Source organism: Kogia breviceps, chromosome 1 (genome assembly GCF_026419965.1).
Source record: "Kogia breviceps isolate mKogBre1 chromosome 1, mKogBre1 haplotype 1, whole genome shotgun sequence".
Classification (NCBI taxonomy): Eukaryota; Metazoa; Chordata; class Mammalia; order Artiodactyla; family Physeteridae; genus Kogia; species Kogia breviceps.
This window is the reverse complement of record NC_081310.1, coordinates 8,958,201-9,030,289: the sequence shown is the minus strand read 5'-3', so window position 1 is coordinate 9,030,289 and position 72,089 is coordinate 8,958,201. Positions and strand designations below refer to the sequence as shown.

The 72,089-nt window shown below is 44.1% G+C and overlaps 1 protein-coding gene across 1 annotated transcript; it reads left to right on the top strand.

Moving 5' to 3' along the window:
- Positions 1-41,111: 41,111 nt before the first annotated feature.
- RGS1 (regulator of G protein signaling 1) lies at positions 41,112-45,850 on the top strand. Its single transcript, XM_059041644.2, has 5 exons — positions 41,112-41,353; positions 41,722-41,802; positions 42,223-42,284; positions 43,855-44,018; positions 44,781-45,850. Exons 1-5 carry the CDS (start codon positions 41,217-41,219, stop codon positions 44,964-44,966), a joined length of 630 nt encoding a protein of 209 aa, XP_058897627.1. The 5' UTR covers positions 41,112-41,216; the 3' UTR covers positions 44,967-45,850.
- Positions 45,851-72,089: the final 26,239 nt, after the last annotated feature.

Here is a 72,089-nt window from a genome sequence, read left to right as displayed (position 1 = left end):
GTGAGGGAACATATCTGAAGGCCCTTCCAGGCCCTTGTAAGAACTTTGACTTTTACTTTGAGCGAAATGACGCATCATTGGAGGGTTTTAACCAATCAAGGTTACAGCATCTGCGTTGAAATTAGTCAGAGGGGCCCAAAGAAGAAACAGGAGATTAGACAAGAGACGGCTGCAATACTCCAGGTGAGAGATGACAGTGGCTTGGTCCAAAGATAATATGTGCAGAGGTAATAAGAAGTACCGGACTCTGGATACATCTTGAAGATGAAACTCACAGATAAGTGATGGGTTTTATGTAGGAAGAGAGAAAAATTTCAAGAATGAAGATGACCCGCAAGGTTTTTGGCCTGAGGAACAGAAAAGTGGGAGTTGCCCTGAGTTTAGACAGGGAAGTCGAGCGAGATGCGGAGGTGGTGGAGAGGGGACAACGAGGAGTTCAGTTCTCACCCGGGCATCTGAGAGGCCTCTTAGACACTCAGGTAGTGGAGACGGGGAGGTGGCAGTTGGATTCATGAGTGTGATGTTCCCGAGAGTGGTCAGCCTGGAGGGTATAGACGTGAAAGTAATCAGAAAAGCTGTAATTCTGCAGTGCAGCTAAAAGTGAAGGTCTCAACGGTTCTAGATTCTCCGAAAGTTCTAGACTAATCAAATTCTTCTTTGGATGCCACGCTCATCTTGGCTAATGATACTCACACTGTAATATTTACTTTTTACTCCATTTCCCTTTGATTAAAGTCTTTCTTTCTTTCTTTTTTTTTTTTTTCTCATTTAACAGCTAAAACAGAACACCAAGGAGTATGAAATGTGACTAAGAAGTTGGAGGAACACTGTTTCTAAATATCATAATTAGTGTTGTGTACCAGCAGTAGACTTTGATTCTGGAACAGACTATTTTTTAATCTCCAGAATGACCCTTCTGTTACATAAATGTAAAGAAATATTCATCTATTACATCTGCGATGTCATCATTAATCTAAATGTAGATGATAAATTTTCTGGAATAAATATAATAAATATTTGGGAAAGTTGACCAGTAGGTTGAGCAGAGGTTGCATATTATTTACACTTGTCGATGGAGGAAAGAACTGTCCAGGGATATAAAGGAGCAGCAGCAGACTGCATCTGGACTTTTGCTTGTACCTGGCGAGAGAGTTAGGTTTTTTGTTAGCTTTAGGAATTGCTTGTAGGGAATACGGAACAGAAGAGGCTGCGTTACAGAGACACTATGAATCTCTGCTTTCAAGCAATGCTGTGGCATGGGGGTAGGGGTGGTTCAGAGGAGGCAAGGAATTGGAGAGAACCTGTTCCGAACCAAATCCACAGCTCCAGCGTGTCTCCCCAGGAAGACGGGGCGCAGCAGTTTTAAGAGAATCTGGACGTGTCTCCCTTAGCAGGACCCCTATCACCTCCAGAGAGGAGCCCTCAAGAGAGGGTCCTGGGAAAGGGGGTGTAAAGACAGGAAACCAGGCAGGTGGGGCAGTGCAAGACAGAGGAGGAGAGGAGGACACGTGGCAATTTATGTGAGGCACCCCTTTCAGGAGTGCAGAAATAATTTGGAAATGTCTTACAGAAGAGGAGGGATATTCAGTAATTACAGCAAAAGACAGTCAGGGTCACTGTAATTGAGCTCACTGTTTACTGACACCATTTTTACCCCCGGCCTGGTAAAAGATGGGTGTACAGATATATATTCTAGTTCCAAACAGGGCATTGGGTGCTGACTTCTCTGAAATGAGTTTTCCTCCAATGAGGTCGGCTAGCCAGCAAAGTCATGCAGGCCTGCTTCATTTCTCTGAGTGAGGTGTATCTGTATTCTTTCCAGTCTTCTCCCTGATTTCCTTTTCCCTTCCCTCTGTCTCAGTGGGAGAGATGAGTAGGAAGTGGAATCCTAAATTAGGAGGTTGGGATTAAGATATACACACCACTATGTATAAAATAGATAATCAACAAGGACCTACTGTGTAGCCCAGGGAACTCTACCCAATATTCTGTAATAACCTATATGGGAAAAGAATCTGAAAAGGCATAAGTATCCGTATATGTATAACTGAACCCCTTTGCTGTACACCTGAAACTAACACACACCATAAATCAACTATACTCCAACATAAAGTAAAAATTAAATTAAATTTAAAAACCTGAATACAGTTTCCCTTTGCTTATTATAATTAGAAATGCAGTGATCCTTACTGTGCAATATCCCTCACTCGACTTTCATACTTCAACTAGATGAGGAAAACCTAGAGATGTTACTGTTCAGTAACTCGGTATAATATGGGTTATAATAATGTTTGCAGTGCTTATAACTTCAGTGTGAAATAGAGCTTTTCTCCCCCTGCAGTTTGCATTCAGTGTGTTCTCAGGTTTGAAGATGGCCTCTACTGGAGGGTATATGAACAGGTAGGAAAAGGTGAATTGACGCTAACACACTAACAGAAGAGGAAATATGTCTCCTTTTTCTATCTTTAAACGTACAAGTATATCCTGCAGTTTCAAACTGGATACAACATGACGAATTACGTTATCTGACAACAAAACTCTAAAAATATATGTAAAAAAAGCATTTAGCTTTGTAATCCGAAAAGAGCAAAAATATTTTAGGATTAGATCATGTATGTTAGGTAATTTTGTCATTCTGGTAAGTCATATAAAATGGGGTTTTCTCACCCTGGGCACGACAGACACCGGGGCTGGGTGCTTTTTCACCGAGGGAGGCCATCCTATGCGGTGGAGCACGTGGACCACCATCCCTGGCCTCTAACCAACCACGACAAGACTTTCGCACCTGCCCCCCACCCCCCGCCCCAGTCATGATGATCAAAAGTATCTCTTGGGCTTCCCTGGTGGCGCAGTGGTTGAGAATCCGCCTACGATACAGGTTCGTGCCCCGGTCCGGGAGGATCCCACGTGCCGGGGAGCGGCTGGGCCCGTGAGCCATGGCCACTGAGCCTGCGCTTCCGGAGCCTGCGCTTCCGGAGCCTGTGCTCCGCAACGAGAGAGGCCACAACAGTGAGAGGCCCGCATACCGGAAAAAAAAAAAAAAAAAAAGTATCTCTTAAAGTGGCTAAATGTCCCCTGGGTGGCAAAATCACCCCTGGCTGAGAACCACTGACACAGAATCCATTACTTTACAACTAGAATAGAGACTTAAATTAATTTTCATAATATATTTTGTAATTCTTTCATTTTGAGCAGGCATTTTGAAGTCATCAACCAAGGGAAGATGGCAAAGCTTTGCCAAAAGGATAAGGTAAAACATCATCTCTTCCTAAATCATCAAATGCCACTGTCACTTGCTGAAGCACACAGACGATCGGCTATCTCTGTGTCATAGCCCTGCTGGCTCACAGATGACACAGTTGACTAGTCTACTTCCTTCTTCAAAAATGCAACAGCCTGGAAACAGCAAGTATCAGGTGTTTTTTGTCCACTTAGTAGGATCTATGTCTCAGTAAGCTGGGCAATAGGCAGGGAGACCACAGAACTCAGCTGGAGAAGCTTGTTGGTTTTTAATCTGCTTACTGACAACGGCTTGACTTTAAGCACACTTTACCACGGATATCTTTTACAACAGTTACTTTTCATGTCTGACGTTTAAGAAGCTCTACGATAACTGCTTCGATTTCCATTGCATGGGGGAGAGGCAATGGTTAGGAACTCTGAAATGACTGCATTATAAATAAATCCAGGCCATGTTTTTTTCCTATTTATCTATTATTCTTGTTTGCTCTTTGATGAAAAGCTGAAGTTGTACAGCGTTCACATGTACACCGTTTCTTATGAGGAATATAATGAGAATCTCTGCAGCAAAGCCTATATTCAAGACTGGATGAACGAGCCACTTATTTCAAGCAATATTTGGTGCCAGATAATACCAGCCATGTCACCGAACTTGATTAGTTCTTACAGTTTATTATGTTTACTCTTGATTGAGGTTGACCTTTGATCCTGTCTTGCTGACTTCCTTCCATTGTGTATCAAAGGCCTTAAGAAGAAGAAAGGAAAACTGAGCAGTTTGATGTTTGAAAAAAATTCTGAGATGTTTCATTCAACAGATATTTTTAAACTTCTTCTTATTTTACTTTTTTCTAGACCTACCACACTTTTAAAGGAGTTTCCAGACAAGAATATCCAGGTGGTGCCATGTCTAAAAACACTGCGGAAAAGAGGAAAAATCTTTTTTAAAATTTGTTCCCATGCTGTTTTAATGAGGAACATACACGAAAAGAGGGAACACATTCTTCCTCTCCTCCTCGGCAGGGCAGACGAGAAAACAGAAAAGCAGAGTGAAGTGGAAACTTTCTACTGGTAGGGAAACTTATCCAGATAACGACACGGACACATTTCCCTGCATTTTGCAAAATAAAACTTCATTCTTTTGAAAGTTTTCAATTTTTTCATTTGAAGTTCTCGGTGCAGGTGAAAAGATTTTTGAGAAATCGTTTTCCCTCTTTAATTTAAAAAATAATATTCAAGCGCAACTGACTGAAGAAGAGGAGAAAAAAAGGAAAGAAAACAAGAGAAGCCACAAAGGCCCAGCTGTGCTTAGTTCCTGTTCATTCAGGGCAGCTCATGACGTAGGCTTGCTGTATTTTGAATTCACATATTAGAAATCATTCAGAGAGGAAACTGGCTTTGGCATAATCTACAGAAGCAAATAGCATTCACAGAACTGTTATTCAAAAAGAAGCACAGAGCTGTACTTCTTGTTTAAATGAAACTTACCTTAGCTAGCTATAACAGGGAGGGAAAATAGGTGTATTTTGTGGTGGGTAGCTTCTGACATAATAAATTAAACAAAATTTCACAAACAGTTATTGGAATCCGAGAAAGAATCAAACCTTGAAGCCCGAGTAGTTGAGGGTTTGGGGGTCTTACTGTTCAAAACAGGGGAGTTGGAAAAGGAAGGCTTGCTGTGCTTTGGGGACTTCCCGGAGCCCAGAGTTGAGTTATGTTGTTTATCTCCAAGCACACCTCTGGGCTGAGCCTGAAAGCACTCTGTAACATCAATATCATAGGCTACCAAGTTCTTTCCTCAGGCCTGCCCCACACTAGGCCCTGTCCCACCTGCTGTGCGTTTCCTCGTGAGGGTCTGCAAGACTCTCCCTGGACTGAAGTTGCTTTGAAGTGAGACCTCGTATCTCCACCTAGGATCTAATTTAGTGCAATAAAGAATAATTCCCTTATTAAAGACACCCATGCCATTGTTTTACGCTAGAAGCTTACATTTCAGAACTCTGAAGATGGTTTCTAGCTGCCATAATTTCATGGCATTAGACCGCTGTATGTCTCATACAACTTCTGTGTTCATAATATTTAGACAGTTCCATAGCAACACATAAAATACGGCCTCCAGAGGTCTGCATTCCTCCAGCCTTGTGTGAAGGATTAGAGAAGCTCCTGAGAAAAGCAGCCATACTACAGAGCACTGCATCTGAATTGCTCCCTTTATGGTAGGAATTGCAGAAACCTGGAGCAGAAACAGATCCTAGGATTTTATATTCAATTCTAGAAATGTCTCCCTGTTCTTGTAGTTTTCTGGTTTTATTTATAAGGCATCAAGAAATCTTCTTATTCAATTCTGGAAAGAGCTAATAAAATTTGACTACTTTATAGTTAATCTTCTTTCTCTTTCCACACTAGAAAAATAGATTATCGTCTTTTTATTATCTAAAATGTTTTGTATAATAGTATTAGTGGAGATGACAGAGATGCAAATATCTTTCTAAGACCTGGTTCTCTTTCCAGATGCGTCTTGAAATTTGCAAGTCAATGTCTCATTTTGGCTTGCTCTTGACCCAGATAACAAAAATTTACTTTATTATGCCATCCATTTGCATTAAAATAGGTTTTCTACAGTGTCCAGCACAGAGGTTTCCTTTTGTTTTATTTTATGTTTAGCAGCTTGAAACAACAAACGTTTCTTTTCTCAGAGTTTCTCCAGAAGTAGCTTAGCTGGTGGTTCTGTCTCAGGGTCTCTCATGAGCTGGGGCTACATCCATCATTTTTTATATTCTTGGCTTTGTGACATAATGTTCAACAGATCCTCTCTCTCCTCTCTTCTTCTTTTTGAGTTTAAATTCTCTGTGCCCTTTGTCATTAAGGCACCATCAACATCCCTCTGGCTGGAGTATTTTGTCTTCACCTGCTCTCCTCGGGAAGCAGGACCGTTGGCTGAAATAATTCCCATGTTTCACTGATCAGGAGAGAGGCCTGAATCAGGCCCAGGTGCCAGGCTGGGGCACAGGGACCCCTCAAAGCCCCCGGGCTGCTGTCAGTGTCAGCTGGGCAGAGCCAGTTCTGATGGAACACAGAACCAGAACATTCAAGTCTGGTATTTTCTAGGAGCCAGGCACACACGTGCACCAAAATCACTTAGGCCTCTTGTTAAGATGCCGATTCTAACTCCTTAGCTCTGGGAGGAGCCCCGGCTGCTGCAGCAAAAGCACAGCGACTTGAAGTAAAAGCCGACGCCCCCCCCCCCCCCCCCCCCCCCCCGTCACTGCGGGTACTCCCCTCACCACCTCATCCCGCTCTCCATCAACCTGATGGGGTGAGTCACTATTTCCTATCTGCATGTTGTTGAAAATGTCTTCCTAAATGTTCCTCTCTATTTGCAGAGGCACCGTTCTATCCAGATTATGTCTTCTCACAGGCGGTGAGCATAACGACCTGTTACTTCACTTACTTTCAATTGTTTCCTGTAGTATTTTCTAGAATGCACAGTATTTTATACAGGCATCACGTCTGACTCTCAAAACCACCCGTGCGGTAGGCCAGGCAAACATTATCCCAGCTTTGCAAATCTGGAAACAGGCTCAGGAAGAGTAAATTACTTTCTCGGGGTCATGAAGCTACCAGGGTGCAGAGGTGAAGCTCTAGGTCTAAATCCCAGCCCCCAAAACTTAATTCTGTCTTCTTAAGGCCAAGTAACAATAGCACCACAATAAAATCCACTAAAACTTTCAACACCTCTTAAAAGACATGTAGCTATTAAGAACTGGAATTAAGAACTGGAAATGGCCTGACGGATTACGAAATACATTGTAGCTCCAGGAACTCAGGGACTATGTAATGTGTCCAACATTACAGAACTAATTATAGACTCGGCCAGTACTTGAATCTCCTGACTTCCAGGTCGGCATCTTCTGCTACTTTTCCATCTCACTCCCTTAAAAGCCCCCTGGCTATACCCTGAGAGAACCCTACCATACGACCCAGCAATCCCACTACTGGGCATATACCCTGAGAAAACCATCATTCACAAAGAGTCATGTACCACAATGTTCATTGCAGCACTATTTACGGTAGCCAGGACACGGAGGCAACCTAAATGCCCATCGACAGATGAATGGATAAAGAAGATGTGGCACATATATATACAATGGAATATTACTCAGCCATAAAAAGAAATGAAACTGAGCTATTTGTAGTGAGGTGGATGGACCTGGAGTCTGTCATACAGAGTGAAGTAAGTCAGAAGGAGAAAAACAAATACCGTATGCTAACACATATATATGGAATCTAAGAAAAAAAAATGTCATGAAAAGACTAGGGGTAGGACGGGAATAAAACACAGACCTACTAGAGCATGGACTTGAGGATACGGGGAGGGGGAAGGGTAAGCTGGGACAAAGTGAGAGAGTGGCGTGGACATATATCCACTACCAAATGTAAAACCGATAGCTAGTGGGAAGCAGCCGCAGAGCACAGGGAGATCAGCTCTGTGCTTTGTGACCACCTAGAGGGGTGGGATAGGGAGGGTGGGAGGGAGGGAGACGCAAGAGGGAGGAGATATGGGAACATATGTATATGTATAACTGATTCACTTTGTTGTAAAGCAGAAACTAACACACCATTGTAAAACAGTCATACTCCAATCAAGATGTTAAAAAAATATAAAAATAAATAAAAAATAAAAAGCCCCCTGGCCTTGTGAGCTCTCCATGACACGTGCCAGTGACCTGTCGAGTTTCTGCCGGGCTCAGAGATGCACCTCTTGCCCAGGATGGGCTCTGTCTTGCTCTCCGCAACAGCTGGGCTGCACTCATATCTCTTCTGGACAGCGTCCCCGTTGCTCACCAGGCCTGCGGCAAGGTGCCTGCGTTAGCAACCAGCGTTCTTGTCCTCCTTAATCAATAGAAACCCATCCGAGGCCAGACAAGAGATTCAGGCAAGGCCTTACTGGGGCCCCTGCTGCAGCAGAGGGGAGCGAGAACAAACAACAGGTCCCCTTGCTTGCCTGCTTCCTGGGCTGGAGGGGTGGCTTAGGCGGTCGCCCACCCCTTAGGTGGTGGTGTGTGCGGGGGGCACGCTCAGTGCCCTGCTTTTGCTCCCAACACCCTGTTTTTGCTCCAGGCTCTTCAAAAACGGCACTTGGCGTTTTTTTTTTTTTTTGGTGTCTTTTGTCCAGAATTTGCCCCCACTGTGCGTACACACAGTTATTTTTCGTCCCATACAGTTTCTCTGTAGTTTGTGGCTCGAGGAGAGGTGTGTCCAGGTCCCAGCCTGTCTCACCTGCCGTCTTTCCAAATCCAAGCCTTAATCAGATTCTATCCCCTCCACAAGCCCTCACCGCCATCCCAGGACCTCAGGAAACCTCTCTTCTCTAGGTCCTCCGAGCACCTGCAGGTCCTACCACACGACCTCATTCCAGGCCTCTCCTTGAGGACCTGTCCTGTGTCCTGTCCGTCCTCTGTACATCCTCTGTACCCATCCTCTGTACCCGGATGGGTACCATCCGGGTCCCATGTCACCCTTTCCCCAACACCTTAGGATTCTTCTCACTGAGGACTGTTGATACATGAAAAGCTATTTCTTCTCCCTGGAACACCCTTCCAACCCGACATATTAAACCATCTAGAAAATTCCTGCTTAGCCTTTCCTTGTCAGTTAAAACACTGCTTCTTCCACGAGGTCCCTGCCGATGTCTCCAGGTAACGCTGCTGAGCCTTCTTCGGGGCGCCAAGCACGTTCTGTACGATGCTCCCTCAGATCAGCTGTGTGATTTTACTGCTAGTGTCTGAATGTCTGTTTCCTCACTGAGGGCTCCTCATCACAGATGTAACTATCTGCTTTTCCTCTGCACTGAGTACAGGGCCCAGCACACAACTGGAGCTTAATGTATGTTAAATGAATAAAAAAAAAATTAAATGTGCATGCCCATAAAAATGAGCTTTGCTCATTTTTGTGCTCTATTAAGCTTAAGAAATAAATGCAGAGTTAGAAGCTTAGAGGGGAAATGCTCATCAGGGAAGCAGGTCTTGGGTGTCACAGGCCTGGGCCTAATTCCTCCGGCAACTAAAAAGCCAGGGTGGAGAAGGACCCAGAGGCACCTTCTTCTTCTTCTTTTTTTTTAACTTTTAATTTTACATTGGAATATAGTTGATTAACAACATTATGCTAGTTTCAGGGGTACAGCAAAGTGACTCAGTTGTACGTATACATGTTATCTACTCTTTTCCAAATTCGTTTCCCAGTTAGGTACAGAATAAAACCAAGCAGAGTTCTCTGCTCTGCAGTAGGTCCTTGTTGGGTTGGTTAACTACTTTAAATATAGCAGTGTGGATATGCTGAGATACCACGGTCCTTTCAGGAGTCTCTCGAGTTACAGCCACTACCCTCACATCACGACTGGACTCAACTTGCCCTTCCTTAGCTCGCCGGACTTTCCGAAACCTACATTTTTCACTTTCTTGTTCTAAGAAGACCCTCTGCCTACCCCCCACGGTGGACAACCTTGGAGCCGTCTTTCCATAGACTGCATTAGGCTTGTTTCTCTGTGACAGCGGCTCTGCTTCCATGTTGAGTTAACTTCTTTTGTTTCCCAAACCCTGCACGCATAATGCTATTCAAGCATCTAACCTGGGGACTGTGACCCTGCACCCACCTCCCTGCCAGACCGTGAACTACACAAAAGCATGCGATTCACCCATTTCATGTATAGTTTTCAAAGCTCAGCAATGTTTAGCCCTTGTCAGGGAACAAGTATATACTAATACACTTAAAAGATGGGAAAGGGGAGAAAAGCCTGAGGAAAGTAGAAAGACACAAAGACACCTTTGTAGCCAGCTTTCTGGATGCAAATTAGTTTCTGTTGATTAAAAAATTTGGAAGTACAGCAAAGTCAAACCGATCTTCTTACTTCTGCTTGCGAGCAAGGTTGTGGAAACCAGAGGTGTTCCCGCAACAAACTCCCAGACCCTTAGTCTACAGCTTCTTGGGTGTCAAGAGTCAGTGCCCAGCCTGTAGCTATGGGAGTCCACTTTTCAGCGTCCCTAGTGTTGGAAGACAGTCACAAATGGCAGCAGCGACAGCTTAATTCCCAACACACAAACACCTGCATCACAGCCCCATGGAATTGTTCCAGAATCTACAGCTCTAGGAAAGACCTCGGGGGTGGGGTCTTTCTGGGGTCAGTACTGGGGGCCCCGCCTAGACTCCTCACCTGTCACTTCTACTATTTGTGTAAGCACATAATTTCCTGTATTAAAACCCTTATCGTTGGGCTTCCCTGGTGGCGCAGTGGTTGAGAATCTGCCTGCCAATGCAGGGGACATGGGTTCGAGCCCCGGTCCGGGAAGATCCCACATGCCGCAGAGCAACTAAGCCCCTGAGCCACAACTACTGAGCCCACGCGCCACAACTACTGAAGCCTGCGAGCCACAACTACTGAAGCCCGCGTGCCTAGAGCCCGTGCTCCACAACAAGAGAAGCCACCGCAATGAGAAGCCCACGCACCGCAACGAAGAGCAGCCCCCGCTCGCCGCAACTAGAGAAAAAGCCCACGCGCAGCAGCAACGAAGAGCCAACGCAGCCTGAATAAATAAATTTATTTTTTAAAAAAACCCTTATTGCGTAAAATACCTAGAGTGATGGTTTCTGTTTCTGTTCATCCTGTCAGACACAGCAAGAGGGAATAAGAGGATGGGGGAGAGGGAAAAGGGAGAGAGGGGGGTGTTCCTGTCTGGAAAAGCTCAGGGCAGTCAGAAGAGTTTACTCTTTGTTCTAGGCAACACCTGATGATAGGCCTCTGACCTCCCTTTCTTACAACATTTACTAAAAAAGATTTACAACTGTGAATCTTTCTCCTGTCCCTTTCAGATGTATTTGTACCTCCTACAACTCAGGAGTGTCTTTTGAGGACCCAAAAGCCATTCCTTTGAAATGTATGGTTTCATTCCTGGAAGGATCAGCTTCTGTGTAGGATAGAGTCCTAACTTGCGTACCCACCAGCCGGCAGACACAGCAATGGAATCTTCTGCACCGACCAAGCCCTTATGATTTTCGCTTCCCCAACTCTACTGGAGCCCCCTCTCCCTTCCCGACTCCCGCATTCTGCCTTTAAAACGCCCCCGCCCCTCTGTGCAAATCTGAATGGAGTTCAGTGTTTTTCCCACTGTCAGTAGTTACTGAAGAAAATCTGTTTTCACCACTTTAACTCACGTCCGGTTTTGTTTATCTCTTTGACAGGAGACAACCTTACCCTTTCTTTCTCTTCTCCTCTTCTTGTTAGATCCACTTGCTATCCAATGAAATCATAAGAATATAATTTATTGTTTCTATAAAATGTTATATTGGTTTCCTATAAATTATAAAGATTAGGAAATGCCGTAACGATTTGCTATGGGTGGCTATAAAAGCACATTTTCTATATGTCTTTTAACAGGGGAGATGTTTTCCAGAATTCCAGATGAATATTTTTTCCTGTGATTTTTACCTAAAGTCTGACAGGCTCGGTAAATACCTCAAGTACCACTCAGGATTACAAACCAATCAATAAATATTAGAAATTTCTAGTCCACTTAGAGTTTCAGGTTAAATATTAATGATCAGTATCCCTTGCAGTTTTACTTGCACGACTTTGATTTAGTGTAGGAACTATACGAAATAAACTCACACTAACAGAGTTATTTCTGCCAACTGGCGGCAAAAAGAAATTCCTGTTGGTGGTTTAAAAGGGAAATTTTCTGGAGTAGAGACAGAGGTCCACCCTTTCTTTGGCCCTTGATTAAACAGAAATACTTCAGAGGAGCCTGAATTCTTTGAAATTTCTAATGCACATTTATAAGACACAACTTGCTGCTCTCCTCATTTCACGTAACTGTTAGGTTTTGCATTTGCAGGAAATGAGTAATTAGTCAAACATGCAGAGTCCCATTATTTTCTGTTCTCTTGAGAGGATGAAGACAGTTGTTTAAGAGGGAGTTGTAGATACTTAGCATTTTAAGTTACACTCGTTTAATGTTTCTGACGACACTGCTGACAGGGGCAGTTCTGGGTTCTGGGTTAGGCTTTAAGAAAGTTTGAGAAATCCCCCCGTTGACTAAGAATCAATTCACTGTAGTCCCAGAGAGCGAGCCTCTCTCTGGACATCCCCTTTGAACTTTTTTCCTTCAAAGGGGTTCATGCAAGGAACTGTGATTCATTGAATATTCTTTCCCAAAAAGAAAGCACCTCCCTGGACAACTTGAAAGTTTCCAGTAATAATAACCTTATTACAGTTTTTTCTCATTATTCCTAGTCATTTCTAACGAGGAACCCATGAAAAATGTGAATGACCTATGAGCTGTGGCCTGAGAATCAGCAGGCCTCAATTAATCCCCACCTCATGAACTCCCAGTGAAGTCTGGAAAATTTCTCCATTTCTAAAAGAAAATTACTTTTGCCCACTTCTAACCTCATAAGAGTACCACAAAGGTTTAAGAAGAAAAAAAGAACCTGTACCAAACTATGTGAAGCCTTTAAGAGAGATTAGTATTTGTGGCTACAATGTTGGGATTACAGTGGTAATTCTTTAGAATAATAATAATATCAAAAAAACTTTATAATTTTCATAATAGAGGAAGTAAGGTAACCTTTTGGAACTATAAATATTATTTCCAATTATGGAAACTCTTTCTTGACATAAATACTCTTGCATTTCTATGTGATACCAAGTTAGTGTTTTGTTTTGTTTTTTTTTTTAAAGAGCTGGATAGTAGTTAAAGCAGTAAAAACAGATTTCAATCAGGAGTACTGCAAGAGGAGAAATGAGATCTCAGTACAGATCTGGGCTCCACTCTGAATACAGCATGGAGTACTTGGGAATTCACAGCCAAGGAGCAGCGTGGGGGTCAGTGGATGGGAAATTACTAGCAGGAAGCGTCAGCAGTAAGGGGGTACGCCGGCCACAGCGACCTAGCAGGATCGCGCTGAAGGCAGGCCAGGTAATCACACATCGCCTGGGGACGGCAGAGGGTGAGGAAACCAATCAGATGCTGAGAGGGACGAGATCTGGAGGATGGGGGTCTCTTGCTAAACTGACTGAGCAGGAGTCTTGCTAAAACTGGATTTTCTTAAGCAAGTGCCCAGGTGGGGCTAAAAGAAGGTTCAGAAGCTGACTAAAAGTCTGGTCAAGCCAAGTATCTTTGTCATTAGAATCTCTGTTACTGAGGAAATTTTCTGTACCAAGAAATTTAGCTAAAATGACAGATGGCATGTCCCCACTTTTTAAGAACAGTTCACTGAGGATACTAACTGTTTCACCCCCATTACTTCCTCGTTATAAATAAATAGCAATTGGAGAAAACATGCATTTACAAAAAACACGTGACAGTCATAAACAGGAAGGCACAGAAGATGGGGTGAGCTGAAGTGGATGCCCTTCTGGATGCAATTCTAACTGAAAACCGTATTTTAGGTTTCCATCCAAACCCCAACCTGAGATAGAAGCTAAGGCAAAACCATGAACGTACAGGGGCAGATGGCGGACTGAGGAAGGAGCTGTATCCCAGGACTGCCTGAAGCGCTGAGTCCCTGGGTCACTGAAGAAGTCCATTAGAGGAACTTTGAACCGTCCTCCAGTAATACTTCCAGGTGGCTCCTGATAGACCTAGCAGTTTATGACTGCCAGGCTCCATTTAACTACGATCACTGACGTCACTAATTATCATCTGAAATGCTGAGAGATCCATAATCTCTGTGCAGACTTTGCATAAGACAATTTGCTCACTTATGAAGTAGATGCTGATGCTTCTTTAGTACATTTGCGTGTTCTGCTTTTCATGCGATCAGTGATAGCACTACAGCCCCCACCGTAGATGGAAAATGTTTCCAAATGTTTTGTACAAGTGCACGTCCACCATCAATTTTCTTAACAGAAATAATGCACTTTCTAATGAAACATGAACTTTTAGCTTCTGTTACAAAATAAAAAGTAAATAAATGAATGAATAGATGTATTTTTATACTATATGATAAGCAAAAAATAAAACACTCTTGCAAAAGCATTCAGACAATTATCTACACACTCTTCGGCAGGAGTGCTCAGCTTCTATTTCCTGGCCATGCTTTACAGACATGAACTTTCCACTGTCCGTGTTTCTCGATGATCCCACCTATGGGAGTTTTTACAGCTCCGTTTATCTCACAGTCATGCTAGAGGCTAGAGCAGAGCACAGATGTCTGGTGCAAAAAGACACCAGCTGGGAAAAAAGCTTCAGATGCTTCTCCTATCGCTATCCAAAACCAGAGGAAATTAGCTGTCTCTAGCTGCTGTGGTGGTCTCACTTCTGAAAAGATGCAGAAAAATGAGAGGTGGGTTATAGCACTCACTGCTTTTCAGATTTAACCATGCATTGAAATCATTCACAAACTATTAGATAAGATCATGACCAAGCTAGAAATATAAATTGAAAGATCACAGAGTCCATTTTACTGCATTTTAATACAGCAATTCATAAGAGTATTTCATTAAAGTATGAAAAATCTGGGACAAATTTGGATATAAACATAAATATGAAGCATAAGCCAGAGCTATTTAAGTAAGTAGGTAATGAACGTGGAAAAAATATCAGAGAATTAATATGGGCATAAAATCACAAGTGAAGTAAAATAAAAGTGGGCAATTAGTACTCTAATTTTACTGTTTTTCTTTCTCTTTGTAATATACTTTATTTTTTTAGAGCAGTTTTAGGTTCACAGCAACATTGAGGGGAAGGAACAGGGATTTCCCATACACCCCCTCCCCCCCTTCATTATCAACATCCCCCATCAGATGGTACATTTGTTAACAACTGATGAATCTACATTGACACGTCATAATCCCCCAGACTCCATAGTTTACATTGTGGCTCACTCCTGGTGTCCTACCTTCTGTGGGTTTGGACAAATCTACAATGACATGTATCCACCATTATAGTATCATACAGAGTAGTTTCACGGCCCTAAAAATGCTCTGCGCTCCAACTATTCACACTTCGCTCCCCTCTAACCTCTGGCAACCACTGAGCTTTTTATTTTTTTTATGGTTTTTAACATCTTTATGGGAGCATAATTGCTTTACAATGGTGTGTTAGTTTCTGCTTTATAACAAAGTGAATCAGTTATACATATACATATGTCCCCATATCTCTTCCCTCTTGCATCTCCCTCCCTCCCACCCTCCCTATCCCACCCCTCTAGGTGGTCACAAAGCCCCGAGCTGATCTCCCTGTGCTATGCGGCTGCTTCCCACTAGCTATCCACCCTACGTTTGGTAGTGTATATATGTCCATGCCACTCTCTCACTTCGACCCAGGTTACCCTTCCCCCTCCCCGTGTCCTCAAGTCCATTCTCTAGTAGGTCTGCGTCTTTATTCCTGTCTTGCCCCTAGGTTCTTCATGACCATGTTTTTTTTTTTTTTTTTTAGATTCCATATATATGTGTTAGCATACGGTATTTGTTTTTCTCTTTCTGACTTACTTCACTCTGTATGACAGACTCTAGGTCCATCCACCTCACTACAAATAACTCAATTTTGTTTCTTTTTATGGCTGAGGAATATTCCATTGTATATATGTGCCACATCTTCTTTATCCATTCATCTGTTGATGGACACTTAGGTTGCTTCCATGTCCTGGCTATTGTAAATAGAGCTGCAATGAACATTGTGGTACATGACTCTTTTTGAATTATGGTTTTCTCAGGGTATATGCCCAGTAGTGGGATTGCTGGGTCATATGGTAGTTCTATTTGTAGTTTTTTAAGGAAACTCCATACTGTTCTCCATAGTGGCTGTATCAATTTACATTCCCACCAACAGTGCAAGAGGGTTCCCTTTTCTCTACACCCTCTCCAGCATTTACTGTTTCTAGAGTTTTTGATGATGGCCAATCTGACCGGTGTGAGATGGTATCTCATTGTAGTTTTGATTTGCATTTCTCTAATGATTAATGATGTTGAGCATTCTTTCATGTGTTTGTTGGCAATCTGTATATCTTCTTTGGAGAAATGTCTATTTAGGTCTTCTGCCCATTTTTGGATTGGGTTGTTTGCTTTTTTGATATTGAGCTGCCTGAGTTGCTTATAAATTTTGGAGATTAACCCTTTGTCAGTTGCTTCATTTGCAAATATTTTCTCCCATTCTGAGGGTTGTCTTTTGGTCTTGTTTATGGTATCCTTTGCTGTGTAAAAGCTTTGAAGTTTCATTAGATCCCATTTGTTTATTTTTGTTTTTATTTCCATTTCTCTAGGAGATGGGTCAAAAAGGATCTTGCTGTGATTTATGTCATAGAGTGTTCTGCCTATGTTTTCCTCTAAGAGTTTTATAGTGTCTGGCCTTACATTTAGGTCTTTAATCTATTCTGAGCTTATTTTTGTGTATGGTGTTAGGGAGTGTTCCAATCTCACACTTTTACATGTACCTGTCCAGTTTTCCCAGCACCACTTATTGAAGAGGCTGTCTTTTCTCCACTGTATATTCTTGCCTCCTTTATCAAAGATAAGGTGACCATATGTGCGTTGGTTTATCTCTGGGCTTTCTATGCTGTTCCATTGATCTATATTTCTGTTTTTGTGCCAGTACCATAATGTCTTGATTACTGTAGCTTTGTAGTATAGTCTGAAGTCAGGGAGCCTGATTACTCCAGCTGCATTTTTCGTTCTCAAGATTGCTTTGGCTATTCGGGGTCTTTTGTGTTTCCATACAAATTGTGAAATTTTTTTGTTCTAGTTTTATGAAAAATGGCAACCACTGATCTTTACACTGTCTCCATAGTTTTGCTTTTTCCACAATGTCATGTAGTTGGAATCATACAGGATGTGAGATTGGCTTCTTTCTTTTCAGATTGGCTTCTTTCACTTAGTAATATGCATTTAATTTTCTTCCATGTCTTTTCATGATTTGACAGTTTTTTTTTTTAATTGAAGCAAGTTGATCTACAATGTTGTGCTAATTTCTGCTGTACAACAAAGTGACTCAGTTATACACATATATACGTTCTTTTTTATATTCTTTTCCATTATGGTTTATCCCAGGAGATTGGATATAGTTCCCTGTGCTATACAGTAGGACCTTCTTGTTGATAGCTCATTTCTTTTTAGTGCTGAATAATATCCCACATCTGAGCATACCACAGTTCAGTTTACTTTCTAAAATATTTTGTCTTTTAAAAAATACTAAGATATTTCAAACATAGAGAAATTTTTGAATTACAACAAACAGCCATATATTTACCATCCCAACTTACCCAATGTTAATGGGTTTTTCCCCCATTTATAGGAGAAATTTTTTAAAGAAAAAAAAAATTTGAATACAAAACACTTACTTTCCTCTAGCTCAGACAGAAATATTACACTGTGCTGTGTGCGCTGTCAGTTAGCTATTGCCATGAAAAATACTGTGTCACAAATTACCCCCAAACTCAGTGGCTTAAAACTATAATCTCTTATTCTCATGGGTCTGAGGAAGAGCTAAGGATTCAGCTAATTCAGGCTGGGCTCTGGTGGCTGGCTCTGCAGAGCTCCAGGGAAGCCATTCATACCTGTGAGAGTTTGTTGGGGGACAGCTGAAGAAGTTGGGACTCAGCTGTGGCCTTCTGGCTCTCCTCCATGTGTCTGCCCTCGCGGATGGCAGTGTGCTCTTTTTATAGCAATGCAGGGGCACAAGAAAGCAAGGAGAAATGCCATGCCCCTTGCAGCCTAGGCTGGGAACTGTCATAGCATCACTTCCACCACATACTTCGTTTTTGTTTTGTTTTGTTTTGTTTTTTGGTTTTTATTTTTGTTTTAAATAATAGCAACCACAATGACTACCATTAATTGATTAACTGCAGTGAGCTAGACCCTGTGTTAAATCTTTGACATACATTATACAACTGGTGTGATCCGCTTCATAAAACTCAAAGTAAAAATGCAGTCTATCTCTTATTCTCTAATTTAAATTAAAGACAACCCAAGTCCCTATATGCTATATTTAGCAGAATATCACCCTTTCCCATGTAATATCCGAAATAGAGGTATTTCCCTTTCCACTCTATTGTCTGAAAGCTTCAAAGGGTTTGTTCATTCTAAACAGAATTCCACCATACACTTTGGCCAAAGCAAGACACATGGCCATACCCAAAGTCAAAAGGGGGAAAGTGAGTTCACACATAAGGAGAGGGTATGGGAGGATACAGGTCTAATGGGCTATGTATATTGAGGGGTGAAAAACTGGGGCCAAAATGCAATCAATCTCAACTCCCATCCATACTTTTATATTTCATCATTGATGTCTATATCCATAAACAATGAATTAGTGGCTTGAGTATTTTTAATTTTTAAAATTTACTTAAAGTGATATAATATTTTACTGAACCATGTACAGTTTGCTTTTTAAAATCATTTTGTTTGCAATATTATCTATACTGATCAGTACATGTAGATTATCTCTTACTACTGAATTGTTTCCATTATATAAATATATTATAACTTATTTATGTATTCTTCTATTGATAAACACACAAGTTGTTTGTAATTTTGTTATTACAAAAATTAATACAATGAAAGTCCTGCATATGTCTCTTCATGCAAAAGTATGAAGACTTCTTTAGAATGTATCTAAAATATCTGAGTTGTAGGGTTAATGCTCCATTTACATTCAAGATCAGTGTGTCCAATAGAAATATAAAGTGATCCCCATAGGTTATTTTATTTTTCTATTTTTTATTTTTTCTATTTTTTGGCCACGCCATGTGGCATGTGGGATCTCAGTTCCCTGACCGGGGATCAAACACGCGCTCCCTGCAGTGGAAGCGTGGCATCTTAACCACTGGACCACCAGGGAAGTTCCCCCAAAGGCAATTTAAAATTTTCTAGTTCCCGTGTTAAAAGAAACAATATCAACAATATATTTTATTTAATACATATTTAATAATATATTTCATTTAATACAATATCCCCAAATATTATCATTTCAAAATATAACTAATATAAAAAAATATCAATACTATATCTAACATTCTTTTGTGGAACTCATTCTTTGACATGTGCGTTCTACGCTAACCACGTTTCAGCAGCCGCAAGTGGCTATGGCTCTTCTCTGGGACAGCGCAGTTCTAGACGGCACTGAATTACTTGCCCAAGTATTGGTACCAACATATGAGAGTTCCAATTATTGTACATCCTATCAACAGATGTTATTATCAAATATTTTTAATTTGGGGCCAATCTGAAGGGTAACCAGACAGTGGAAAACTGGGGAAAGCTGATTCAGAAGTCTGTAGTTTAATTAATGGTATTGTGCCAACGTGAATTCCCTAGTTTTACTCACTGTAAAGAGATTACATAAGATGTTAAAATTAAGGGAAGTGGATAAAAATTATACATGAACTCCATAGTATGTTTCTAAGCCTTAAGTCTAAATTTATATCAGAACAGAAAGTTTTTAAAAACCACCCCTTAAATGAATTCGAATTTCATTTTTGCCTACAGATCACCAGGTATACGATTTAATCCAGCCTTCCAAAGGTTTGGATACGCTAATTGCAAGTGTTTTTTATTTAACTACAGTAGTAGATGAAAGAGTTTATGACCCCCCCTCTCAGGTCACGCCAGCTATAGTTAAGGTGGGCCGGACCATCGGGGGTCTGTGGACAGAAGAGGCAAAAAGGTCCGAAAGGAAGGGACAACCTCTGGGAACTGAACTTGATGCCTCTACGGCGAGTCTCACACCTTCCAGTCTCATGCCACTCTGCTGTACTTCTCTAATAACATTGATTTTATTCCGCCATGAATCAAACACAACTGGGCAATTGGCAGGCAGCACTTTCTCCACTGGGTAAAAACAACAACAGCAACAAAAACTCTTTGAATGTTGTATTCCTTTGACTCGTGTGCAGTACGCACTAATTGAATGTCTTCACTTGAAGAGAGGATAGAGGATGTCATGACAGTAACATTCCAGCCCTGCAAATAAGTTAGAAGTAAAAATACCACTCCTTTCACTAGAACTTATCTTTAACCATAAATGCGGTCTTTCCTCCACAGTATTCCTCAGAAGTCTTCAAAACTGCCTCCTAGTAAGTAAAGATTTTAACCAAAAAGACAAAAACAACACCGAAATAAGCAAGAAGCTCCTAAACTGCGGCCTCTGCTGCCCTACTTCAAGTTATTCAGAAACTGTGAGCCTCCCGTGAGCCACTGCATGAGGCTATGAGATGCTGTGAGGAAGTAGTGGTTTTTTTTTTTGTGGTATGCGGGCCTCACTGCCGTGGCCTCTCCCGTTGCGGAGCACAGGCTCCGGACGCGCAGGCGCAGCGGCCACGGCTCACGGGCCCAGCCGCTCCGCGGCACGTGGGATCCTCCCGGACCGGGGCACGAACCCGCGTCCCCTGCATCGGCAGGCGGACTCTCAACCACTGCGCCACCAGGGAAGCCCCGAAGTAGTGGTTTTTTCTCGAGCTCTCTGGGCCTGGATCCCGCATCTGTGTCACTTTCAGACCTGAGCATCCCCCTCAAGGCACAGAAAGCTGTTTTGCCCTCAGGCTCTCCCGGCCCTCCGGCCAGCCCTGAACCCGTATGTACAGTTCCTAGGACGATCTGGCCTCCGCTTAAAAAACACTCAATCAGAACTCACTTTGATGATGAACAGCTAAGAAATCTCCCTTTAAGATGAGCTTCGAAGGTCCAAATACTGAGGACTATTCAGAATAAGCATCGTGTGGGGCTAACGTAGCTTTTGCCACGGGACAACGCTCAGCTCCAGTCCCTTCCCTCTAATCATCACGGGAACGGCTTAAAATACACCGGGAGTGAAGGCTTCCGTGGTGAAATGGGCCAGGCACTTCCGGAAGACATCTGTGGACAGCACTCACTGCAAGATGCAATCCAGAGAGAGGCTCCTCACTGGATCTGAGACTTACGCTGGATTTCGGAACCGGAATCTTCAAGGTCAAGGTGGTGCGTCACATCTCCTCCCCAGCTGCAGAGGTAACTCCCAGGTGTCACTCACACAAGGCGTCTGTCTGCAGCCACACCTTCATTTTCAGGAGTTCGTGTGCCTTGCGTGACGTTTCCTGCTTGAGCTCCCAGCCGGGGCTCCTACCCTGAGTCCCAGGCTGAGGAAAGATGTTCAAGTGGAGGTGAAGAGCCAGGGTCTCTCTCGGACGATGCAACTTGTGACTAATGGTGGCCACTAGCTTTCACACTGGCGTTTTCCGAAGTTTTGCAGCCATTTCTTTAGTCAGATATAGAATGCCCTATGCTGCCCCCATCTTGGAAGAGAACTTGACCCACTGTCAGCCGGAACGCTTCTGTCACATGAGATGTCACGGGGGAAGTTCAAGAGTGAGACTGAAGTTGAGGAGGAGGACGGACCTCTGAGGACAGGGCAGGGAGGTGATGAATACACGGGTTCTGTGGGCAGCTTTGAAGTTGAGCGCCAGGGAATGTGATCTCAGTTTACAGGACGGGAAGGTCAGGGGCTGAATCAAAGTCAAGGCTTTGTGAAGGATGCAGGGTATGTGTTTCAAATAGTTACGGCAAGTATCTTGGCGATATTTTCTTTGGATTATGTTTTATCTGTATTTATGGTCATAATGGCAACCAGTCACTCCTGAGGGCACCGTTTTAGATAACAGGCTATTCCAGCCATTCGCTGCTGAGCCACTAAAGCATCTTCTGTCACTCCTAGCCAAGGAGGTCTCCTGGGCAGATGAGTCTGCAGCTGTACTCTCATGAGTCATGTAAACCATCAATTTGTTGAAACTTCCACACCAATTAATTCTTGTATTTATAAAACGGACCCATCTTCAAGTAGATACTCTATGGTCAATGGGGTCGGAGGCCCTGGGTGTGTGTCCTAGCTCTGCCTTCCTCAATGGACCAGGGAAAGAAAATATGGTGGAGTGGACAGTCACTGGGTATCAAATCAGACACCCAGCACTAAGAACTCTAGCCCTAAATTGTGCTAATTATTTTCACTCAGATTTGTTAGTTAACCTCTCAAAGCTGTGGTGCCTCATAGTCAAATGGAGATAAAGTTGTCCTTTTTTCCTGGCTCCTTGGAGGATTGATGAATACACGTAAAACGGAGCACATAGTGAGTTCTCACTATATGTATTTCTTATTCCATCTGTGACCTTAAGGAGGTTTTTTAAAAAGAATCTCTGGGGGCTTCCCTGGTGGCACAGCGGTTGAGAGTCCGCCTGACGATGCAGGGGACGCGGGTTTGTGCCCCGGTCCGGGAAGATCCCACGTGCCGCGGAGCGGCTGGGCCCGTGAGCCGTGGCCGCTGGGCCTGCGCGTCCGGAGCCTGTGCTCCGCAACGGGAGATCTCTGAGCTTGGATTTTACACTGTAAAATATAATAATAAGATCTATCTCATAGTATTGTAGTAAAGACAAACTGTTATATGGAAAAATGGTACTTAGGCTCTAAAAATCTATGAGTTAATCATTACATTTTTAAACCAGTATGCTCTTCTAGTAAAGTTCTTTTGAGATTCTTTAGAAAAAGAAGCATAATATTTCAGAAGTGAAGTGAATTATCTTAAAATGTTTCTTGAATGAGACATAAAGATAGAAGCATGAGAAAGCATATATACGATTCATATGCATGTGTCTACATGTTAGCATTAATGGTAAGTATAAGAACAGGTGACTGCATGTGCAAAGATGCTTGAGAACTTGATTGACTGTGGATATTCTCCCACCACTGTACTTTAAGTACATCACGTGAATAATAATCAACCACTGATTCCCGGAAAGGGCCACATTAGTATGAACCAATATGCAGGGCATCCTGCATAGCTATTGTATATCTTTCTCATCTTTTTTTGAACCGATTTCCTGCACTGCAAAAAAACTGACACAGGATGCTCAAGAAACAAGATTTTAATTTTCAGTCCAGATGTGTTACAGCTTAACACCAGAAAGCCCCTAGATTTCACAGAACTAAATTGTAATGTTTTTCTAATGGAAACCCCCATGGTTTGCAAGGTTCTCATAACGTACCTGGGAATCATATCATTAAAGTCGGCCTCCTCCTTCTTTCTGAGCTGACTGCCATCAGAATGTTTTTTTCGCATTTGGCACAAAATGCTGTCTTACTGAGAGATCTTAAAACACTAACTTTAAGGACAACACACTCTGTAAAGAACTCCCCTATGCTAAAATTTACAAAATACACTCAAAATCAGTATGCAATCGATCAATCTGAAACCCAAAACAAGAGTGAGTTTTGATCAGGGATGTTCAATGAGCCATGCAACTCATGAGCCATGCCCTAAAAATTGCATAAGATGATACATTATTCTTCTAATCTTGAACTGAAAGAGCTAAAGTTTCTAAATCATACTTGAAAATTAGGTAAAGGTCCTAATACACTGTTAAAAACTACAGTCTTCATACACTGATGAAAATTTCTGTGAGGAGAGCTGCCTAGGACAAGAAAGCAAGTGACGTGGGTGATGGGGCAAGGGGTACCTTTCAGCTAAGGAAGAAAAGTTGCCAGGAAAGAGCTTTAATTCTGCACTGTGGGCTCCACACAAGTGACAGAATCTCCAAGCCAGATTCCAACTTGGGAAAAGACAGACATGCAAAAAGGAAGCTACAAGGGGAGCCCTCAGGAGTTCCCAAGGAAGGGAAAAACTTGGTCTGAGATGGGAAAGATATTCTCTTTGGGGTGCTGAGAAAGGCTTCGGGAGGCACTGGGCTCACACGCTAAGGGAAGTGGCACCTTGGGAGGGAGGGTGGGAGGGAGGGAGACGCAAGAGGGAAGAGATATGGGAACATATGTATAACTGATTCACTTTGTTGTAAAGCAGAAGGTAACACACCATTGTGAAGCAACTGTACTCCAATAAGGGTGCTAAAAAAAAAAAAAAAAAAAAAAAAAAAAAAGCAGCAATTTTGAGAATCAGCTGAAAACCATGGAACAAGCACAAACTCCGAAGTCAGACTTCAGTTCTATTCCAAGTTTTGACCCTTCCGTTTAGAAAATTAATCTCTTTGGAACTCAGCTGTCTCATTTGTTAAATGGGGAGAATGACGTCTGTCTCAAAGGATAGTGTTAAAGATTAGATCAAGTGATCTAAAATGTCTGAGATGATTTTACATCTGTTATCTCACTTTATTGTCAGCTATCATTGTTACTTTTTTTTTTTTTTGCGGTATGCGGGCCTCTCACTGTTGTGGCCCCTCCCGTTGCGGGGCACAGGCTCCGGACGCACAGGCCCAGCGGCCATGGCTCACGGGCTTAGTTGCTCCGCGGCACGTGGGATCTTCCCGGACCAGGGCACGAACCCCTGTCTCCTGCATCGGTAGGCGGACTCTCAACCACTGCGCCACCAGGGAAGCCCTCATTGTTACTTTTATGGGTGGTATAAAACGACTTCTACACCAAATCTGAAGGGAAAAAAAATCGGCAATGTGTGGCCTAGGGTAACATTTCTTTGGAATCACTGGTGTACACAAACAAACGAAAAAGTGACACAGACTTGTGCCACTGAGAGCGTAGCTGAGGTCTCCTGATAAACCAGCCTCTTCCAGGTCACTTGACGTCCCTGAGTTTACCCCTTTCCAGATCACAATACTGAAGGATCCACTACCTCAAATCAGCCTTGAATGCGATTTTCCTTTTCAGATGCCTGTGCCACGGGCAAGGTTTCTTTTATGGTCGAACTATTGAAAATATAATTGTTATTTCCTGCAGCGATAAGAAGGGGAAACTGGGGCTTCCCTGGTGGCGCAGTGGTTGGCAGTCCGCCTGCCGATGCAGGGGACACGGGTTCGTGCCCCGGTCCGGGAAGATCCCACATGCCGCGGAGCGGCTGGGCCCGTGAGCCATGGCCGCTGCGCCTGCGCGTCCGGAGCCTGTGCTCCGCAACGGGAGAGGCCACAACAGTGAGAGGCCCGCGAACCGCAAAAAAAAAAAAAAAAAAAGAAGGGGAAACTGGTGTACGTTATTCTATGAATGAATTTCTAGATCTACCCGCGACACGTCCAGACTTGGGAGTTACCGTTTGCCGTAAGTACGCAAACAAAGCCAACAGTTCTTCCTTAACCGTGAGCGGGGTTTTAACTGGTGGAAGGTGTGGTCTGGAGGTTATAGGACAAGTGACTGGAAAGCATGTTCCCGAGAGCCACCTGCCTCTGACAGTGACGAGCTGGCTGGCTTCAGACTAGTCGCTTGGCCGGTACGGGCCACTTTGCTCACTGACACGGCTTCTTTTGGACCTCAAAGGCGCCATGCCAGAGACAAAGGCCAACATTTCAACTTCAAAAACTGTGTAAATCCAGGTCACTTGATAATCAGTACATTCATTGTATTATATTATATTATATTATAAATAAGACATTATATTATATTCATCAATAAGTGCAATGAGATCAGCACGGTCGTGCTCTAAAGGTCAAAATAGTAATCAAATGAATGTATGAAGAATAAAATTTTGACATGAATGGATTACTGTCAACATGCAATGTCATAGCAAGAAGGAGTTAGGACTAGGTAACACTTCTGTCCACATAAAAACGACACAAAAACTATGCTCAGTGGATTTAAGGATGTCGCCAAGCTGGGAATTTCTTTATCCAAAGACCTGCCATTCTAGGGCTCTCAAGACATCAGACAAGAAAGAATGGCGACACCTGGAGATGGAGAATGAGGTACCTCGTGAGGGCACAGCTGGCTGCTGGGGCAAGTGGCCGTGCTGGAGGCCCTCAGCAGAGCTGGGCAGCCTCCCCGAGTCCAGGAGGAGACAGTGGAGGCACAGGGAGAGCAGAGCAGTTAGGGCCAGCAGGGAAAACCCAGAAAAGAACCAGCTACACAGAGAAATGACTCTCTAGGTTGCGGAGGGTTCTGTGTCCGTTGATTATTGATAAGCGCTTGTCTGTAATGAAACTACCAGAGGCCAAGGAAGGAGGTCACTTAAAAGCACAAGAGGTAACAATACTCAGACATCACACCGGCACAGAATTAGTCCCAAGAGCCAGAGTGGAAGACCTAAAAGCTAAAAGGGTATTCGGCAGAGTACTACAAAGGGAGTGCTACTACTTCTTGCCTCAGAAGCAGGAAAAAATTAACCTGTGACAAAACACTACTTTGATCCCATCTAAGAAAGCCTAACCTGGGGACTTCCCTGGTGGCGCAGTGGTTAAGAATCCACCAGCCAATGCAGGGGACACGGGTTCGAGCCCTGGTCCGGGAAGATCACACATGCCGCGGAGCAACCTAGCCCATGAGCCACAACCACTGAAGCCTGCGTGCCTAGAGCCCGTGCTCTGCAACAAGAGAAGCCACCGCAATGAGAGGCCTTCGCACCGCACTGAAGAGCAGCCCCCGCTCGCCGCAACTAGAGAAAGCCTGTGTGCAGCAACGGAGACCCAATGCAGCCCAAAATAAATAAATAAATACATACATTTATTTAAAAAAAAAAAAAAAGCCTAGCCTGGAAAAATCAAAAGGCTTTCAAGTAACTTAACCGTGTCTAAGAATATTTATAAGAATGAAAAAATATGTGGCACCCAAAAAGGTAACATCATAACTTCTGGCATCCTATCAAAAACGACCAGGTATGCAAGAAGCCTGGAAAATACAAGCCATAATGATAACAAAACCCAATCAGTTGCAACTTCTCCAGAAATGATACAAACAACACAACTAATATACAAGAACATCCAATCAGTCATTGTAACTGCAACCTGTATGGTTAAGAAGTTACAAGATTGAAGATGTTAAGGAAAGATACAGAAGACATAAAAAGGCACAAATTAAAATTTTTAAATTTTTGACGGAAACTACAATATCCAAAATGAAAATGCAACTGGATGGGATAATGTCATATTACGCAATTAAGAGTAAACCTCAAGGGAGAAAATAGCGTGTGTGTGTGTGTGTGTGTGTGTGTGTGTGTGTGTGTGTGTGTGTGTGAGAGAGAGAGTGTGTGTGTGTGTGTGTGTTTCTTTCGCTTCAAAAGGGGAAGGAATAGAAATGAAAGTAGAGTGAAGGGAGCAAGGAGGTTTTCCCCAGTACGTGAAGGCCTGCAGGAGGAGGGCACCGCCTGGCCTCCAGAGATCTGGGGCGTGAAGTGAGGGCTGGGAGAGGGCACCACTCCACAGGACACCGGCAGCGTGGAGCAAGACCAGTTCTCAAGAAACAGCTGGTCCTTGGCTCGGAGGACAGGAACAGGCAGGGCCTGCGCAGGCGGTGGGGAAGGAGTCTCTTCCTTCTCGTGGTTTTAACTACATGCATCAGCTGTGTGATAGCGGGCGTGTTATTTAATCCGCCCGAGCCTCCATCTCCTTACCTGAAATGGAAGTATTGATAATCATATAGACTGCATGAATTGCTCTGAAGATTAAATGATACAATTTTCCTAATCAGACTGCTCCATAGCACCCACGTCCTCGGGAGCTGGGGTGGGGATGGGGAGGTGTATAAGTAAAAGTGGGCCGCGATAACCAGACCCACAGACTGGTGTCCTGAGCGTGCGGACAGAACAGCAAGCTCGCTGCGATGCTCCGCTGACCTTCCTGTAGTCTTTGCTTGCCTCCTTTTTTTGCACGTGTTCTAGTTCATCTTGACAAGCCATTCTTTTCATATTTTTAAAGAAACTTAAAGTGGTTATGGCAGCAGTGAGCAGTGCCTCTTTTGAAATAACATGATAGGAAAAGTGCTCTGGCCTCGGAGAGCTGTGAGGCAGCAGTGCTTCTTCCTGAGGCTCCAGGCAAAGGCCAGTTCGGCTGGGAATCCCAGGATGTATTGATAATTTCACTGAACCTTTAAGGGTTCAGAATGCTGTTTCTGTACACTATTAGGGGGAGTGGTAGGCCACAGCTCCTGATGCAACGACTAGGAAAATATACAAAAAGAAAAATACCAAAAACATCATTTTTTTTCAGCAAGGACTTCTTAAAAGTTTTACTATTTGAACGTTTAGGTTCTCCCCACCCTGAGGTTTACTGAAATGTAACGGACATGGAAGACTGAATTAGTCGTAGGTGTGCAACACAGTGATTCAATACACGCATATATCGCAAAACGGTCACCACAATAAGCTTAGTCAACATCCATCACCTCACACAGTTACGTAAGTTTTTCCCTGCGATGAGAACTTTTAAGGTCTACTCTCTTAGCGGCTTTAAAATATACAATACAGTACTGTTAACTATAGTCACCATGCTGTTACCTTACATACCGAGGACGTATTTATCTCATAGCTGGGAGTTTGTACCTTTGACCTCCTTCACCCATTTCCTCCACGCCCCACCCTCCCCCCGCCTCTGGCAACCATCAATCTGTCCTCTGTATCTATGAGTCGTGTTTTTTTTTAGATTCCATTTATAAGTGAGATCATACAGTGTTGTCTTTCTCTGTTTGACTTATTTCACTTAGCATCATGTCTTCAAGTTTCACGCATGTTGTCGCAAACGGCAGGATCTTCTTTTTCATGGCTGAATGATATTCCATTATCTATACATAGATAGAGAACATCTTCTTTATCTAGTAATCCATCAACGGGCACTTAGGTTGTTGCCGTGTCTTGGCTATCGTAAACCATGCTACCATGAACATGAGGGTGCAGATATCTTTCCAAGATAGTAATTTCAAAAACACGTCATATTTTCATTTTTATTTTTATTTTGGCCACACCGCGAGGCTTGCAGGATCTTAGCTCCCCGACCAGGGAGCGAAACTGGGCCCCCTGCAGCGGAAGCGCAGAGTCCTAACCACTGTACCGCCGGGTCATTGCCCGTCATAGTTTTAAAGATAACAGAGGATTATAGAAGCAAAGAGGACCAGATGAATGAAAATTCAGCAAGGGAAGAGCCCTTCCTAGGTGGGCTGAGATCACCAGCCCTTTTCTTTGCCAGAGCCAGGCCCAGGCGGAACAGAGGGTTTTGGACCAGGCAGAGAAAACCGAGGGGTGGAGAAGACATTAGCAGCGCTCCCACATGGGCTGACACAGCGGATCAGAAGGTAGAGGAGTCGCCAGCACACAGCCGGTTTTCCACACAGGACACCTGCTTTGCGCTTTGGCTGCACAGGGGTTGGGCACCTGGCCTTGAAAAGCTGCATGAAATCTCCAGCGCTCCCCTGGGAGAAGCCGCCCATGTGGCTCTGTGAAAAGAAGCCTACAGGGCGCAACCGTTGCTGAAAGCAATGAGACAAAATGGTTTTCACTGCTTCCTGTCTCTCTGGAGCACGGACTCCCTCCAGAAAGGTGGGAGCCCATATCCCTTTACCCTTCCCTCAGGTCCCCATCGCCCAGGGACTGATGCTCCAACTGGCAAAAGCTGGAAAGGGAAAGAAGGGCGGAGGTAATGGGAGATAAGCTGATTTTCTTCTCTTTCGCTGCTGTGTGGCAAATGGTAACTCAGAGATAAGTTATACTGGCGGAAGTATTTGCAAGTATTACGAGAGAAGCTGAGAAAATATCATCTAACAATGCTGTATTGTAAAGGGAAAGGAGGGAATTAGTGAAAGCAGAATATGCTAATGGATGATAATTAGGGAAAGCAGAATATGCTAATAGGATGATAATTAGGGAAAGCAGAATATGCTAATGGGATGATAATTAGGGAAAGCAGAATATGCTAATAGGATGATAATTAGGGAAAGCAGAATATGCTAATGGAATGATAATTCATAGTCAGCAACAGACCCCATTTAAAGCAGTAAAGGGTTAAAGTGCATAATGTAAAGCCATAAAGAAAACCACTAGAACAAAAAAACAAACCTTCAAACTAATCAGCAGGAATATAAACACAAACTGAAACAGCAATAGCAAAAAAGTCACACAGACTATATATTCTACAACGATAAGAACAGAAACAGCAACAGAACCCGTGGTGCGACCTCCGAGCTTGGTCATTTTCTTCTTCCCTCGTGCACGAGACCCGTAGGCGCTGCTGCTCTGGGGCTGCGTCGGAGGCCCAGGCCCCTCTGCATTTCTGCCCTGTCATCCTGAGCCTCTGGCTTTCACCCTTCGAAAGCTCATGGTGGCAAGACGGCAGCTGGCAGATGACAGAAAGGGCAAAGGACGAAGACATAGGCCCGCGGAGTCTGGCCTCTTTCAACGCGCCTGGAACAGTAACCGGCGCATACTAAGTATTGTCTGCTGAATGAATACATGTTTCATGACCCTGCTGACACCGGGTGAGGTGACACTTTACATCCATCCCCAGGATACCGTGTGCTGAACCCTACATCGTACACAAGTTTTGAAATTTCCCATTTATGTGTCTCTCTCCAGAGTAAGATTTGCCCCTAGATTCCCTAATACTTACCAGAGCAACCAGTACGCACTAAGCACTCAATAAATATGTGCTGAAGAGTTGAAGAAATCAGTGTAAGCCTCAGCCCTTGAGCCCTTCCTTATTCAACTAGCTTTTTTTGGTACCTCATACGTGCCCGGCGTTGTTCTGGACATTTGAGCAAAACGGGCTCATTCTTATACAGTATAATCATGTAAAAAGAAAAAAAAAGTTGGTTTAGAAGAAAGTTGTGTTGCTTATAGATTATATGACTGAAAGCCTATAGATTCTATTGGCGCTTGGGCGACAGAGCCCTCAGAGACCCTAAGCTTTCAACGAACCCGTGACTTGGCCCTGTTCTTTCTTCTAATTTCACAAAGGAAGTGAATACAAGTAAAGGTTTCGCCGTGAAATCAGGTAGCCATACTCCATCCGTACATTCAGAAGCCAATGAAATTAGGGAAGATAAAGAGGGGAAGGGAGGGGAGAAAAGGGAAGGAAAGAGTGTTTGGGTACAAAAATACAAGAGTTTTAGGACAGAAAAGCAAATTAGGAAAGGGGGACTGAACAGTGTTTCTGAGAAAGAATAAACAAATGTGGGTAATGGCCTGCTTGCTATGTAATTAATATTCGGTACAGTTTAATCGTTGGCTAATATCAATTCTTGCCACTGAATTGGGCTGCGGTTAAAACAGACTTCAGTTTGATGTAATCGCAGGTACTTGATGTTTTCTATGAGACCACAGACACCTGTGTCAGAATCCTCATCTTCCAGCAACTCTGCAGTCACTTGCCCCTCTGGTTTTAGAGACACCCTCAGCTGCCCAGACCTTCTACCTGTGCATTGACTGAGGTTTGATTTGATACTTGGGTACGGTTTCTGCCAGGAAACAAAACAAAACAAAACAAAACAACCTCAACATGGCAAACCTCTTTCATTGTTAGTTCTCAAGTGATATACTGTGTAAAACAACTCTGCTCATAAAAAGAGAAGGGAAAGGGAGACGTTCTCCCTGGTTTTCCTGGCACTACCCCCACTGTCTTTGAAACTGTCCCAGATCAGAGGGAATCCTGTACAAAGGGGGAAAATCTCATTTTCAGATCTTCTCAGAAGCGTTTCATCGCCTCTGCAAGGTGAGTAACGATTCATTGACAGATGTAAAGGATGAAGTATAAATGTAACCATCTATAAGACCGTTGTTTTAAAGAAAGTGGCTTCTAGGACTGGACAGGATCGTGTAATTTATGATGCAGCCACCATGCTGTAAAGAGGTTTCAATTTCCTCAGGAAACAACTGCTGTCCCGTGGTGAACAAGTACAGTCAGGAGAGGGACAGGTCAGCTCCAGAGGTCATCGCGGACACCGCCGGCCCCACTGGGACATTTGAATCCTTGTCCCGTTCTGACCCAGCACACAACCACCCTCCTGCTGTAAGTCAGTGTAAGCTGTCCTCGCCACCTCACGTTGCCTGCACTGTCCCCTCACCCTTTCATGTGGGGAGGCAAACATACCTTGCTTAAACAAAATGTGAGAAAAGAAACCCCAGGCTAGGAGAACGGAACAAACTCCCACACAAGCCAGGCTGCTTTAATAGTTCTGTGCACTGTCTTCTGTGTGTTAAGATCTCCCCGGCTCAACCAAGAGCCTGGGCGAAACAGAATCACAAGGGGAAAAAGCCAGAGACTCACAAACAAGGCACCGAATCAAGACGAGGTAGAATTTAAAACCTCACAATGGTAAAAAATAAAAAGAGAAAAATTTCTCATGGTAAAAATGACCTGATTTTCCCAAAGATAACAGAAGTATAGAGCAGTTTGTAAGTTTACGTACCCTGATCTTCCGTATCATCTGAGACAAACGATAAAATAAGATTATGTGCTTGTTCTAACTCTGAGTTACCACCAAATATATTGTCCCGGTTTTCTGCTTCTACACATCCAACTGAAAACAAAACAAAATACACAGGAGAAGAAAACAGAGATAGGAAGAGCCTACAGGAGAGGCTGTTTACACTTTAGGAGTCGGCTACCCTTGGAATTTTTGAATACAACTTTCCCAGTTGGTGGCAGCCACGTTTCCTCTATCTGCAGAGGTATTCCTGTTCTAAGGCAAATTCATAATTTACAAACGTTCTGAGGCCTCGTTTAAGCTTAGCTGACCTTCAAAGGGTTAGTTTGTTCAGCATTTCCTTTTATTACCCGAGGTACTCCCAGGATACTTCAGTTATCTTCCTGTTTGCCTGAGCTATTGAATAGTCGAAATGGGGTTCCTGACACTTGCAATCAGGAAAATCCCATCTTAACAACAGACTCCACAACAGAAGCTTCCCACCACTCCTAATTCAAACGGAAATAACTTAGTGCTTTCCAGCCTCATCATGGGCTGGCTTAGAAACCGGAGCTGGATAAGGTCTGAAGTTGGGAGTGATGAGTATCTCCAGCTGTGAGTATCTCTAAAAAGCAGATGGCGACGTGAGCCGTGGCCGCTGCGCCTGCGCGTCCGGAGCCTGTGCTCCGCAACGGGAGAGGCCGCGGCAGTGAGAGGCCCGCGTACCGCAAAAAAAAAAAAAAAAAAAAAAAAAGCAGATGGCGAGACAATTAGATTGGGGTTGGCAGAAATAGTCTGTGATATTTCCACACCATTAACATCTGAACATTTTGCAAAAGTTTGCAAAAGTACACTAGCTAAAAGCAATGGAGGCCCATGACAAGCTGGCCCCGTGAATGCCGGAAGCCCTGCCTTTGGAGCAGTTGGGCTGCCAAGATCACTGAGTTTTAAGAAGAGGAAGTCTAGGCAAAGGGCTCTAACCTGGAAATAAAAGGGGAAAAGATACTACCTATAACAAATGCCACCTAAATCCTAATTTTTCTGTGTCTAGTCTTGATCACTGTAGAATCTCAAAGGGAGAAAAATCTCCCTACGCCACTGTCACAGCAGCAAGCTGCTTAGGGATCCCCTTTGACTTCTACACAGAGGAAACTGGCAAAAAGTGAGCTGATACAATCAACCTCACAAATCAGGCCAAAGTTAGAGCTTGGCATTGAACCCACAGCCCTTTGAAATGCAGCAAGATTAGCACTTCACTAGGATTTAACGGGCACAAAAGCTTTCGTTTAATGTTTTTTAAAAAAAGGAAAAATGGGATAATGAATTAAGCTTACTTGAAAAGTACAGGCACAGGAAACTGTGGAGGACCACAGACCACTTGACCCACAAAAGTAGCAGAATCACGCTAGCGTGGTCACCACGGACTTAAAGCTATTCACCTAAGAAGGAAGATTATGACTTATTTTGAGTGTATGACATTTATGACGAAATACATGTCCAGTGGGTCTGACCTCCATACGTGGTTAAAAAAGAAAAAAAAAAAGTAAACAAACACAAAAGCAAAACATTAGAAAAGACATGGAAAAAATGCAGTTAGGATAGTCACAAGAAATGAGTGACATGGCTTTGGAAAGGACAGAACATGTCAGGCAAGATAGATTCTTTTAGGAAAATCGCGTAATTAATGGAGAAAAACAAAGGATATTAATCACAATTGTTAACCATTTTAATGTGTAGTAAAGGCAAAGGCAAATCACTGGAATCATGTTATTAGAAATGTGGCCTCTCCAGGCTGACTCTGAGCATCTTTATTTATGTCCTGTGTCATGTAACAGAACGTTCCAGTCCAACTGCAAATAATGTTATCAATGTTCTTATAGCACAGTTTCCATTTATCTGAACTTGTGAATAAGACACTTGCTTTAGTACTTGCCCAATTTTATTTGCAAAGCATAATCAAACAGAGTCTGACATGACTACTCTCCCTTGTTGAAATGATTATAAATCATCCGGTGAAGATAAATGAAAATGAATCCAATATGCAGGAAGTATAAAAGAGATAACATTAATCAAGAATAACTGGAAAGAGGGCCTATTAATGAGAATGTTATTGGCAAGATAAGATCTAGGGTGAGTGAGGTTTACAGAATCACATGAGCCCAGTTCACTGAAGGTCCCACACTCAATTTTCTTATAACCTCTTAAATTATAGAAAGGAGGTGTTCGGTGTTTACTATAAGTAGATTAGAACAGAGTGAGAAAAAGAAACTAGATTCTAATCTTGCTCAGTTTGCAATTACTGAAGATCACTGAATTTCCCCAAGTTGCAAAGATCTTCTCTTACTAAAACCTATCAGTTGATTTCTTCATTTAGAAAATAAAATTGTAAACAGGTCCAAAATGTTTAATCCTTTTATTCATAAATGATATAACGTAGGTATCAATGTCCCCGCCAACGTTTTACCTGGACACAGAGAAAAACCCTTCCAAATCCACATTTGTTGAAGCTTTTCAAATAAACTCTATGAAATGTAGCTGTAACACTGTCAGTAGCCCTACCCACAAGCCTGGAGAGTGAAGGAGCCAAAACAGACCCAGGCAGTGACCCTTTGTCTTACTTCCTTAACCAGTGAGAGGTTATGCTAATTCAGCAAAGTCTTTCAGAGCCTCTTTTAAACTCTGCAAAGCTTTGCATCTTCAGATCCATTCTTCCATGGTCTTCATGCATGCAAGAGGTGTCTACTTGCTGAAAACCAGTTTCTCCACTGCAGTTTTTTGTACTTTCCAAGGGGTGTTGATCTTGAATGCAGAGACAGGCAGAATAGTACATGTTGATTTTGTAGTAAATGGCAACAGCGCTTTTTAAAATTTAATTGAAGTATAATTGATTCACAATATTGTGCTAGTTGCAGGTGTACAGCAAAGAGATTCGGTTATGTATGTGTGTGTATATGTATACATATACACATACATATATACATATATTCTTTTATTTCCATTCTTTTTATTATAGACTATTACAAAATATTGAATATAGTTCTCTATGCTCTACAGTAAATCCTTGTTGTTTATCTATTTTATACATGATAGTGGGTATCTGTTAATCCCAAATTCTCAATTTATCTCTCCACCCCCTTTCCTCTTTGGTAACCATAAGTTTGTTTTCTATGTCTGTGAGTCTGTTTCTGTTTTGTAAATAAGTTCATTTGTACTATTTTTAGATTCCACATGTAAGTGATATATTTAATATGGTATTTGTCTTTCTCTGACTTACTTCATTTAGTATGATAATCTCTAGGTCCAATAATGTTGCTGCAAATGGTAATATTTCACTTTTTACGGCTGAGTAATATTCCATTGTATATATGTGCCACATCTTCTTTATCCATTCGTCTGTCGATGGACACTTAGGTTGCTTCCATGTCTTGGCTATTGTAAATACAGCTGCAATGAACATTGGGGTGCATGTGTCTTTTTGAATAGAGTTTTTGTCATTTCTGGATATATGCCCAGCAGTGGGATTGCTGGATCATGTGGTAACTCTATTTTTAGTTTTTTGAGGAACCTCCACACTGTTCTCCACAGTGGCTGCACCAATTTACATTCCCACCAACAGTACAAGAAGGTTCCCTTTTCTCCACACCCTCTCCAGCATTTATTGTTTATGGACTTTTTGATGGTGGCCATTCTGATTGGTGTGAGGTGATGCCTCATTGTAGTTTTGACTTGCATTTCTCTAATAATTAGTGATACTGAGCATCTTTTCATGCTCCTGTTGGCCATGTGTATGTCTTCTTTGGAGAAATATCTAGTTAAGTCTTCTGCCCATTTTTTTTTTTTTTTTTTTTTTTTTTGCGGTACGCGGGCCTCTCACTGTTGTGGCCTCTCCCGTTGCGGAGCACAGGCTCCGGACGCGCAGGCTCAGCGGCCACGGCTCACGGGCCCAGCTGCTCCACGGCATGTGGGATCTTCCCGGACCAGGGCACAAACCCATGTCACCCGCATCGGCAGGCGGGCTCTCAACCACTGCGCCACCAGGGAAGCCCCTTCTGCCCATTTTTTGATTGAGTTGTTTGTTTTTTTGGATATTGAATTGATTAGCTGTTTGTATATATTTTTTAAATTTTTTTAAATTTATTTTTTATTTTTTTTACTGTGTTGGGTCTTCATTCCTGCACGCGGGCTTTCTCTAGTTGCGGCGAGAGCAGCGGCTACTCTTCGTTGCGGTGCGCAGGCTTCTCACTGTGCAGGCTTCTCACTGCGGTGGCTTCTCTTGTTGCGGCGCATGGGCTCCAGGCGCGTGGGCTTCAGTAGTTGTGGCACACGGGCTCAGTAGTCGTGGCTCGCGGGCTCTAGAGCACAGGCTTGGTAGTTGCGGCACGTGGGATTAGTTGCTGTGGCATGTGGCATCTTCCCAGACCAGGGTTCGAACCCATGTCCCCTGCATTAGCAGGTGGTTTCTTAACCACTGTGCCACCAAGGAAGTCCCTATACTTTTGAAATTAAGCCTTTGTCAGTCGCATGATTTGCAAATATTTTCTCCCAGTTCATAGGCTGTCTTTTCATGTTGTTTATGGTTTCCTTTGCTGTGCAAAAGCTTTTAAGTTTGATGAGGTCCCACTTGTTTATTTTTGCTTTCATTTCTTTGGCCTTGGGAGACTGACCTTAGAAAATATTGCTATGATTTAAGTCAGAGAGTTTTTTGCCTACGTTCTCTTCTAGGAGTTTTATGGTGTCATGTCTTCTATTTAAGTCTTTAAGCCTTTTTGAGTTTATTTTTGTGTAGGCTGTGAGGGTGTGTTCTGACTTCATTGATTTACATGCAGTCGTACAGCTTTCCCAGCACCGCTTGCCAAAGACACTGTCTTTTCTCCTTTATATAGTCTTGCCTCCTTTATAGAAGATTAACTGACCTAGGTATGTGGGTTTATTTCTGGGCTCTCTATTAATAGCACTCTTCTTCTGTCCCACACTTTCAGAGCTAGTGCCTCTCCTCAGTACATTCCCCTCTGATGGCACTTTTCACCCTGATGACTTGCTTATGTATCTGTCTGCCCAACTATACTGTGACCCTCTTTGGAGAGACATTCATTCATCTTTCCATTTGCAGTACTTAGGTCTGATACTTTGTAGGACTACAATTAAAGTTTGTTAAGTCAAGATATTTTGTGTCAATGAATCAAAATTTCTGTTCATGTCACCGAGTCTTACCACATAGATATATTTCTCCTTTTAAAATGCAACCTCCTACGCCTTATTGTCCTCTTCCCCGTAATTCCTAATGTCCACAACAAAATGTCAGCAATATTATAAAGGCCCAACATCAGTTTAATCACTATCAAGACTGAAAAAGTCACTCAGCAAAGAACTCCCTACAAGGATTCAGGCAGTTGGAGTGAGTAGAAACTAAATGTAAAATCAACCCAGCAAAGATTAAAATTTACCCCCGTTGAAGTTGATAGCCATAATCTGAAATGTTTTATTAACCAATCTTCTAGACATTTTAAATTGTAACACTGGAATTTCTAACGCAGGGAAACTCTTCTTATGACACTATAATGGTAGATATATATCATTATACATCTGTCAAAACCCAAAGAATGTACAACACCAAAAGTGAACCGCAGTGTAAATGAAGGACTTTGGGTAATAATGACATGTCAACGTAGGCCCATCATGGATTGCGTAACAAATATACCACACTGATGCTGATGGTATAGGGAAGGCTGCGGAGGCGGAGGGAGCGTGTGGGAACCCTGCACTTGCAGCTCCATTTTGCTGTAGAGCTCTAAGAGTAAAGTACTAATTTTTTTAAAAGAACATGAAGACCATATGAAGTATTCCTCTCCTTAGTACAGCAATCTGGTTACTTAAACACAGTTTCACAGGGCTTCCCCGGTGGCGCAGTGGTTGAGAGTCCGCCTGCCGATGCAGGGGACACGGGTTCGAGCCCCGGTCCGGGAAGATCCCACGTGCCGCCAAGCAGCTAAGCCCCGTGAGCCACAACTACTGAGCCCACGTGCCGCAACTACTGAGCCCATGTGCCACAACTACTGAAGCCCAGGCACCCAGAGCCCGTGCTCCTCAACAAGAGCAGCCACCGCAAGGAGAAGCCCACGCACCGCAACGGAGAGTGGCCCCCGCTCGCCGCAACTAGAGAAAGACCGCGCGCAGCAACGAAGACCCAACGCAGCCAAAAATAAATAAATAAAAATAAAATAAATTTATTAAAAAAGAAAAAACACAATTTCACAGAAAAATTGTACAAACAAGATTATGTTTGTAAGAGCCACTCTTTACTGTATTGGCTTTTGTCAAGTCCTCTACAGTTCCAACCAAAGCCATTGCTTCAGTAAAGATACTATTTGATCACTTGTCTTTTCTGAATGATTTTCACAAAAAGGAACCAGACAGTGACACTCCGTGTGATTGATAGGAAACTTCAGTGCCCTGCCCCGGACTTATCAGCCTTACTGCTATAGCTTCTCCAGATTTGCCCAGCTCTGGTACATACAGGCTTTGCAGGTGCTTTCAAGCAGCCTTTGAAACAGCAGCTGCGTTACTGTGCCACTGTGCATTTCTGATGGAGCTTCATTCTCCATTGGGGCTTTGAAGCTCACTATCGTAATTGCTTGCAAATGCTTGAGCTTGAAAGTCTATATTGAGGTAGCAAAAGGTGGGAGGTTTAAGGAGTTATTAATATGTAAGAGGCAAATATTTATGTCATTCTCAGACCACAGCTTCCTAACGTGGTGTCAAGGGAACATTATTTCTGCCAACTATTTTCCCTACTTACTGAGAGTTCAGCTCTCAGACGTGTTAAGACACTGCGGCACATTCCACCCTCCTTTTAGAGGCTGACAAACGTGCACTAACATAGTCAAGGTTCTCAGAAGATCAGCACTGATCAATTATTCAATTTTAACCCAACATTTCCCAAACTTACGTGGCCCCAGAACCTTTGCTGCTGCTGGTGTCACAGTCCTATCGTACTTATTAACATCCAAAGGGACTACTGTTGCTGAAACATGCTTTGGAAATTATCAGTATATCTGGATAGTAATAATAGTGGCCTTTACAAATAAACTTTAAATCATTTTTCTCTAACATAACCTACCCAAAATTATCCAGAGGAATTAGAGGTTATTAAATAAATAAACATGAGCAAGGCTGAAGATTTTAACAGAAAAGTAAGTATGGATTGAACCACAAGAAACGTGCAAACAAATGCCTTTATTCATCCGTCTCTGAACCCCATCATTTTTGTCTGGGTAACTTCCAAAGTGGCCAACTTGTCTCACTAGTTCTCTTCCTAAGTGTATCACATTATCTTTCGAACATCAACTGATGCTTACTACATACAGCATAATATTTGTGCATGCCTGTGTAGTAAGTACATTTTTAAATGTAAATGTGATTCCTTCAAATATTTTTTATCCTGAAGAGAGAACTAAGACAGGAAAATTCCCTTTTGTTAGGTTTACCTAATACCTTCAGAAGCTTCTCTGAGTAAAATTTGTTTTGTCTTTTCAGGGGTAAAAACCGACACAGGTTTAAATTAAACTGGACACTCTATAAATAAACCACATTCTATATACAAACTCTGTACGAGCTTATATTGCACTAGCCCCTCTACCCTGATCAGTGATTAGTCATCTATTTCCTTGGGTTTTTATTTTAATTCTTAATTTTAATTAAAGCTAGACTATATCTCTCCAGAGATACTACCGAAATTTGGAAGATCGTCACCTAAGAAGTACAATATTGGGGCTTCCCTGGTGGCGCAGTGGTTGAGAATCCGCCTGCCGATGCAGGGGACACGGGTTCGTGCCCCGGTCCGGGAAGATCCCACATGCCGCGGAGCGGCTGGGCCCGTGAGCCGTGGCCGCTGAGCCTGGACGTCCGGAGCCTGCGCTCCGCAACGGGAGAGGCCACAACGGTGAGAGGCCCGTGTACCGCAAAAAAAAAAAAAAAGAAGTACAATATTGGCCTGGCCAAATATATTCTTATTTTTACCATGAGTAGTTTTTCTCCTGATACTGTGTAATTCTTTTGTATCAGTGTATTTACATATTATGTCATATTTTTGTGTTAACTATACTTTTATGTTTATAGTTTTGTTTTTATTTTACCTTATTCCTTTCCTAAGCGGTAATATACAAAAAAACCCAGTTTGATACATTAGTTATATTTCTAATAAATATGAAAATTCATGCACCCCTTAAAATCATCTTGTATATCAGCAGTAGAGTGTTCAGCACACACCCTGGAAAACAGTAACATGAAAATTTCTTGCCACGGAAATAAGGGATGAGGTTTGGAGTAGGGAAAAGTTAAGGTAACTTCTCATGACTCTCTTTCCTACCAGATGTGTGCACTGCACGAATAAAAAGAAAAAGTATTTGTTTACTTTACATTGCTTTCTGAAAGAAAAATAAAACCCTTTTAAAAATACTGTAATCAAATGAATTTTATAGTCAAGGACTATCCAAAGCCCTGAGAGCACCCATTGCTAGTCTGTGTGATACAATAAATCCACCAAATGAAACATTTCATTGAAATATGCAGTTTTTATGAAGAAACAAGCACCCCCTAGAACCAAAGACTGATCCTGCTGAGGCTTTAGACATGTGGTATATGTGTGTGCACCTCTGTAGGTCCAATTTTCTTTCTTTCTATAGAATCAAGTGACCTAGTCACATTTGGTTAAGTTTCAACCACAAAACATCACTGTGTGCTTTTTTTTTTTTCAAGATACACGTCACAACACACCAAGAAAGGGGAAACTTCCAGTGTCTGTGGTAACATCACTTGATAAACAGACTCGTTTGAACGGCAAGGGCCTGTGAGCCGTCACTATATAAAGCAGCAGAGCCGTGGACTAGCAGATATTTGCCTTCTGAGGACCATGCGAGCAGCAGCCATCTCCACGCCAAGGTTAGACAAAATGCCAGGTGTGTTCCTCTCTGCTAATCCAAAGGAACTGAAAGGAACTGATCATTCGCTTCTAGACGACAAAACACAAAAAAGGAGGCCAAAGACTTTGTAAGTTCATTAACTGTGCAAATTTTGACTTAGATGATCCTTAATGGCAGACCAATTGAAAATGGACAAATGGAAGAAAATACGAGCCTTTAGTTTACCTAGATCGGGGCAATGACCTGCTGTGAGTTACAAGTATATTCAGTTGTATTTAAAAATGAATCAGGACAGGGCATTAAATGAGGTGGGAATTTTTCTAGGCTTTGGCTCATAAAAATTGCTTTACTCTTAATATAGCAATATGTTGTATCATCTATTTTTATTATGGCCTTATTCCTTGGAGAAGTTTGCTTCATGCTCTTTTTTTTTTTTAACAAATAAAATGTATTCTTCTGAAGAAATATGAATATTTACTTTTGTGTCTTTTGTAGTGGAATGGATGTGAAAGCATACCTGAGATCTATGATCCCACATCTGGAATCTGGAATGAAACCTTCCAAGTCCAAGGACCTGTATGTACTCTAATATACGGAACTATCACTATATAAGTGGCCTGTGCATTAGCTCTGTATTCTAGCAAGGCAGTAATACTACACATAATGGACTTCGTTTCTTTTAAGGAACAAGCCTAGTAAGATTTAGCTGCATTAGTACCAATGTAAATTAAATACAGATGTACATGCATATATTTGCTACTTACTATACTGTTGGGAGTACATTTGGATATTTTTCACATTTTATTGGCAGATATTTTCAAAATGATAGTAATTCTAAACAAATTTTTGTTTTCTTATAGATAAATTTTAATAAAATTTATTACAAGTAGAGTCTTAGTTTGTGAAGTTATCAAAATGCAGCAGCCATTCTGATTTCATTTGCGCTTACACATAAAAAAAAACAACCCTAATTTATGTAACTGTCATCCCCTGTAGACTCTGTGCTGAGGAAGTGAAGCAGTGGTCTGAATCTCTGGAAAAACTTCTTGCCAACCAAAGTAAGTACAGATTAGCTACTGAATGTTTCCGGGTTTATCTCCGTATGCTAACAGATTGCACGGCTTTGTTAAAATATAGTATTCTGGATGGGAGGGTGTGTGAAAAGCTGTACTCTAGCTGTTCTGTAGCACTGATAGCTTCAGCATATCATGCCTCCTCGTGGCATGTTGACTCGGCACTCAGTTCTGCTACTGTGCTTTGGAAAAAATGTGCCAAGGCAACTAGCTGTTTCCATGGATCGTTATAGGAGCAAAATTTTAACTTATGATGGGGTTCTGACGTTTAAAGTTTTAAGAAGTAAACCAAACATCTCCACATGTGAACCGCTATTCTGAAAGCTACCTAAAGGATGTATTTTTGTACCACCGGAGGCAAGGAGTAGTATTCACTCAGTCAATTAATAACTTTTTCCATTCATACATGCGTTGTCACTCATTCGGCCCAGGCATTTAACGTGCAGGCATTTTAGAAGCACCGAGGACTCAAGGGTAAAGACACAGTGCCTTGCTGCCTTGAAGGCAGTTGAGACACACAGCAGAAAACTGCATCATCTATAACATGACACGTTATAACACAGATATGATAGAGAGACTTTTTTTTGTTTTTTGGTTTTTTTTTGCACTACACGGGACTCTCACCGCTGTGGCCTCTCCCGCCGCGGAGCACAGGCTCCGGACGCGCAGGCGCAGCGGCCACGGCTCATGGGCCCAGCCGCTCCGCGGCACGTGGGATCTTCCCGGACCGGGGCGCGAACCCGCGTCCCCCGCATCGGCAGGCGGACTCTCAACCGCTGCGCCACCAGGGAAGCCCTAGAGAGACTTTTTAAACACAGAGTCTCCCGGGGAGTTGCTGATCGTGAGACCGGCCTGTCTTGGCCCCCATCATGTGCACTGGGATCCCGCTGGGATCAGGACCTCGCTCAGGGCCAGAGATGGGCAGCTTGTCCCGGTCCGGGGTGAGCGGATCCCCTTCTCCCCAAAAACAGCCTACGGAGCCTCACGTGGGGACCAAGTAGTTCAGCCTGGCTCATCTGTTGCTTACCTGACTTAGGTTACGATTCAGCCGAACGGTGCTATAGAAACGGCCCCTGAAAAGCCTCAGTAACACTAGGCAACCCAAGCAGCGCACCTCACATCTTTTGACTTATACGAGTTGGATAGAGAAATTATATTCGTTAATGATGAACATGATGTTCATGTCTTCTGTCAACATTTGATTCCCTAAAATACTCTGCACTCTGGCTGAGCTGGTAGTGGAAGAAAAGAGACTGTTCTGTAACCTGCAGAGCAGAATTGTAATGTAACAGCAGACGGAAGGGAAGCAGTCTCTCGGCCACCACTAGGCAGCTGTGTGCCTGTGACAAGCGTGTCTGACCCCGGACAGACTGTAAACGAAGGGGTCCCTAAGGCCTCCCCATCTCTACAAACGGCGACACAGCCATTTCAGCAGCGTCCACCTCTCCCCCTTTGTACGCAGAGAATATGCCACAGTACTTTTCTTGTACGTGTCTTCAAGTTATTCATTTATTGGCCCAATTAATTTATCTCACCCCTCACCCTTTCTTTTTAGCTGGTCAAGACGTCTTTGGGAATTTCCTCAAGTCTGAGTTCAGTGAGGAGAATATTGAATTCTGGCTGGCTTGTGAAGACTATAAAAAAACAGAGTCTGACCTTTTGCATTGCAAAGCGGAGAAAATCTATAAAGCTTTTGTGCAGTCAGATGCTGCCAAACAAGTGAGTATTTAGTTCACCACCCTCGGTTTATATGTAAAGAAACTTAGATGTAGACTAAGATTCAACATACTAGCAAGACGAAATCCTTTTGAGTATTATGATTTTCACTGCTATGCATTTAAGTGTATTCATATAGTTCAGTGCAATGATAATCTAAATTTCTACATTGGTGAAGAGACCGGATGAAAGATTGATTTTGTAAAACAAGCTAATGTGATGGGGTGGGCTAAGGAGTACTGGTGATACTGACCCGAACTGCATGTCAGGGGGTCCTTAATGAGCTAGCTCGTTTTGGGTTAGGATAAAGTAGAGATGAGTGCAATACATGGATTGCAGCAGCAGAAATAGTTCCTTCCACTTAGTAGTCATGCCCACTTCCCGTCAAATATTCCTGGTTCAAGCAGCAAACATCTGCACAAAGTGTCCTCTCCTCCTGTAAATCTTAAACGTTGCACATCACATTTTCTGATGCACATATCACCTTATACAGATATTTAAAAAAGAATGTCTGCCTCTTTTGCACCTCCCAAAGATATTATGAGCTAACTTGGAGCAAAGATAGTTCTGCTTTTTTGTTCTATTTCTTTTTAACTCTTCCACACCTAGGATAAGGTATGCTTAGAATAGGCATTCAGAGATATTTGAGCTGATTGAAATGAGGGTTTAAAGCCACTGTCTTGAGGTGCTTCAAAAACAACAGTGACATCATAAAATATGCAATACATTGGAAGTGCATATGAACTGATGAGGATTTCTTTTTAGATCAATATTGACTTTCACACTCGAGAATCTACAGCCAAGAGGATTAAAGCACCAACACCCACGTGTTTTGATGAAGCCCAAAAAGTCATATATACTCTTATGGAAAAGGACTCCTATCCCAGGTTCCTCAAATCAAATATATACTTAAATCTTCTGAATGACCTTCAGGCTAATAGTCTAAAGTGACTGGTGCCGGCTGGAGGGGATTGAAGATGGTATCAAGTACAGAAGGAATGTACCAGGATGGCTCCCTGGGGGAACACCTTGGCCTTTTTGGATGACTCACAGATCCACGGGAAGGACCCACGACTCAGGACAGGTTGACATGGAAGTTATCCAGGCTCAGGGCTGAAGAAGCGTGAGATGAAAATTTAGTGATGGTAGAAGGAAGGAGATACTGTGGTACTGTCATAAAATACTGTGGACCTACGTATTAGAACATCCCTCAGAACTGAGAAGGCCAGGTAATGCTTGCTATGCAGAGACTGTGAATAAGGGTTTTGAAACTGGTGAAAACATGCTATAAGCTTCAAGGTCAACTGACATTTATGCTGCATATTGTTATACAGAGGTTGTATTGAGCTGCTGAAATCTCTTTTACTTGGATGACTATTTGAGATGTGCTTCAAAATCACCATTTCTGTTACTGACACAAAGTTTTTCAGTGTTGGTTTGTTTGTTTGAGTGTTTTGGGATTGAAAGAAATGAGGAGAACAATGTATTTAACTTAAGCTATTGCCTTAAAGTTGGGAAGTCAGAATATATGCATAAATTAAATTATCACAGTGTCAATAATAAACGTGAGTTTTGTCTTAAAAACATAGAAGCAATTTCTGTTTACATCTCCTTGCCATCTTTAAAAACTGGCATTTATTTTTCAGATTTCACAAAAATGTAAGCAAGGGTCTTCTACTTTCTATCACCTCTTCGACATCTGAAACTATCATCCAGTTAATCTTATATTTTATGTATTACGTGTATGTATTGGACAGAATTCATTAGTTTTCTCTCTGCTATCACAATGTATAAAGATCAAACAAATATAATACGCTCTCATACAGTCAAGCTTCAAACTGATGAGAAATTGAAGAAGTCTTTTAAAGAGGGATAGAAATTTTATTTCAAGAAGTCATCTAATTAACAACTAATAATTTATTGTGATTTAAAGTTTATACAAGCCAGATGTATTTTCTCATTTAATGTTCATAGCAATCCTATGAAAGCTGAGACTAGTAAGGTTAAGTCACTACTTCCCAAATTTAGCTATCAAAACTACCTAGAAAGTTAAACAATATACCAATTTTGGGGCCCTATCCCAGACTGACTGAATCAGAATCCCCAAGGGACAGAGCACGAGACTCTATATTTTAAGAGTAAATTCCAGGCGATTCGAGATGCCCTGGTTATCCAGGGTTGGAAATCCCGGGGTTAAGAGACAGCCCCACTGCCGGTGATTACACAAAAATTTCCTCCCCACACAATCCGTGCTGCCTCTCGTGTGTGACGCTGCCTCCAGTGACCAGAAGGCATTTCCTAAATCCTCAAGTCCTCATCAGTCCTAGGCGTTACCTAAGCAGGAACGTACGCCTGCTCTGCAGGATCATCTACGGAAGGGTGATCAAGACGATGCATGTCCCAGCACGGCCCGCATAGCTGTGTCTCCCCGTGCTCCCGTGCCCCATATATTACTGAGTAATCAGCCATCACAGGGTAATACTCCGGGCATTCCCAGCACAGGCTGGCCTATCATCAGGCACACAGCAGTGACACGGGGCAACACGGAGATAGGTTATAAAAGTACTATTCTTGAATTTCCACGGGACAAAGTCCAAATTGCCTCTACCGTAAGCTTAATTCTATGATTAGCAGGTCAAAATATTGAAAGAGGCTCAGGAAGGGGATCCAGTTTAATCACCATCATCACCACTCTCTCCCTTACTCATGCCGTCACCAAATTCCCGCAGTCCTCCTCCGACAATTAATGTGTGCAGTTGGTATGTCACTTGCTCTCTTTCTGTCCACCCTGCGCTAGCGCAGTCTCTCACTGACTGCTCATTCATGCAACTTGTTTTCTTTCTTTCCAGCCTCTTCTCTTCAATCCATCTTCAATCCGTCCTCTAAAGAGCCACAAACATCACCTTCTGAGACACAGATTTGGCCCTGTCGTTTCCCATGACATACAACATAAAGTTCAAATTTCCCTTTATGGAATTCAAAACACTCCCGGTGAGACCTTCAGGGTATAATTCGTCTTACTCCCCCTCTAGGTATCCTTCCTACCTTGACATCGCTCTGGATCAACTGCCTTTTCCTGAAGGGGTCCTGGCCTTCACTACCCTTTGGTTAATCTACTATCTCTCTAAAATGCCTTTTCCTACCTCCTTCCAGTTTTCAAAGTCCAACCAATTCTTCAAGGCCCAGGTAGAATTACTCTGCTATAAAGGCTTTCTAATGCCTTACACCGCTCTGTAGTTATTTTCAATGAAAACCAGAGGGGAACCAAGTCCATATAAACACAAGAAGCTCTGCTCCTATTTCTAGCACCACTGTCATATTAAATAGTCCAGGCCCTTCAAACTGTGAAGCGGTAGAAGTGCAACGGCCCAATACACACACTGGTCATAAAATGAATGCTTCTGGTCTTTGTCTTGATAAGATGCCGTGTTAAAAAGCCATCCAGGGGCTTCCCTGGTGGCACAGTGATTAAGAATCCACCTGCCGACACAGGGGACACAGGCTCGAGCCCTGATCCAGGAAGATCCCACGTGCCGGGGAGCAATTAAGCCCGTGCACCACAACTATTGAGCCTGAGCTCTAGAGCCTGCGAGCCACAACTACTGAGCCCAGGTGCCACAACTACTGAAGCCTGCGCGCCTAGAGCCCGTGCTCCTCAACAAGAGAAGCCACTGCAACGAGAAGCCCGTGCACCTCAACGAAGGGTAACCCCCACTCGTCGCAACTAGAGAAAGCCCGCGCGCAGCAACGAAGACCCAACGTGGCCCAAAAATAAATAAATAAATAAAATATATATATTTTTAAAAAGGCATCCGGGGCTTCCCTGGTGGCACAGTGGTTGAGAATCCGCCTGCCGGATGCAGGGGACACGGGTTCGTGCCCCGGTCCGGGAGGATCCCACGTGCCGCGGAGCGGCTGGGCCCGTGAGCCGTGGCCGCTGAGCCTGCGCGTCCGGAGCCTGTGCTCCGCAATGGGAGAGGCCACAACAGTGAGAGGCCCGCGTACCACAAAAAAAAAAAAAAAGGCATCCAATTTTTGGACAGATGGTCAAAACAAACATCTAAGACATCTCTTCATTTTCAAAATGAAAAAAAAAATTGTCACCATGGCTGCATAGATTCAAGGTATTGCAAAAAACTTGAAAAGATACATTTATTTTCATTGGCATTGTTTACTATGGTGTGGGTGTTTTTTTTGGTTTTTTGGGGGTTTTTTTGTGGTACGCGGGCCTCTCACTGTCGTGGCCTCTCCCATTGCGGAGCACAGGCTCGGGACACGCAGGCTCAGCGGCCATGGCTCGCGGGCCCAGCCGCTCCGCGGCACGTGGGATCTTCCCAGACCGGGGCACGAACCCGTGTCTCCTGCATCGGCAGGCGGACTCTCAACCACTGCGCCACCAGGGAAGCCCCGGTGTGGGTGTTTTATTAGATCATTTACAGAAATATGATTAGCTCTACTGTTTAGAGAAATCTGATCCAACTGCTCCATCTAAGATTCTCAGCTCATATGCTATGTTCTATTGTGATATTAAAGCAGTGGCAATCAACAATATGTATAATTTAAAACCAATTCATTTAAAAAATAAAAATAAATTTACTTTGCTCAGATGTATTTTATACTATTTCTAATATAATATGTATATTGTAGAAAAGTAGGAATCCGTGAAGGTAGAAATTAGACCCCCTGATGTCTAATAAAAAGTACATCTTTACACATTTAGCTCATGTGGGATAAACTGAAATTCAAGTTTCTTTCATTCTGTGTGCAAACACAGTCTGTATTATATTAGGAGGAATCTCTGATGATTTATTATTGAAAAAAAGAAATTCTGAAATAACGTGAAGGGAAAATAGAGTAAATGGTGATTTAAACTACCATAGATATAAATAACTGCTATGATACAGAGAATTGTAGAATTTCCTCCAGACCGCATAAAACCCAATCTATAGAACAAAAAAAAAACTACTCATCAACTGCAGAAATACCACCATCTGTTTTGCTGAGACCAGGATCTTAAAAGTGTTACTGAACCAAACTTGGATCCGCGCACCCAATGCACAACAAAGCCAATCTAATGACACCAGGTTGTGGTGACGGAAAGCACAGCGTTTACCGGGAGGCACCCAGCATGGGGCCAAACAAGGAAAACAGGAAGCTGAGGCTCAAAAGACCCAAACTGCCCAGTGGCTTTCAGGGAAGGGTTTTTAAAGTCAGTGTCAGGAGTGAGGATTGCAGGGTGTCCGATCAGCTCATGGACGTTCTTCTGATTGGCTGATGGTGAGGTAATTGGGAGTTAACGTCATCAGCCTTCTGGTTCCAACCAGTCTTGGGTCTACATGCTTGTGGTCAGCAGGCAGGTAACTTCTTCCACCCGGTGGGGGTGTCCGTATCTGCAAAACCACTGAAGGACGTGGCTCAGGGTATTAGCTATAGCCCGTGAGGGGGAACTAAAGGTCCCTGACTCTTTAGTTTACAGCTAAACTACTATTATTTTATCTTGCTTGACTGTTTTCCTTTGTTTCTGTATTTTCTCACTTCTCTGATTGAATTTCCTCTTTGGAACTAAGGGAAGGCCTAGGAGGCTAAAGCTTTTCTACAAACAAGAGGCTGAGGGCACTGGGGAGAAGCGGGGGTCTGCCGTGGGAAGGCCCTGCTCAGTTTGAAAAGCTAAAAATGTTATCATTCTAATGGCGAAATTGTGTGTCTTACTCTGTGCCTAAACTAAATGAAACTTTTCTACAAGTAAGTCCATGGCAAAATATAGAACCTTCTATGGATGTTTCTATATAAATATTTGACTGGGTATTTACCTCCTGGTGGCTCCTTTCACTTGAATTTGAAAACAGACCAAAGGGAAATGAAAGGGAAGGAGGAAGGGAGGGAGGAAGGCAGAGAGAGAGAGAGAGAGAGAGAGAGAGAGAGAGAGAGAGAAGGGAAACAAATTGGTTGAGTGTCTTAAATGTTTGTATCACCTTATGTCTCATTTGAAGACCTGAGTAACCCGAAATGTCACACTTATATTTTATCTTCTCAAATTGAAATTTTAAGCCAAAAGGGATTGTGCTATAGTTTAGAATTGTCTACATTACTTTGAAACTCCCATAATTGATGGAAGATTAGGCTAGGAATTCGAATCCAAACCCCAAAGAACCAAATTTATTAAATCCATGGGGACCTTGCCTCGATTTGGGATGTTGCCATTTGGGGAAGATCTGTGGCAGCTGGCTTGATGCTTGAAAGGGAAGCCAAGCTCCTGGGATTACGGAGCTGATTGGTTTACGTAAGAAGAAACAGTGCACTGTAAGCACCTTTTACATTTAGAAAACTGTGTTGACCGTGTCAATCACACCTCAAAATTAAATGTTCTCATCCGTCCTTCCTCCCTCTCCTGTCCAACTCCAAGCAGAGTCAGAGGTCTAGGATCCGTGTGGCTGAGTATGTACAAAAATGCCAAAGTTTAGGGACATTCCAAACAGACGCTCTCATGTCACTCAAGAGACACACCAGCTTCCCACTTCTCAAGTGAAAAATGCAAGCCTTCTAAAAAGTTTAACTGCAAGTTTTCTTAGCAAAAAAATAGCTACTTAAATAATAATGCATTATAATAGACACTAGATTTGTTCATCCAGGAAGAATATTTGCTTTTGTTCTATATTTAATGTGCGTTTTTACTTATTATAATATTAGCTGGCTGATTTCTCCATCTTTTCCACAGGAAAGGGATAATTGGGGTGGATCTTGAAGAATAAATAAACCCCAACCAGGGAAGAAAGCGGGTGAGAACATATCAGGAAACAGTCTGTGAAGAAGTCAGGAAATCAAGAAAAAAATACTCTGTGCTCAGCAACGGTGATTTATTTAGTATGGCTGGAACATACGGGGGAAGCGAGAGGGTAAGAGGGAAAGCTCAAAAGGTAGTTTAGGGCAGATTCTGAGAAGAGACACAGTCCATTCCAAAGAGTGTGAGTTTCATCTTTTATAGGACAGGTCACCACTGAAGTTTCAAGCAAATGAGCAAAAGACAGAACTGTTTGTGCTGATACACAAGTAACTTGTTGAGTCTACACCAGAACTCTGAGATAAGCACTCTTAACCTCATTTTATTGATCAACAAATGTAGAACCAAAAAGATGAAAACAGTTATCTAAGGACACAGAACCAGTAAGTAGCAGACCCAGGTTTTGAGTCCAGGCAAGTATGTTTCCAACGACTTTGCATTATCTCATGCTTCTTCCTGAAAGTGACATGATTACTCTGTGTTGTAGAAAGCTATTTCTGGATTTTGTGTGGGAGACAGTTACAAAGGAAGACATAACTGAGGACGGAAAGCCAAACATGAAACCAGTTTTGTAGCCCAGCGGGAGAGAATCGGGGAGCAATGAAGGCAGTGGGAAAGAGAGGGCAAATACATAATACTCGGTGAGCGATTTGCTGTGAGGAGTCATCGGAGGGAGGGGAACACAGGATACCTCTGGGGTGTCTAGCCTGGGGCCTCAAAATCACAGCAAAGCCCTTTCCCGCTCAATTTTAAACATATCACCTTTGAGGTCCTTCACCTGCAAATGTGCACTGAACAACTTGGAAACAGGAGAGGAGAGCCCTGGAGGAAGATTACGGCATACACTTCTAAAAGGCTCCACATGCAAAGTAAATTATGTAGCACTTTCAACCCATAACAGTTTATTCACAATGAACCTACATATGAAGTATTGCACATGTTTTTCCTCAAAGCTCACTTTCTTCTTGGACAAAACTAGAGGCTTGCAAGCTCTCATCCAGGCTGAGAACCAACACCAAGGACCAAGACGCTCAACAGATTTGCAGGAAGAAACTGCTCTGAACTTGAGAGCACCTTTTAGAGACAGAGACAAAACTGACATGCAGGGTCCAGGGGAAAGAGACGGGCAAAGCAGCTGTCAGACAGAAACAGAAACGGCCCTGGGGACGGGCGGCGTGAAGGGGTGCCAGCGGCTCTAGGGAAGGGGTCCCGTGTCCTTAGATGGCAGGCCTGGCCCTTCGCTTGACGGTGGGTCATGTGACTGGAGGAATGTTCTAGCGCTCACTTCTCGTTAACAGAGACAAGACAGAGGACGGGAAACCCGAAGGTAGCCGTTCTCTTGGCACATTTTTTTCCTTCAGTCATTCTTACCTTAAATCCTCAAAATAGGTGAGGAGTCTACCCTTTATTTCTGGATAGAGAGGAAAAAAAAATAAAAAGACAGGAATATAGTGGGTTTCAGGTATTCTCCTATCCTTCCCCCCCCCCCCAAACTGTCTGTTGCTTTTCTAGTCAAACCTAGAAGGTGAAAGTTCAGTGGGCTTGTTTTAAATCAGTAACATTGACATGCTCTCCCCTGGTCTTCGCTTTCATACTCTGCCTTGAAACCCTCAGCTTGCATCAGCTATAAAAACAGATTGTATTCCTAGCCTAGTGCTTTTTTCCTTAAATCTGTCCGTTAATTCAGCGTTTACAAGTGACCCACAGTGAACAAGTAAAGGGTAGAACATGCTCCCATACGAAGAACTGAATAAGATACTTCTTAGAATGTTTATTTGGCATGATTTTGACTAGAATGATCATGATTCACACCGGCTATGGGGGTAATTAGGAAGTGCCAAAGCTGAGGTGAAGAAAGCACAAAATATTCCTTGCTCAGCGGCTTCTTAATTCATCTTCAGAATGCTAGGCTCCACTTTATACTTCTAGAATCGAGTCTAGACTCTTGCGTCCTGGATAGACTCCCCGATTAGCGACGCCTGCTACGTGCCGGAAGCCATGCTTGGTGCCTGGGAAACAGAGATGACCAAGATATAGCCCCCAACTAGTGAGAGGCGTACAGTGCTCTTGGGAAGAACAGCGCGGAAAGAACTGCAGGCAAATAGACCAAGCATTCGGAGAGAGGTGAGGAGGAGAGTCAGGTAAGGCTGTCTGAGAGAAGACCTCCCCGGTGGCTCTCTCCAGGTCCCTGGTGAAACGCCGAATGGGACTGGCTCCCCCCTCCTCCCCTAATGGGAAAGGCTGTGCGATGCCAATTTGCCAAAAGGTCTCCAGGTGCCCCCAGCTCCGTACGCAACTTCCACGGGCACCGACTTCACAGCAAGTACGTCTCCTTTAGCAAGTTCTCTCTTTCCGTGGTCACGAACTCGGTTGGATGCCACGTGTTCCCTTCCAGAGTGCCTATTAAAGAGCGAGCAGAGAAAGCAGCCTAGACCTTCTCTCCACGGGATGCTGGGAGGCTAAGGAACCACGGACCTCCTGCCCTTCTGCTCCTGTGGAATTCCTGGGGTCTGTCCCAGCCTCCCCTCGGCAGACAGGAAAACGTGCCAAGTGAACTCAGAGGAGGGACTAGCAATTCTGTCCTGGAGGAAGGGTGTGGCTTCAGAGAAGGGACAGAGGCACGACGAAGTGTGCATTACACTCAGAGGAACCCAAGTCACCTTGCGAACTATTACTGGATTAATTGCAGCCTCTGAAACTCACAAACAAATGTAAATGCTGGCACTACTGGGCTACGAGAGGGCTGGAATAAGTCTGTCCGTCTACTTACTAGTATTACTTTGCTCACATCGATATCTTTTTGCTGTAGCCATTGTTACTGTCCCAAAATAATGATTTCTTTTTCCCTTTCCTTATAGGAGGGTGTGACAGAGACGGCTCAGATGCTCACCAATCTCAGGCCCTCCCTGGACAAACCATATTTCCCAGACCCTCTTAAGGTGAACGGCAAATAGAGAACCTTCTATTGGGTTGGCCCAAAAGTTCGTTCGGGTTTTTCCATAAGCTGCTTTTTCCAACTAAACATCCCGGACTCTCCGGCCAACCCAATGTGAACGCTGCTACACAGTCAGTATTTGGGTATATACTCAGTAGCTCTTTTACTTGGATTTGGTCTTTTTTTCTTGAATTGCAATTTGATATTTTACCTTGAATTATTACTAGGGCCACAAAACTGAGCTCTGTGTGGAGAGCAAAGGGATGGGCACCAGTTCCAGGACTGCCTAGAAGACCCCCAGGTTGTCTCTCGCTTCCCCACATGCACTGCCAGAAGCAAAGGGCTCCGAGGTTGCAAAGCCACACGGAGGGACTGTCAAACTGCAAACAGTCATGCAAGCCACACTGGCACTTGTGCAAGTGACAGCTAAATGCCTCTGAAGGTCTAGCAATGATTTGTTAGAGTGATTAGAGACTTTTATTCTGATACATACAAAGACACAGATAAATGTTTAAGTTTCCTTCAAAAAGAAACAATTCCGGGCTTCCCTGGTGGCACAGTGGTTAAGAATCCGCCTGCCAATGCAGGGGACACAGGTTCAAGCCCTGGTCCCACAAGATCCCACATGCCACGGAGCAGCTAAGCCCGTGCACCACAGCTGCTGAGCCTGAGCTCTAGAGCCCGCGAGACACAACTGCTGAGCTCACGTGCCACAACTACTGAAGCCCACGCGCCTAGAGCCCGTGCTCCTCAACAAGAGAAGCCACAACAAGGAGAAGCCCGCGCACCACAACGAAGAGTAGCCCCCGCTCGCCACAACTAGAGAAAAGGACCACGCGCAGCAGCGAAGACCCAATGCAGGCGAAAATAAATAAATAAATAAATAAACAAATTTATTAAGAGAAAGAAAGAAAGAAACAATTCCTTTTTCATTTAGAGAGTTACATGGAGCCATCCTGGAAAAACCAGGGCAACATCTCCATCAGTGTGCAGCGTTATTCAGTTCCCATGTGAGGCAAAGGTTATCTCTCTGACCTTGTGATGTTCTTCGAGACAGAGCTGCCTGGAAAAGAGGATGTAAGCTATGGATGAGAACAATATGTGAAAAGCTTATTTCAGATGCAACTGAGAATAGAAAATGCCAAAAACAACACAAAAAGGGGAGGCGCGGACTAAGAAGCAGGAAAAGAGTAAGTGATGGAAAATTTTGCAACGGATAAAAACATTAAGTGAAAACGCGTTGGCCAGGCTGCGTGTACTTTCAGCTCATTTGCTCTGACTCCACTTAGGGCTACGTAGGACACATATTGATATAAATCCTCTGAGGTTTAAACTGGCCAATCACCAAGTAAAAGTCAGGATTCCAAACAAATGTGGCATGCGGCTCTGGAAAGCAGACCTGTGGTTAAGCTGGGATTCAGACAGGAAGTTATGAATTCAGTGCATACCGGGAAAACTAGAGGGGTGAACTCACCGGGGCCGATCTCCCTGAAAGCCCAAAGAACCCCGTAGGAAACAATGCATCCTACAGGAAGAGGGTTTCAGGATGCACAAATCTGGCCTAAACGCGGTGGGTCAGAGCTGGAGGAGACGAGCACTTTAACGACACCTGGTGCCCTTTGATGCGGGTCCAAAGTCCGAGCGCGAGGAGAGAGCCATAGAAGAGTGACGGCGCTAAAAGGGCAAAGTCCCTGGGCTTCCCTGGTGGCGCAGTGGTTGAGAGTCCGCCTGCCGATGCAGGGGACACGGGTTCGTGCCCCGGTCTGGGAAGATCCCACGTGCCGCGGAGCGGCTGGGCCCGTGAGCCGTGGCCGCTGAGCCTGCGCGTCCGGAGCCTGTGCTCCACAACGGGAGAGGCCACAGCAGTGAGAGGCCCGCGTACCACAAAAAAAAAAAAAAAAAAAGTCCCTGGAACCCTTCGAGAACACACGCGGGAACAGGGTACGCCTCAAGGGGTGCTAAAGCGCGCTGCTCAGCGGAGTGAGGAGCAGAGCGCGGACAAGACAGCGCGCGCCGACTGAACACCAGCGCCCCCTCCACCCGGAACGCCCGGGAAGGCGGAGAACTGGAAAAGGGGGCGGTGCTTCAGCAGATGCCGCCAGCCTATCGGCGGACATTTACAGCGGCCTGATATCTTAGGATGTGGCGGTCTTGAAGGAACGTCCTTCTTCCCCACCCAGGTTCTGGGTATTTGAGAAACAGAAAAATAAGAGCAAGGTGGAGGCGAAGGTATTAGTCAGGCCAGAGAACAGAGCATTGGGAGAAAGTCAACTACACGATGGATCGCCAATGCGGGGAACAGATGCCCAGGTGTCCTGTCTCAATTGGAACAAACGTTTAGAGTCAGCCCAGCTCAGAGCTCCTGGCGACGGGGCCGAATCGAGATGGAATGTCTTTTCATGATGAGACGGGTTCCAGCAGACCGCCAGGCCGTAAGATCAGGCGGGCCCAGCAGCCACCCACTGAGAGATGGAAATGGTAAAGCCAGACTCGAGCACGAGCAGGGCTTACCTGTGTCCTGTGGGAGCTCAGGGCTCCCTCATGACGAATGACGGAGGAAGCCGATCACTGTCTGGGTTGGGACGGTCTGCAGGCACAAGCCGAAATGGACCGGTTCTGCTAAGGGGCGAACTGAAAAGAGTGCAGCAAGCAGACACCCGGCCCGTGCACAGGACTGGGGACAACGCACCCGCTCATCTACTTCGTGTGAAAGGAAAGGGACCTCAGCTTAGAACAGATATTGACTCACGGGCAGTGGAGAACGGTGTGGCTGGTGAATTGAGGCCTGGAAGGAGAGCGACTGGAGAATTGGGACCTAGAAGGTCTCAGGAAGATGCATGTGGGTGGACCTATCGGAGTATGCAAAAGCAGGAAGGTCTCTGTGTCGCACGGCCACATCCAGCAGAGCTCATCCACCACACAGAAGACAGGAACAGCCAAGCAAGAAGGTCTCTGTGTCGCACGGCCACATCCAGCAGAGCTCATCCACCACACAGGAGACAGGAACAGCCAAGCAGACCGAGCGACTGGGCCGGCTCCGACCTCAGCCAGCTTCCGTCGCTCATCCGGCCCATCAGTGCTCACGGACGGAGTAGCCATGGCAGCAGAGATGGATATGCACTGGCCCAACAGAACGGACTTCCACCCATGAAAGCCCATGTAGCTACTGCCCTTGCCAAAGTCCAACCATCGAGAAAAGGAAACCGATGCTGAACAAATGAAATCTCAGCGAGAACCACCAACCGTCTCATGGCAAGCTGACTAACTGGACCCCTTCCACCCTGAAAGAGGCAGTGACTCATCCTGACTTGAATCAACGTCTATCTGGGGTGCAGATGTGCCTTTCCTGCCAGGAGGGCCTTAGCCAGCTCCACTGGAAGACGGCTTACAGCTTTTGATCCACCAGTAGGGGATCCCAGGTGATATCACATCAGACAAAAGGGGCCCACTTCACAGCAGAGGTGGCGCAGCAGTGGCCACGGGGCCCTGGGATCCTTGGGTTACATCACCTGCTGTGAGACTCAGAGGCCGCCAGCCTGATGGAGCCAGGGAAATGGTCTTACGACGGCACAGCTGAGGCAGCAGCTCGAGACGATAACCTTCAAGGAGGTGCATCACCCCCTAGGACAGAGAATACGCCCTTAACCAGTGACCGTTACACAGCGCCGTTCCCCCAGTATGTGGAACGCATGGGTCTGGGAACCAAAGGGTCAGACAGGCGTGTCCACGTTTGCTATGAGTGTAGCAGCCAGACCCGGGACGGGTATGGTGACACGGGAATCGGACCCCCGGACGACAGGGGTCTGGGTCACCTCACCACGTAAGCCACCAACACCAGCAGAAGTGCTGACCCAGGGTGAGAAGCATCTAGAAGGGCTAAGAAGAGAAAGGACCAAGTGTGGTCTCTAGACAAAACGCAGCGATGGTGGAGTACTTCATCCCATTGTTTTGCTTCTGATAAGTTCGCCCCAGGAAAAGTCCTTCCAGAACCCGGAGCAGCTGTTTCTGGACGCCCGTGAACACTATGTGAAGCAGATGTGTGTGGGTGGTGCAAGGGGCGGATGATTAGTGGACACTGTGGCAGCGCAGTCCGCCCCAGACCTGAGGCGCTCTGCCCCAGCAGCCGGGAGGCGGGGCTGCTGGCCGCTCACCGATGCTTCCTCTCCAGGCACTGCCCCCGTCCCACGGAAGCTGCCCTACCGGGTTCCCGTCCCCTCCCTGGAAGCAGCCTGCGGTCAGTGACGGGCCAGAGCCGGATCCAAATACCTGCCCCCCCCTTGCTTCAACTGGGTCACGCAGGAAGGGCTGCCCCATCTCCGAAACTCCCGCAAGGATCATCTGAGTCCTCTGTTACCGCTGCGTCACCTGTTTGGTTAAGATGTGTAATCCATCTCCTTCAAAAAAGGAACTGTATCAGGTTATAAAGTTAGCATGTTATGTAACAGAGTAAATTAAAACGAAATAAGTCAAAACTATTTAAAGGGAACATCTGTTCATTGTTTACAACAAATATTTTTCAAGGCTACTCTGCAAATAAGGTACTGGGGTAGGTGCCGTGACGGACCAGGTGCTTGTGTGCCATCATAGTATGTTCACAGTTTGATCTGGAGACGGCATCTGCGTCAACAAGTACAGGTAGGGAAATAGGAACCTCTCGGTACCCACGGCTCTAACATACATCATTTCTTTGATTCTAGAAGAGCACGATGAGATAGAGCCGTTACTAGTCCTACTTCATAGATAGTAAACCAAAGGTTAGCAAGGGCAAGTGATTTACCCCAGCAGTGACAGAATCCGATCGTTCTTTCACCGCGTCGTGAGAAATGTTTATGTGGGTGATGCTTTTATCCCAAAAGATAACACGTTTCCTCAGTCATCATCCAAAAGCCTCAGAAAGACGCCCGCTTTACATCATCTAACCATTTTGAGAATTTGCTTCACCTTGCTTAACATCCTGCATTATTTCTTTAATATTTAAAAAAATACTCAGCGGCTCTGGTTGACAATGGATACTATCTGCTAAGCGAACCTCTCAAGCTTCGTAAGATTAGAACGACGACTTGGCTATCTGCTGACTCACACCCTAGGTAGTTCCACTATTATGAAAGCACTACTTCTCAGAAGGATGTTTAATGGTAATAGAAGTGGTTAAAATAAAGAATGCAGAATTCTCTTTTCAAAAGATTAGATTCTAAGGATCCTGCGGTAGCAGGTGAATCATCGAATAGGAGAGGCTGACTTGACTCCCGAGGAGGAGGGAGTAGAGTAGAAAAAGAAGGGAAGGAAAGGGACGGCAGGAGGCTCGCTTACGCTGGAGCTGGGCCACGGAGAAGTATAAACGGAGGCCGGACAGACAGCAGCTGACCAGAGGGTCCCTGTTGACAGGGGGGTGACGCCCCTTCCCTTGAGTGACTGAGGGCGCTCGCCTGGGAAACGGGCTAAGGATCAGGGCCGGGGAAGACGGTGCAGAGAGGCAAAGAACAGAGGCTGCTGGAACAGCTGCTGGGCAGGACAGAGACCCGGGAGGGACGCTGAGACACGCCGGCGGGGGACGCGCACTCTCCCGCCGAGGAGCCGTCCTGAGATGCAAAGCTGCCCACGCAGCGCCTGGAGCATCATTGTCACCTGCAGGTCAAAGCTGAGTGGTGAGGTCTGTCGAATTCTACAAGTGCCTGATCTCAAAGCCGATGGGAAGCTTCTGGTTACGCCCTAGCAGCCAGAGAAGAGGTTAGGAACTGGGCAAGGGAATCAAGGGAGGGAGGAAGACGGAGACCAAAAACGGAAGAAGAGAGGAAAGTCCAATAACCTGCCCTCCCCTCCCCCCCACCAGGAATGGACAAAAGATGGACCAAGGTGGACCAAACAGCACGTACAGACGATCATTTTCCTTTTGCTCTGCTTTCTTCTATTTCTCTGAGTACTTAGGTCCCCAGACTTATAAACCACTTTGAGGTGGGTGTATGTTTAAAATAACTTGATTTTCTTGTTGTTTCCGTTAATTAATTAACTCAATACATTTGTATTTATCACACAAAAAAATCTTATTTTAGCTAAAATAATAAGAAAACCTCAAAATGGATTCTTGACATTTTCTTTTGAAAATGACCTAATGCAGTCTTTCCTCAAGAATGTATTAAATGCATATCAGGGGCTTCCCTGGTGGCGCAGTGGTTGAGAATCCGCCTGCCGATGCAGGGGACGCGGGTTCGTGCCCCGGTCCGGGAGGATCCCACGTGCCGCGGAGCGGCTGGGCCCGTGAGCCATGGCCGCTGAGCCTGAGCGTCCGGAGCCTGTGCTCCACAATGGGAGAGGCCACGGCAGTGAGAGGCCCGCATACCACAAAAAAAATTTTTAAATAAAAATAAATAAAAAAATAAATGCATATCATAAGCAGGGCAATTTACTAAGCATATTCAAAGAAAATCATTTCTGGAATCGAAAGTATCTTTAGTTAAGGTAAATCCTACCTGCATTAACAGAGGAAAAAGATAAAATCTCAGGGCTTTAACATTATAGAAGTTTACTTCTCAGCCATGTAAAGTCCATTTTTTGTTTGTTTAGGGCAGGGCCTAGAAGCAGTAATGATAATTTTAGTCCAGATTCTATTGACCATAGCTAATCACATGGCCTCCGACGTCCTCAGGGGGGTTTAGGAAATTCAGTCCCTAGTAAAACAGCCACTCCCTAGGAATAAATGTACACTATTAAAAGTGAAACATGAATATAGAGCAGACAGCCCGCTGTTTCTGCCTCGAAATGTTTACAGTATGGAGAGGCAAGTGACCCATAAACAGGTAATTTCAATACAGGATCCCTCCTATAGGCAAAGTCCGCAAGAGACCTTTCCGTGTAACAAAAAAAAATGTACTTAACTTATTGCAAATAGTGCCACTATTTGCAATAACTGTTGCTAATAACAGCAACTGTCTGTCTGACTTGGTTTACCCAGTATTTTTCTGATAAAAGCCATTCGTATTTGCAGCACACCCCAAATGGCCCATCTGCAAGTCACCTAAGTACCTGAACATTTCATTCCAGTCCAAGAAGATAACTAAATATCTCATCGATAAACCTCGTAATTTCTTACCCACGTGCTTCTATTCCTTTAGTAAACTTTATTAATGTGCCAGATCCCATGTATTGTAGGGGGACTTGGGGGTAGCCTTTGCCTTTTATAGAATAACTTCACTCTCCTTTTTGCCACCCAAATCTCACCATACCTTCAAAATCCAGCTCATTTCATTCTTTCCATCAAGTCCTCTTGGAACAAACAAAATTGCCGCTAATGTGTCGTCTTCTGAATTTCTGTACTACTTTTTATCTCCATCCTTCCCTAGGCAACAGGGACTTAGTGTCCCTTCTATGATTAGCTTAAATTGGTGTTTTTTTTTTCTGAGTTTCTGTCTCCTATGGAAGTTCCCAAAGAGAAGGGTCCATGTGTTAAATTATGTTTTTTAATCTTTTAAGCATGTAGCATAGAGTTTTCCATACGAACTGCTTATAAATATATTTTACTTTGAAAATTGCTGTGAGGAATTCTAGTGGTTTCATTGGTATGCCCACCCTTGCAGGGGAAAAAGAAGGAAACATGTATGAAGGTGCTTTGCAAACTCGAGGTGCGTTTCCTGAGGCCAGGATAAAATGATGCTCGTGGCGGAGAGCCATCTGTTTTCTCTCCTCCTGCGGTGCGGGCAGTGCGGCCGAGCTCCGTTCTCTGGAGCGGGGAGCGGGAGTCCGGGGGGACGTGAGCCACCGAGGCCCAGGCCACCGGGCAGCGGTGCGCGTTCCCCACACGCTTCACTCGGCTCCCTGCCGCGGGGACCCGCACCTGCCCGCACCCAGCTCTCAGTCTGCAGAGGGTTCCAGCGTCCCAGCGGGGCCCAGAGTACCCTCCAGCTGGGCCCCTGGGTGACTCTGGGGGCTGGGGAGACCCACCTGCCCTAATTCTTGAGGGGGACGTTTCACCGTCGTCTTTGGAGTCTCTCTGTTCATGACTGTTACCCTAGCTAACACACTCGTATGTGTATTATCGTTGTACCTACATTTCAGGTAAACAAAGATATTCAATTCCTTGGTCCTCAGATTGGGCCTGGGGTGGCCAAAGTCCCAGAGCTGGCCTGTCACCCTCAACAAAGGATGTCTTCAAGCACTTATCACAGCGACATGGACACATTTTATCATTTTCTAAAAGGTGTGCCATGATGTGAAAAGATTAGGAGAGTATTAGAGTTTTCTAAACATGTCCCCCCAGTTCTTAAACTTCTTCTTTAAAACGACTATGCCCATTTTTACACTTCATATTCTTACGTCAGCCAGCATCCTTAGCAACATGCGTATGGCCTCGTACCAGATGCTGGATGTTAACACAGACAAGACGCTATAGGTGAAAGCTACTTCCCCCTGTCAAATGGCTTCCTCACCCTTTCTTGGGACTTCCCTCTTTTCTGCATGAGCCACATGCAGCAGGACAGATTTTCCTTTTTTTAAAAAAATTTATTTATTTTAATTAATTTATTTTTTTTGGCTGTGTTGGGTCTTCGTTGCTGTGCGTGGGCTTTCTCTAGTTGCAGCGAGCGGGGGCTACTCTTTTGTGGTGCGTGGGCTTCTCACTGCGGTGGCTTCTCTTGCTGCGGAGCACGGGCTCTAGGCGCTCGGGCTTCAGTAGTTGTGGCACGTGGGCTCAGTAGTTGTGGCTCACGGGCTCCAGAGCACAGGCTCAGTAGTTGTGGCATGTGGGCTCAGTAGTTGTGGCACGTGGGCTCAGCAGTTGTGGCACGCAGGCTTAGTTTCTCCGCAGCATGTGGGATCTTCCGGACCAGGGCTCGAACCCGTGTCCCCTACATTGGCAGGAGGATTCTTAACCACTGTGCCACCCGGGAAGCCCAGATTTTCCTTTTGACTAAACTTGGAAACTGAAAGACCCTCCAGACTCGTTTCCCACTCAGACAAGCTCCTTGGAGACCCAGAGGGAGTTCTGTGACTCCTCCTGCAGTCAGAACTCAGGCCTTTCCTTTCACATTCTTCCTGCTTCTCATGGTGCAGAGCCTTTTCCTGTCACCTGTGGTTTCTGTTTCCCTGGGTGTCTGTTCATCAGGTTTCTGAGGTGGGATGGTGCTGTATTCCCACTGGGTTCTCTTTCAAACATAAATCTCCTTGGCCTGGATTACTTTTACTTTTCCATTTATCAAAATCAACCCATGTCTTAGCCTTTATAACATAATTATGAGAAAAAATTTCCAATTATAAATGAAGTTCAAATGTATTCCAGAAAAATGCCTGACTAAAACAACTTTAACATGCCCCTAAAGCCATATCCACGTTTTTACTTGTATTCTAAAAGGAACGTCATTGACAAAATAGGGCATCTTCCATCAATCCACTGGACCCCAAATACGGAGAATATCCACAAAAATCTCCGAGGGCTCCTGAACATCCTGAAAGAACATTACTCTGCCAAACAAGGACCCTTAAATGTCTGCCTCACCCCAGTCGCGTCTGGGAGGAAGTCATGAGATGGGAAAGCGATGCGAGAGGGCTTTCTGTCTAGCTAAGTGCTCCCGCATCTACTCTACGGGAGGGAAACAGAATCCCACACTACCGTGCCACTGTCGGGACTCAGAGAACGTCAGATGTAGTGTTGTCTGATTCCCTCTTCCTACTTGTAGATTATGAAGCCCTGGTGCAAAAAGGTTAGGGTTTTTCACATTCTGAACTTTGTTTATGCACTGGAGCCTGCCTCAGATCTGAGAGTTCTATAAACTAAAGCTGGTGCATACAAGTGTAACTTGGTAATGCTTCCGTAACACTGCAGTAAGACAAGGCCCCAATACAGTGCTACAGGCTGTTCTCTGTTTTCGTTAGATGCATTAGAACAGCAGTTTAGCACGCACACAGTTATACATCAGTAGCAAATCTACGGTTTATGGAGCTTCTCAAGATGAAACAGGAAGTGCCAATAACAGTATATGAATATTTTGTTAAATTATAACTTACGCAGCCTCTAGCGTGTGTCCGGTCAACGGCTCCTCCGCTCACCAGCACCAGGTGAATTACCCGAACCTGACCCACATCGCAGCCAATCCGCTGATCCACCACCGACATACTCCCCGCATCTCGTGCTCTGTTAGTAAAAATGTGGTGAGCTATTCTCCTCAAAGCTGGAAACCAGCAAAATTCCACTAGATACTTCCGGGAAATTGCCACCGGTCATTGGACTGAATAAACAGAGAATCATTTCTCTTGCCTTTCACTTTCCCTTCATCTCCACGTCACCTTTCTACCATCTCTCACCTCTCTCTACACCTTCCCTTCCCCTTAACGAACACCTATCCTGATTCATTAGAAAAGCATTTTCCATTTCTCCAGCGTTGAATTGTCTACCTTCAGAGCGTTTAATAGTTACCTCTTTTTCAAAGTGACTTGTGTCACCCACACCCAAACGCTTTCGGTGAAAAACTGTCCAGACCTTCATTTGTGGCCCCGATTTACCCAAAACACAGGCTTCTCATAGCACTGACAGCATGTATTTGTATACTTTCTTTAAATGTTAATCATTGGATTGTAATATTGACTATCTTTGTAATATTTTTTGCATCTCCATTCCCTATTACTCCTGATAAGTACGCACATTTGCTGAATGAATGAAAAGAGCGATCTATCCATAAACTCAAACAACAGTATCCAGTATTATACTCTGTGTAGGGAAGGTGGGAGTTCAGAAGAAAAACACTCAACATTCCCTCTGGGAAGCTGAAAGAGTGGAGAAAGGGAAAGAGCTTCTACTTCAGTTTGGGAGCAGCTTTCCATAGAACAGGAAATGATCCATTCTTTACCTGGATATTATCTGTTTTTCTGGATGAAAGTATTAAGTTCCATTATTTTCATCCCTTGCAACACATATGTACCCTTTTCATTAGGTAGCCTTTGTGCTTAATATCTGATAAAAAGTCAGTATTTTCCTTAGGGTAGATTAGAATCTTAAGGACATAGGTGTCAGAGGAATGTGGGATGGCCCAGCTATCCCACATCTGGGCACTCACCCAAAGAACATGAAAACACTGTTTTGAAAAGATATCCACACCTCTATGTTCATTGCAGCACCATTTACAATAGCCAAGATATTGAAACCTAAATGCCCTTCAATGGATGAATGGATAAAGAAGATATGATATATGTGTGTGTGTGTGTGTGTGTGTGTGCATTTATACATATACACACACACACACACACACATATACAAACACTGGAATACTACTCAGCCATTAAAAAGATGAAACCTTGCCAGTTGTGACGACATGGATGGACCTTGAGGGTTCTGTGCTACGTGAAATAAGTCAGAGCAGAAAGACAAATACCATATGAGTTCACTCATATGTGGAACATAAAAAACAAACAAGATAAATGAACAAACCAAACAAACTCATAGATACAGAGGACAAAGCAGTAGTTACCAGAGGGGAAGGGGAAGGAGGGTGAAATGGGATGGCCTGTACGGTGAGGGACAGAAACTGAGGTTTCGTTGGCGAACGTGCTGTAGGGTACACAGAAGCAGAAATATAATGCTATCCACGTAAGATGCATATAATGTTATGATGTTACCTCAATAAAAAAATAAATCTAAAATATGCAAAAAAATTTATAAAAGGAAGGAATATGAGAGAGGAAAGAACATGTTCCATAGAGGAAATGGGAGAAAGTTCCTATAACAGCTCTTCAAAGGAAGTGAGGGCTGTACACGCAGAAGAGAGAAACAGGAGAAGGGAGGGAAGGGCTGGAAAAGCACACAGGAGGGCAGGGAGAAGGTGGTGAGGCAACGAGGCCTCTGCTGGCTGTCTGCTGTTCCATCTGAGGCTGTTTCAGTCGTCATGACATGCGTCCCTTTATTCCATCCAGTTTTCCAGACACACACACACACACACACACACACACACACACACACACACACACACAGCTGTTGTTGTTAAACATTTTCTCCATTGTAACGTCTGCTTACTCGCCTAAGAAATCCTTTGTGTGGATGGAGACAATGTTTTCTCGTTGCTGCTGATCAAGTGAGGAGTCTAAGCTTGTCTGCAGTGAGGGGCTAAAGAATGAGCCAAGTCTCCAAAGAAACGGAGAAAAGAAACTTAGGAAGCAGTGGAAACCATGCACAATCAGCTCTCCAACTCTCCCTCATCCCCAGAAGTCACAGACAATGTGGTATGGTTTTTGAGTTAATCCTGAAATTTGAGTTTCAGGGACAGTTTTTACCAAGAACTCAGAGGGGGAAAACAAAGCCTCCAAGGAGCTGTATGTGGATTCTGAGAACGAACTCTAACGCGAACTGAAATAAATTATTAAGAAGCGTTTTCAGAGAAATATATAGGTTGATGCATAGAATGCTGCTCAACTAGACTTGGAACTAGTCTTGACTTTGAACCTGTATACATCCTCACATTGCAAGGCAATCAGAAAATGTGTCTGCAAAAAAGTTGAAGCTTTTGGTTGGTTTACAGGAAACTGTTTCACACGATGAGCTACAGAGGCAAGACTTAACTTGATTTGGTACAAGAGTTTTCTGCTTCAAGGGGTGATCGTGAAGTGGCAGGAAGAAATGAAAATGAAATCTTAACAAAAACAGTGTATTTTTCAACTGTGTATTAAGAAGTATAGATTTCTTAGAAGTATTTGCCATAATACCACTTGAAAGGACACATTTTCTTATTTTTCGTTGGACTCAAAACATTACTTTTAATCTTTCAGAATTCTATGGATTCCTCTTGAAAACTTCAGACCCGCAAAATTTAATGTGGAGATTTAATGTAACAATCCATGAAAGGAGTCCTTTACCCTTTGAGAGAGAGAGAGAGAGAGAGGAAGGTAGGACGGAAGGAAGGAAGGAAAACTGCTTCTCTTATTATTTCAGCAATTTTCTTCATATCACAAAGTTGTCTGTGATGACTAGTTTTCTGTGCCTACTTGGCTAGGCTATAGCATCCAGTTATTCAATGAAATACTAACCTAGGTGCTGCTGTGAAAGGCATTTGGTAGATATGGTTAACCTTTACAATCAGTTGACTCTAAGTAAAGGCAAATTATCTTTGATAGTGTGGGTGGGACTCGTCCAATCAGTTGAAAGGCCTTATGGGCAACATCAAGGTTTGCCTGGGAGAGAATTAGCAGTTCTTCCCCCGAACGTTTAGTCTGGCTTCTTAATCATTACACACTTAGACCATTTTATGGTGCCAATATGAAGGTGAAGAGCAAGGCCGGAGCTATCAGATCCAAGCCTATATCCCCGCATCATTACCACCTATATGACCTTGGACAAGTTACTCAACACCTCTAAGCCTCAGGGTTCCCAACTATAAAACGAGAACGACACCTCACTGACAAGGTGCATGCGTGCATGTGTGTGTGTGTCTGTGTGTAGGATAGAGTACTGTTAATAAAGCTTGCACTTCAGTGTTTTATGGAAAATTAGCAATACATGGTGGCTGAACGTGATCTATCTGACATTTTAAAAGTACACAATGCCTGAGGTGACAAGTTCCTGAAGCAAAATAACCATTACGCTGAATAATACTTCCTCATACTTACAAAAGCATACCTCTAACAGGTCAGAGGAACTTCCCTTCTTTCAGGATGACTTTCGGAATGAATTCAAAACATTAGTTTACCCAAAGGAGAACCCTCAACGTGTGACGGTTACACTGTATCTCCATCGGGTTGACTGGAGGTTTCAGCCACGTGAGTCAGGAAAATGCAGCCCCGGGCTTCTGGCTCAGGCGGCAGGGAGTGGGGTGGGTCGGCCTGGTCTTTTGTCCTGCAGGTGACGACACAGGAGGGCAGCTCGCTGGGGTGTGAGCGGGGCCACCCAACAGGGGCGCCCAGTGCCCTCTGGACCCGAACAGAATCAAAATTTTCCCAGATGGCTTTTCAAATCGCTACGGAAATGGCGTTACCTAACTATCTTTAACAGGCCACTGCCTTTTGCAGTTCTCTTTGCTCATCTGGTGTGCTAAATGAAAAATCCGGTGCAGGGTGTCATAAGTGGTCTTCCCTCCTTCAGAGTTACAGCACAGCACACTGATGTCCCCTGTGGTGGTGCGGGAAGAGATCAGGCCCGGTCTCTTCCTTACACGCAGGTAACACAACTCCAATGATGAACTTTTACAGAGCTGCTCATTTGACAAAGAGTGCAGAAACTGCACTGAACTGAAATCAGAAACTTGCGTCTACCTCACGTTAGCCACATAACCCAGGGCTTGTCAGTGGCCCCAGAGAACTTCAGTACCTTTTACATAATGGAACTGGTTTCATTTACTTTTATTTACTTAATGTGTGTATTATGCTCATCAAATGAGAATGTTTTAGACGTGGATGTGAAAAACACAAAGTGCTCCACAAATGTCTGATACCCTTGCTAGTGATCAGCAGTATTTGAAATGAAGGCTTTGGGAGGCTGTTTATGAAATGCTTAGCCTAGGATGTCTGTCCACTGAGGCGGACAGGTGTCAGTCCTGCATGAGATGGGAATGATACGTACCACCCACCAAGGATACTCTTGCCACCAGTGTTAAGGGGAAGCCCTCCTGTCCAGAACAGGTCACCTACTCCAGCAGAGCTGGGAGGGATTTTGAGAGATAATCATCCAGACCCTCTGATTACACACCTGGGGAACCAAAGGCTTGGAGGGACACAGGGTCTGCTCAAGCCCACCTGGCTCTCACCCGAGACAAAAGGGGACTGGAGCTCAGCTTTCAGGGATTTCAGTCAGGTGCTCTTTCAACGTTGTTTTACTCTCTTCTGAATTTCGATTATTAAAATCTAATTTTGTTGGAACATAATCCCAAAGGAGAAATTTGCATGATTAACTCTGTGGCCTCCAGTAGCCAGAGAGCACCTTCTGAAAGCCGCAAAGGAAAATCCAGAGAAGAAAGTTCCAGCAGTGCAGCCATGAGACGAGAGCTCGCAAATCATCACCTTAAGATGACAAGCATCACTCTGGTCGCTAAATGACGTAACGACAAACAGCGTGTGTGACCCTTCTCCTTCTTACTGTGGCTGTTCGAGAGGTGAGAAAGCACCAGCCCTTGGGACACTTCTGGAAAAAAAAAAAAAGACTAGATGAGGCATTTTTTTCCCTCAAGTTTATTTAAAACTGAGAGATGGCGATCAGCTTTTGAAGGGTGTTAAAACCCTCTTTCCTTCTCTAACACTACTTTACATCCACCCACTTAACACTTTTTATACCTAAGACCACTTAGTCATAGCAGAAAAGGAAGTAACCAAGACTGGCGGTTGCTTGATTATCTCATATGTTAAAAAGCTTCAAGTGACTTCAATAGATGCACAAATTGGCAATTGAAAATTTTAATATTGTACATAAATTCTTGGAGTTGGAAGATACACTGAGAGTTTCTCTCCTTGAATCTCGCACCTGAAGAAATGATTCTCCCTGTGAGATCCTGCACAGAAAGCCGCCTGGCAGCTCCTAGAACTGATCGAGTAACAAGCACTCCTCACTGGAGGGTGGGGACCAGGGTTGGGAAGTCCGCTTCATTTACGCAGAGTAACAGTTATTTAAATATCTGACTCCGCACGCCTTCTCCCAGTTGGTCCCACCGCCACTGGCACCCCCAGTGTCGTGAACCTCCTCCTGGCATACACCTCACTTCAAGCGTCCCGAGCTCTCGCTTTTTCCGTGCAGAGGCTGTGCTGGTCTTACTCCTCCCTTCCCGCAGCATCTAGCAATAGCTGCCCAATAAAGCTTTCATGATTTCATGCTTAATGATTGCGGTATATTCCTTAGAGATTTGCAGAGTAAATCAAGTTATTTTTCACAGGACACCCTTTACATACCGTAAGATACTTAACAGAGCTTCTGTTCTCCAAAATTAACAACCCCATAGCCCGTGGCAACTCGTGACCTGACTGGTGCCAGAACCTATTCCACTGGAGTCACAGTCCCCGGGGTATGTCTCGGTGGTCAAAATCCCCTAAAAAATGTTACAAAGGCTGAGAGCAGAGGATTCCAGCAGAACACAAAGAAACCGTAATCTCCCTTGAGCCCACTTCACCTCTGTCAACGCAGTCTGTGTTTGTATCCCTTCCTTATTTAGTCACATAACGTTTTTGGACCACATGTTGCATTAAGTTTCTATTCACTGTCGAGTAAATTTGTTCGAAGGAAGTGCATCCTATGGTTTGAACCTAAATGCAAGCTTTAAATGTATGCCTGCTAAGTTTTTCCAGTTCATATTCCATGTTATTAAGAACACTGTTCTCTCCCGATTCTCTCATTTCAAACCCTGAGAGGCCCCCGTCTTCCCTGCACTGTCAACTGTGTTAGTGCCACGTGCACCCTGAAAACTGCTAGAGTTGAAGCCAGTGATCACGCTGACAACAGAGAACCAGACTTTTTAAAACTTATCTCTAACTTGAGAGGGAGCAGTCCTGAACCATGCTCAGCCTGGGTATGAGCACATTCCTCTGTAATGCCCACGGGCGTGGGGCATGGCCAGCCTCCCCCCCTCCAGGAGCCCGTCCTGCCACTCACAACGCCCCTCCCCGGGACTTCCCTGGCCGTGCAGTAGTTAAGACTCTGCCCGTCCAAGGCAGGGGGCGCAGGTTCAATCCCTGGATGGGGAACTAAGATCCCAAGTGCCTCGCTGCCAAAACACCACAACATAAAAACAGAACCAGTATTGTAACAAACTCAATAAAGACTTTTTAAAAAAAATGCTCCACATCAAAGAAATCTTTAAGAGAAAAAAGAATGCCCCTCCCCCTCCTAGATAAACTAATAAATGAGGAATACAAGAGCCATTACCTGATTGTCAAGAAGTTGAAACTTTTTATACATGATAGCCAAGTAGACATTTTTCAAATCTAAGCTAATCATTTTTCTATAAATCTGCATTACTTTTAAATGCCCACTTGTGGGGCTTCCCTGGTGGCGCAGTGGTTGCGAGTCCGCCTGCCGATGCAGGGGACGCGGGTTCGAGCCCCGGTCCGGGAGGATCCCACGTGCCGCGGAGCGCCTGGGCCCGTGAGCCATGGCCGCTGAGCCTGCGCGTCCGGAGCCTGTGCTCCGCTACGGGAGAGGCCACGACAGTGAGAGGCCCGCGTACCGCAAAAAAAAAAAAAAATGCCCACTTGTGTTCCAGGTTTCCCCATCAAAATTCCAGGTCAGAACCGGTATTTATTTTTCACTATTTCCTGTGCTCACTGCCTTTATCCAATCTGTTACTCAACCCTGACATGCCACCCTTCAAAGTGTCAGCAAGAGTTTTCTTTTTATTTATATTGTAGGCTCAATCTATTTACTTAACAAACACTGATGAAATTCTTACCCTGTGCCGGGCAATACATTTATAGGTGTTAGAAGTATAATTAATATATCCTCATCTCATTCCAGAAAGTAATATAAATGATTTATAAGTTTACAAAGAAAGAGAGAGAGAGAAAGGAAAGAAGGAAGGGAGGGAGAGAGGGAGGGAGGGAGGGAAACATGACATTAAAAATAGGAGTAAATGGGAGAAAATTAAGACCGAGGCCATAAAATGGAATCAGGAATTAGGTTTAAAATCCACCCCATGGGGCTTCCCTGGTGGCGCAGCGGTTGAGAGTCCGCCTGCCGATGCAGGGGACATGGGTTCGTGCCCCGGTCCGGGAAGATCCCACATGCCGTGGAGCGGCTGAGCCTGTGCGTCCGGAGCCTGCGCTCCGCAATGGGAGAGGCCACAACAGTGAGAGGCCCGCGTACCACCAAAATAAATAAATAAATAAATAAAATAAAATCCACCCCATGAAGATCTATAAATTTCCTATGGGTGGATCAGAGTTAACTTGAATTTTTTTAGTCAAGGCAAAATGGAAAAACCTGATCAATTTCATAATCAAAAGTATCTCTAACATAAAAAACCAGAATTGCTCAGAAGGACCATTCTTCTTGGTCCTGAAAGCAGAAAAGTGTTTTTCTTCAAGTGTCCACATGGAAATAGAAATGATCAGGTGTCCCCCAACTTTTGAAAAAAAAAAAAAATGATACTGTGAGTTTCTCTCCAAAGACTTTCCTATTTTCTTTTCACCCAGGCTTTCTCTTGACTCACTTCTTGTTCAGTTTCAAGCCACTGCATTGAAACTTCTATCCTTATGACTTCCCTGAAACTGCCTGACACATAAAGTTAACGTATCCTGTGACTTCGCACTTACGCCCGCTCAAGCTCCCTTTTCGCATCACCTTGATGCTACGGCCCGAGGAGGTCACGAGGGGGGCCACCTTGATGTGGCTGCCCCCCTAAGAACCCACTGAGGACCAACCACATCGAACCCGAACTCTTCTCCCAGTTTCTGAGGTGTTCACACGCAGCTTTCT

What these genes read in the sequence shown, in the direction of transcription:
- RGS1 (XM_059041644.2), top strand. Translation starts at nt 41,217, where the DNA reads ATGCGAGCAGCAGCCATCTCCACGCCAAGGTTAGACAAAATGCCAGGT. An exon ending in AAAAGGAGGCCAAAGACTTT is followed by an intron (nt 41,354 to 41,721) that starts GTAAGTTCATTA and finishes TGTCTTTTGTAG; the next exon opens with TGGAATGGATGTGAAAGCAT. An exon ending in CCTTCCAAGTCCAAGGACCT is followed by an intron (nt 41,803 to 42,222) that starts GTATGTACTCTA and finishes CATCCCCTGTAG; the next exon opens with ACTCTGTGCTGAGGAAGTGA.